At 38.9% G+C, this 66,976-nt stretch overlaps 1 protein-coding gene across 1 annotated transcript; it reads right to left on the bottom strand.

The window, feature by feature from the left end:
- Positions 1–6,532: 6,532 nt before the first annotated feature.
- LOC149283227 (phosducin-like protein 2) lies at positions 6,533–39,507 on the bottom strand. Its single transcript, XM_089497780.1, has 9 exons — positions 39,403–39,507; positions 26,137–26,181; positions 25,998–26,051; positions 25,055–25,084; positions 13,665–13,785; positions 10,716–10,803; positions 9,021–9,164; positions 8,452–8,660; positions 6,533–6,672 (listed from the first exon to the last, which is right to left on the bottom strand). The coding sequence occupies exons 1-9, from the start codon at positions 39,505–39,507 to the stop codon at positions 6,533–6,535; spliced, it is 936 nt and encodes a 311-aa protein (XP_089353906.1).
- Between the last annotated feature and the right edge of the window lie 27,469 nt (positions 39,508–66,976).

Genomic DNA, 66,976 nt, shown 5'->3' with positions numbered 1-66,976 from the left:
CAGACAAGTTAAGAATTTTAATATCCCATACGTGTTCCTTTGATGAATGATAGTGTAATGCAGCAATACAAAACTGCATTTAAAAGGACACCCGGCACTTGGAGGTGCTCTCAGCTGTATTTGTTTCTGTTTGAAAGTAAGTTGAAAAAGTTCAACTCGCCCTTCTCACGTAATACCCAATGGTCCCCGCATGACAAATTGATAGATCTGTAACATTTTGTCCCAAATTCTATCATATATGTCTCAGAGCTAGTCTACTATAATGTGCAGTTAAGGTGGTAAAATAATTTAAGCCCAACTCTCCTGCAAAGCCATGGTGAATAAAACCGTCTGTGCTTCTCTCTATAGTTTACTCATTGAACTGTAAGGGCTGCAATATCAATAGAACCGGCTTATCTATGCTTTTTTTTACCGATACGCACGTTACACACAGCATAATCTATAAGCTCTGGACTAGCTGGAATACAGACTTGCTGTTTTCACTATGCATTACAGATCGCCACAGTGCCATCTACGACTGTGTGCCAAACGGCAGATTCTTACAAATGTTGTATTTAAGCTCTAAATTTCTGCCCGGAAATCTGGAGCTTTTTCACAATTTTACCTTTTTTGTGTCTGTTCAGTCACAATAATAAATTAAACTCCATATGTATGCATGTATATATATACACACACACACACACACACACACACACTATATGGACAAAAGTATTGGGACACATGGCCAATACACTTACAGGAGCTTTTAAGACATTGCATTCTAAATACATTAATGTGTAGTTGGTCCCTTTGCTGCGATTACAGCTTCCACTCTTCTGGGAAGACATTCCACAAGATTTTGGGGATTCTGTGGGAATTTGTGCCCATTCATCATGTGGAGCATCTGTGAAGTCAGGCACTGATGTTGGATGAGAAGGACCGGCTCCCAATTTTCATGCTGGTTCATCCCAAAGGTCTTGTGGAAAGTCTTCTCGGAAGAATGGAAGCTGTTGCAGAGGGAGGACAAACTACATGTTAATGTCCTCGTATTTAGAATATGATGTCATGAAAGTCCCTGTTGGTGTAATGGTCAGGTGCCCCAATACCTGTGTGTGTGCGCGCATATATATATACACACACACACACACATATACACACACACACATACACACACACACATACACACACACACACACACACACACACACACACACACACACGCTTTCATGTCGGTAAGCATTTTTTTGCACAGGTTGAGAAATGCGCTGAAACATATTCAGCTGCGTTTCCGGATTACAGAAATGTCCAGAGGTTTTTCGCATATTTTCGGAAGCTACAGGGCACGCTGCAGAACACACTCAATAGTTAAATGACAAACCTAATGCCTCTGACAACGCATATCACACTTGCCCCCAGTTTGGCTGAGAGTGATGTGATCTGTAATTCATCCAACTGCACCTTTCCATATAAAAACGTGTGTTATTATTTTATTTTCCACCAAGGGAGTTTTGCCAGGTGTGTGTGGGGTGACACATTGCGGCAGGCACAGTATTTCCATTACCCCCCTATTTGTGTTACCAATATAAAAGTTCAATGCTGATCAGGAAAACCTCTAAAAACATGCGCGGTGGTCTGTATTCACTGATGCCTTGTGAAGGGCCGTTCCAGGTGAACAAGTCCTGCAAGGGCCGAGCTGCCTGGGTAACGCAAACCTAAACCCGAGATACGGGTCAGGAGACGGCCCCCGGTTGGACCTGCATCACGTAGCAGATGCTTGCCGTGGCCGGCCCTTCATAATTCACAATCAAAATTTTCAGCTCACCTACAGGAGCTTTATTGGAACAAAATTACATAAAACCAAACTTTAAAAACAAATTACTCTATACAGCACAGTACTTAAGGTGCAATGAAAGACATTTTCCCATTGCCCTTCCTGTTAAAACATGGTTTTTTTTAAACCCCCTCACCAACCACATAGATTGTAAGCTCAGAGGATCAGGGCTTTTCCCTTTCTCTACCTGAATGTTTTATGTTCATGAGGTTGTTAATTCTGTTCATGTTAACATTGATAAGGATTTTCCTTGCACTTGAAATATAATAATACCAACAAGTAATTCAATGTAAAACCTAAAGTTTTACATAAATTGGTAAGTAATGTCAATGAATTGACTATAAATACTGTGAGGGAATAAACATGCGCGGTGAGGGCATAATTCTGTCCTGAATCCAAGACAAGATCAAGGTCCGAGTCTTTACAGATGAGGCAATGGTTGTGCCGTCAAATCCCATGTTTCTATGTTCTGATGCCAGAGGGCAATGCGGGCAGTAAAGAAATATCTTGGGACAGTTGGCGCTCGCATAGATACTTAAAGGGAGAGTTTGTCTACGGAGACCGTGATGATAACTTAATACGTTCATATAAATCAGTCGGTAACCCAAACAAGTCAGGAACAAATAAATCAACAACTCCAAACCCAAACTTACAAATAAACAACTCCAAACTTCTTTCAAACAGTAGAACATCTACAACAGTATACACAAGACAATAAAACCACAGGATTCTTGCCCGATCATAATAGCAATTTCGCCCCTTTTGTCTATTCTTACATTCGAAAACAAACCTTATGTCTATTGCATGCAAATTTAATTTCCCTCACTGTACGAGCCTCTACCACTTCTGCCGGAAGGCTGTTCCACTTAACTACCACCTTCAAAAGCACATATACCAAGCCTGTATAAAATGAAGGTATTCTTATGTATACACATCACACATAATTATCAGCATAGCTTCCATACATCGGGGAAAACAAACCCGGCAACAAGAACACCTGGGGTGTGAAGGAGAATGAAAAGCGTAGAAGTGAAGAATGAGGCTGTGAGCCATAAAAACAAACAAGGAATTTCCCAAGAAATGATCAGGATTGGGTGCACCAGAGGCCTTCCTACAAAAGTTGGCAAGGGGGTAAGATATAATATATATTATATGTAGCCCTGAAACATGATTTGGGTATAACAAGACCGCCCACTATATCAGGCCTCTGAGATGATGCCCCAGGATCAATACATATCTTCCCACAGAGTAGAGAGCCCAGAGTGCCTAAATCAGAGGCTATATGGCCCATGGCAACAGGTGTGCACAAATGGACTGTCTCCCAAGAGCTTGCAATCTCTTAGCCTAAAATGACCCATTTTCCCTAAACAGATGTCCAGATGAGGGGTTCTTTCCTAACAAACAAGCCGATGAAATGCAAGCAGCCCTCCAACAAAAACACAGGAGTGAATCGGGGCCCGATACAGACGGGAGCAGGATGACACATCAGCTGCAAAGCGCTCCATCTATACAGGGTGTTCGGATATACAGCACAGGAGGCGAACGATGCATGGGAAGGGATGGCTAGCAATAGTTATGAGGTAGGGTCCCCTACTGGAGAAGCAGGAAATCTCCCATATGAAACATACATCTCGGGGGGGGGGGCGTTATATACATTAGGCTACACAAAGATGATTACACCTCCCCAACACATGGACACCGCAGCCGGAGCTCCCCGCGCGGCACACGTACTCCGCTTCCCTCTCGGGCCTGCCGCCTTACCTTGGATGACAAAACTCTGCCTGTCGCTGCCTGCGTACTAGACGTACCGAGGACCTCACTCTCACACCAATACGGGCAATGCCCATGCGCGCATGCGCAGCCCAACCCAGGAAGCCGCCAAAGAGGAATCTTTAGCCAGAATGGGATGTTCGGCTACTGCGCATGCGTACGGGTCGAAAGCGTCGTCACGTGACTCGCACTTCCACATCGCGGAGTGTATGATAGCTATGAGTAGAACGGCGTATGGCGGGGATTCTCGGTTCGGTGCTTCGTCATGTCGCTGGATTTCCGCGAGATGCGAGAGCCCAGCTCTGTTACTCCTGAGAGCAGGCCCCTTTCCCTCCTATGTACCGGAATGTCTTAATGTGTGCGATTATTTGTTATTCTTAATTTTCATTGTAACGCCACTTTGTTGTCTTCTTATAAAGCAAGTCAGTAACCAATATATTAAATTCACTATTTAAGTGTAGTCTAAGGACCATGAAACTGGTGAGACCTGATTTCACAGGCAAATCTTTTTATTGTTTGTTTTTTACAGATAAAAATATTTTATTTTGTTAATTATTTTGCCGTGTTTGCATCCATATAGCGTGTTTTGTTCTATATAGCGGTGGGAAGTAAGTCCTGCATAGATTGCTTTTTTTTTATTTTTGTTTTCTAGGGTTCTGTTACAAACCTTTAGGAATATATCTGATAAACGTGGTCACTGTTACTGTAAGGCTGTGAATCAAAAGAATGAAAAGAAATATGGCTAATTAATAAAATAAACTATTCCAAAGGCAGGAAGTAAGCAAGAAAAGTTTAACTTTTATTAACCCCTTAAGGACAAGATTGTTTCTTACTCGTAGTACATTTTGGGACTGCGGCTCTTTTAACATTTTTCAGTGTTGCTGTTAAGCTGTAATTTTCTTCTTTCTCGTTTCGTGCTCCCACACATTATATATTGGGTTTTTCAGGCTAAACAGGGCTTTCTTTAGATACCATTATTTGTATCCTATCATCTTATTTACTATAAAAAAAAAAAAAAGATAAAATATGGGGATTTTATTTGTTAATGTCTTTCTCACTTTTTGTTGAAAAATCTTTTACTCATCTGCAAAAACTAATGAACAAACCTTCTAAATAGATTCTACTATTTGTCCTGAGTTTAGAAATACCCCAAAAAACCATAAAAACCATTGCTTTTTTCTGCACGTTATGGGGCAATAAGTACCAGTAGTGTTTTGCTATTTCAAAACCATTTCTTCCCCAAAGCTGGTCATTCTGCCCCATGTGGTATTTCGGGTATCTTTGAAGCCGGCCAATGCAATTTGCCCCAGTCAAACCATATATTTTTAAAAACTAGGCACCCTATGGGCATTTATAATGCCAATGTTTTAATTCTTTCCATGTGGGAATTTTTCTGAAAATATAGCGTGAATTGTAGGACTTGTTACTATATTTTTCTTTTATATATATATATATATATATATATATCGTATTTGCTCGATTATAAGATGACCCTTATTATAAGATGACACCCCAAAATCTGAATATTAATTTATGAAAAAAAGAAAAAGCCTGAATATAAGACGACCCTATAGGAAAAAAGTTTTACCAATAAATGTTAATTCATCTAAACTATGTGAACAATTGTTTAATAAAAGCTATGATTGAGAAAAATATGTTTTTGTTTTTATTTCCTTTTTTTTCAACCTGCCCCCCAGTTATGCACATCTGCCCCCAGGCTTGCCACTCTGCCCCAGAAATGCCTTATACCCCATATATGCCACTGTGCCCCATGATATGCCTTTTGACCCCCCCTATGTGCCACTCTGCCTCCAGAATTGCCTTATACCCCTATATGCCACTCTGGCATTTAGGGGGTTAAAAGGCATATTATGGGGCAGAGTGGCATATAGGGATGTATAAGGCATTTCTGGAGGCAGTGTGGCGCATAGAGGGTTAAAAGGCATTTCTGGAGGCAGAGTGGCATTAAGGGGGTTAAAAGACATTTCACAGAGCACTCTGCCTCTAGAAATGCCTTATGCCCCCCATTTAACACTCCCTCCCTCTCCCTCCTCCAAACTTACCAGAGCTTCTGAGTCCCCAGTGCTTAGTCCGGGCAGCATGTAGAGCTCTACGCGCTTGAGCGGAAGTTGTCTATGTGAATCGCGTAGAGAGCTCTACGTGCTGCCCGGACTAAGCACCGGGGGCTCAGAAGCACCGGTAAGTTGGGGGGGGGGGGTGACACAGGAGGATCCAGGTCCCCTGCATCTGAGTCCCCGGTGCTTAGTCCGGGCAGCGTGTAGAGCTCTACACGCGATTCGCGTAGAGCTCTACACGCTGGCCAGACTAAGCACCGGGGACTCAGAAGCACCGGTAAGTTGGGGGGGCATAACACAGGAGGAAGATCCAGGTCCCCTGCATCGCTGCGGGGGATCTGGATCTTAGTCTCATAGTCAGACCTATTTGAGGTCTGATTATAAGACGACCCCGATTATAAGACGAGGGTTTTTTTTCAGAGCATTTGCTCTGGAAACAACCTCGTCCTATAATCGGGCAAATACGGTATATAATATATTTTTTTTTTTTTTAACTAATCACGGATTAGTGAGCTGGGTTCCATTGAGGAACTCATTGATTTTTCAGTTGGTGACACCATCTTGTGAGTGGCGGCATCATCATTTAGTTGATGGCACTTGCTCTTCGGGGTAGGGGGTTCTGTTGCACATATAGATTTTTTATATACACTATGTGTCACATGGGATAACGAGACTTTGGGATGAAAATGTTCAAAGTTTTTTTTGGAGTTGTGCCATCTTGTAAATCTTATTAATACACAAGTCCAACTGCTTCATGTTCTCACACTATAACATCCTTATTTATTCATTATTTGTTCACACGAGAAGATGTCAGTGGTCTTTTTGACAGCTAAATCCAGATCAGATCGTTTCCTCCCGAATGAGGTGCAGAAACCCTTTATTTATTTGGATGTTCCGGCCCTTTCCATTGGTTGCTTTTCTTGACTGATGACATCATCATATCAACAATCGTCTTCTTTGGGTCTTCCTCCAGGTCAGATTTGATCGCGCCAACCTCTGCAAGCTTCCATTCTAATTCTTAATGATGATAATGCAAAACAGTTATTAATCATATTGTAGAAGAATCATATGGTAGAATAACACATTATTACAGCATTGTTCTCTGTTTAAGAAGCCCTGATGTCTTAACGCCAATACCGTGTAATGTCACACGACCATGTGCAACGCCAGCAAAGGGGCACAAGTAGGTTGGTGATTAGGTGATCATAACCCCTGCGTGTCTATTAGTGCCACCCAGTCCACAGCTGTTGGCTCATGCTTCGTATCGACCTCTCTGCCGAGTTTAAGGGGCAGGCTAGAGTCTATCTTACCAAGAAAGAATGCATATTAAAGTGCCTGCTATAAAACAATCACTTTAGGAGAAGCTGCAGCGTAATGCTGTGTCGCATGACTATATACACAGCACTGATCGGTTGCTTGGAGCCAATTGGCAGAGCCAACACTGGAGCATGTAGGCATAGGGAGATACTTTCAAATATCTACACAACTGGCATATAATCTGAACTGGCTGTTAAAGCGGGACCCGAAAATCAGAACTGTTCTGCAAAAACTAGGACTGTTGGGAGGTATGTTTTTAGTACTGTTGAGTGCCCAAAGCCTTTTTTTTTTTACATTTATAATCATTTTTGCTTAAAATGCAGATGACACTAAACTAGGTAAAGTTATACAGGGCGAGCAGGATATTACAGTGCTGCAGAGGGATCTAGATAGACTGGGGGACTGGGCACACAAATGGCAGATGAAATTCAATGTAGACAAATGTAAAGTTATGCACTTCGGGGTAGCGAATGCACAAGCAACCTACACCCTAAACGGTAGAAAATTAGGGGTAACGACAAATGAGAAGGATTTGGGATTTGTTATAGACAACAAACTAGGCAAAATGTGCAATGTCAGTCAGCGGTTGCTAAGGCCAGTAAGGTATGTATAAAAAGGGGCATCAAGTCGCGGGATAAAGATATAATGTTGCCTCTGTATAAATCAATGGTAAGGCCGCACCTTGAATATGCTGTGCAATTTTGGGCACCTATTCTAAAGAAGGATACCATAGCACTAGAAAGGGTGCAGAGGCGGGCTACAAAATTAATAAAAGGAATGGAGCACTATTGTTATGAAGAAAGGTTAACTCATTTAAATCTGTTTAGTTTAGAGAAACGTCGCCTCAGAGGGGATATGCTAACATTATATAAATATATTCGGGGCCAATACAAACTATTATGCTGAAATCTGTTTATAAACAGGACTATGCACAGGACACGTGGTCACGCGTTTAGACTGAAAGAAAGGAGATTTAGACTAAAGCAGAGGAAAGGGTTTTTACAGTAAGGACAATAAGGATGTGGAGTTCTCTGCCTGCAGAGGTAGCTTTATCGGAGTCTGTACAGACGTTTAAACAGCAACTGGATGGATACCTGGAAAAACATAATATTCGGGGATATAATCTTTAATTATGGGGAAACAGCTTATTGATCCAAGGAGAAATCTGACTGCCGTTTTGGGGTCAAGAAGGAATTTTTTCCCCTGGTTAGTGCAAAATTGGAAAGAGCGAAACTGGGGGGTTTTTTGCCTTCTTTTGGATCAACAAATTAACAGATATAGGAAAGGCTGAACTTGATGGACGCATGTCTTTTTTCAGCCTATATAACTATGTAACTATGTAACTATGTCAATGGACACAAAAGCAACCGAGCAGATCTCACACCTCATCCCACCAGATAATTATTACAACATGGGTAAATTTATCGCACGTGTTAGCAGACTTGTTAACATATTTTCAGTTACGTGACAAGTCGCTACCTTCCAGACTCAGGCTTGGTCCTCCGCATTGTTCCGCACCGATAAATGATCCTTCGATCTGCCCATTTCTGTAGACGAATATTGTTGGTAGGCAGTGGTCTTCGTAGTTGTGAACGCAGCTGTCGACAACGGCTTTCAAGAATTTCGTTCCTGGGAACTTCCTAGCCAGCTTTTCAAGGTGATAGTTCAGCAGATTGCACATCGGAATACTGGAAGAGGATATTTTTATTGTTAAATAGAACCATAGATTAAGAAAAACTAAAATAACATAAACTGCTTGAGTTCTGTGTAGTTTAATTGTGTCCATCTTGCAGCTTTTATAGGAATTGTAGCCTAATTTTGTTTATGAGAATTTCCAAAGCGACCGCAGTAGTAATTGATTGGTTTAATATGAGTTACTTAGTTCCTATTGGCCTCCATTCATCATTGGAGGCGGGGGGAGCCATATACCGTATTGGCCCAATTATAGGCCGCACCCTTATAGTTTGGTGCTATTTTAAAGAAAAATTGGTGGAATGGTAAACAGTATTGGTATAGATATCCATATATCTGAACTATATATACATTACCTTGATCTATAAAGATGAATGACAACCCAAACATCTGCTTGTGCACAGGTGACTTCTTTCACATATACGTTTCCAGGAATCTCCAGAAGTTCTCCAAATATCTGCCTTTTCTGTAGAGATTTAAGCTCCTGCATGCGTTTTCTCCTAAAATCGGACAATGAGAAATGACAATCAGATAGCTTTAGCCTATTTGGGATTCTTCTTATTATTAATGTAGTCTTTAATGTAATGATTCTATCTGAAGAAGAGACTACTGAGGTTCCAGAAACATAACTTACTTTATATTTTATTCTATATTGGCCACGTAAAGGTATTAACTTCAGCTTTATCTTAGGCAGAAATGGCATATCTATCTTTATTATTAATGTAAAAAGATATTGGATCATGTGAATGATATCAGAAGTCTGATGCCTGAATATGGACCTCCATTTTTGTCCAACAAAAACTCAGCATGCAGTATATAATGGATCATACCGTTTTATGTGAAGCTTTAATGTATAGTAATACCTGGCTAGAAAATGAAGGGCATACCTGCCATAGCTCTGAAATTGGTCTTTGAGAGACAGACTAACTGCTTATTTAAATATAACTTTTCAGTTACCTGTAAGATTAGGACTGGGAGACGGTAACTATGAATGTAGGAAAGGAATTTGAACAAGTTTGGACATCACAGGGGCCCTGAAAATCCGCAAGTTAGCTTAACCCCTACATGTACTTATCTTGAAACTTGACTGTACCTAAACTAAAGCGGCAGACTGTTTTCTCAGGATTACTACAGATTATTGTGACGAGTAAGAATATTTATATTGTTGATAAATCATGTATAATATTTGCTATAATCTCATTGCTCGCTGAATTCATTTTGTGTAGTGTTGTCTGCTCTCACTAGATGGCGCTCCATACATGCAAAGTTGCAAACCATACTCAAAATAAGCCCAGTGTACAGTGGGAAGAAAAAATAAAATGTATTTTAAAAATTATTTGCAGGCCTTAACCCTTTGTCACTCAAGAGTTACTGATCTGTTGTTTCTAACAGATAAATTAATTGTTTGTGGCACGCTCTTACTGCCTGGTAGTTGACACAGCCTGCAATTATTATTTATTATTATTCACTATAATGCATTCTTCTTGTTGTTATTATTATTATTCTTTATTCCTTTAAAATGTATTATTATTATTATCATTATTATTCACTATAATGCATTCTTGTTATTATTATTATTATTATTATTATTCCTTTAAAATGTATTATTATTATTCACTATAATGCTATTATTTGTTATTATTTTATTAATAATAAATATGTATATCACCAGGGCCAGTCTCATCATAAGGCATAGAGGCAACTGCCTGGGGTGCCTGGATCAGGGTGGTGTCAGGTACTTGGAAGTTGGATATTCTTCCTAAAGATGGTGGCAGAAATTTGGACTAGAAAGAAAAGGTTAGGAGGGTCCTGTTCAAATGAATTCTCAATCTAGAATGGTTTCTTATCATGCTTTCAAAATCAATTTATCGATCAAAACATCACAAACATATTTATAAACTTCTTCACATACACTTCATTTCTAATTAAGATGTTTATTTAATGTGAAAAATAAGTAATTACATATAAAAACTGTGACAAAACCACCCTTGTGGGTTGAAATCACATTGTGTCATTTTAACATTAAATGGAGAATATAATGAAATGTTTACCTGTAGATTTCGATGGCTCTCTCCTCTTCCTGAAATGTATCTTCTGCTTCTTTCAAAGCTTCCAGTGTCATTTTTTCATATGGTTTAACTAAGATAAAAACATTTCAATGTCAGTTTTGCAGATCATTTAAATGTAAGACTGGTATTATCACACTTCTCACTGTTTAATTATTATGATTATTACATTTGGGGTATAACCTGTTGGTTCAGGGCACCGAGAAACCCTGAGTGAGAGTATGAAGAATTTTCACCCGGGCTGCCTTTTCAGCTGTAGCTCCAGAAAAACTGACATACAATTGTCCCGGACTAAAAACACACTGGGACAAATACATATCTTCAATTGGATGTTTTTAGCAGGTACTTCTACTGATAAGAGTGTACCTGTATCATTTAGATTACCTGACATTTGCACGGTAAATACCGTATTTCCCCATGTTTTTAGAAACATTTGGGGTCTAAAAATTGGGTGCGTCTTATATAGTGGTGGTAGATTTTTTTAATTTTTTTTTTACTAAAAAGGGGACCTGCTGGTTACCTGTTTTGCTCAGCAGCGTCTCTTGATCTGTCGCGGCGACAAAGGAACCCAGTGGAGTCACGTGAATGCACATCACATGACTCCGCTCCGTTCCTGCTCGAGCAACGCGGAGGGAAACAGTGGCGCCCACGGAAGTCTGCAGTTAAGGTAAGGTGGGGGAGTAAATGAATGAATGAATGAGTGTGGGTGTGTGTTTGTGTTAGCATGGATCCGTGTGTAGGGGGCACAGGGAGCCTGAAAGTGATGTGCATGTAATGGCTGCCTGAGCATGATAGGAGTGTGATTGCGAACAATTGCTAGCAGCTAACATCAATCACACTCATATCATGCCCAGGCAGCCAGTACAATAACTTTATGTAATTTTTTTTTTTTTTTATTTCGGCCCCCAAAATTAAGGTGCATCTTATACAAGGGAGCGTCTTATACTTGGGGAAATACGGTACTTACAACCAAATGTTTCTAGCTGAAAGGGCTAGTCACGATATAATACCATTAAAATTGGCTCATGGACTTAAGGGCAAAATGTCAGTAAAATGACCCCTAGGGTGTGACACCGGTTAATAATTATGCTCAACAGTGTATTTTACTTTGAAAGTACATGGGTGTTTTGCCATTGAGTTAGTTTTATAAAGCTGTTGAAACCGTAACTGAAAACAATGCGATGACATACTGCGTTACTCACTTAGATAGTTACCCAAGTCTGTCTTATTATAGAGATGTTTATGATCATATGGTTGGTATAACAATGCCTAGGATCATAGTCTGGTACTGTACATTCAAACTTTATACAGATTTGCTATTTACTATTAATATAGTGTTCCTTTTTTCTAATTAATCTAATTAACAAATCTTTTTTTCCTATTCATGTATTATTAAAAACATATTACACTGTGAGCGATGCATATTACATGATGCAAACCTTAGTACGCTTCCTCCAAACTGTAATGTATTTAATTCATGTTCCTTTATGAAATTACATTAATAGCATATGTGAATGTCTCTGGAAACTGGGACAATTTGTTTTAGTTTATTTAAATATACTGCATGTTTAAATATAACATTGTAATTCTATATGCTGTGCAGCAAAACATCTGTGGATAATCCAATAACATTGGATATAATAAAAAGGCAGTCCGTGGGAACCATTCGGCCCATTTAGTCTGCCCATTAGAATAGTTGTGTTTAAAGGTTTACTGGTGACATTTTGAGTTCTATGCTCTGGATGCCAAACACTGATGCATAATCTGCTTTCGTTCTTCAGCGCCTTGCTAAAGCGTGGAGTGCAACGAGCAAACAAAGTGCAAAAGACTTTTGATATAAGCAGATACAAATTCCACATTTCTGATTTATTATTTAAACTTAAAAAAAGGGATTAGGGAAGGCTAACATATTAAACCGACTTTTGGCAGAGAGTCTTGGAATGCATTGAAAATATGTAGTGGGCTAAAATAGAGCTATTATGGATGGGGAGAATAAATGTGCTGAAAGCCTATGTGCTACCAAAATTTATTTACTTATTTAGAACAATCCCCTTACAGATTCATTCAAATTTCTACTATACGTAGATTTGATAAAATATTTTTAGAATTTGTATGGTACAACAAGAAATCTAGAATTTTGTTACAGACACTGAAAAGAAAGATGATTTATGACAGACTAAATTATCCAAATCTGATAGAAATATACGAATCGTGTATGTTTTCCCACCTTTCTGCTTGGAAAACAAAAAAAGACAACTTAGGATGGTACGACTATGAGAAGTGGTCTTGTAATAATATAGAACCCCTGATGTTATACTGGGTATCTCCAGGAAAACTAAAAAACTTAAATATTGCAAATCCTATTGTGACAGGGATCCTCAAAATATCTTCTAAAATTAGAAGAAAATTTACAGCAGATATTTCAATCTCTTCCTCTACTCCTTTGGAAATCCTACAGATAGAAATATGTTGTATGAATGACGAATGAATGAAAGTAGACAGTTTCACAATAGGAACAACAATTCAGATTTGAATTAATATAATGTAAATTTGATGTAATCAATATATATGCTGGTGATATCCCTGTTGTGATCTGCTACTTAATTAATAAAATATTTTTAAAAAAATAAAAAAATATGCATTTTGTAACCAAGGAGTTCAAGTGACTTGAAGGAAGAATATGCCTTACGCTTATATAGGAATTTAGTTGTGTGGTTTATGTTTATTATTTTTGGTGTAAATGAGGCTTTGATTTCATGAAATTTACACTGTTACACAGGCTGTACACTCACTACTTTAAATTGTAGCAGAGTGTCATTTCTGCAGTGTTGTCACATGAAAAGATATAATAAAATATTTACAAAAATGTGTGGGGTGTACTCACTTTTGTTAGGTATTGTATATATATTACTACTAAATCTAATCATCTGTTACCTGCAGCTTCTTCCTGTATTTTTAAAACCATTTCTTCGATTTCATCCTTTTCCTCTTCTTTTGGAGGAATGATGCCGAAGTCTCGTAAAGCATCATTCCATTCTGTATCTTCGTTTGGATCCTACTTAAAAAAAAACAACCCTAGATTTTGACAAGTCCAAATATACTAAAAAAAATAAAAACAAAAAAAACACAACCTTTTGGGGTACATTATTTTTTTCTGGCTTTCCTGGAGTGCATATTGAGAAATATTTGGAGCAGTAGGTCATGGTCTAAGGTAGGAGAGGCCCATATGCCATTTATGTGCACACTGCATAGTAATGTCTTCTCCACAAATAACGCTCCTATGGCCACTAGAAGGCCATCATGTCCACTGTCAATAACTGACAGCTGTTCTATTTGGACGATGTGCAAGTTTGTGAATGTTTAGCGTGGTTAAGGAGCACTCTATAGTCCGGCCTGCTTCGGGTATCCATAAAAAAGTAGTGATTAAAATAGTGATCCCTCCCTAGTTTTGGTGGTCTTACACAAGAGTTTTTACCCAAAAGCAGCGGTGGGTTTTCTTGAGAAAGCCCTGCCATGGGTTGTTACTTACCAATATATCACTTGGAGAAGATCTCTTGCTCTCTTTTAACATTTATTAGCTTATTAAGCAAATCATGTATCTACTATTGAGGGCAACATTAAGAATTTTGGAGCTGTCACTAGTTTTCTTCCTGCGTACTCCTAAATGTTACTATTTCTAACTTTTATTGCAATGAGAAAGGGCTTAGAGTCCATTGAGTGTATCTATAATTTCTAGTTTTATACTTTCCCAGATATAAATATTAAATAACTCAAACATATATTATTTACCTTGTTCAGTATAAGGGAATACTTGGTCACTTTGTTACTTTACAAAGAGGACTGAGGAGGATTTAGATATTAGTTATGTGTTATGTGGCTCCTGGCACCAACTGCTATTGGATTCTTTTTCCTAACACACACACTAGTATCTAACTATGAAAAGCTAATTACAGTGAATGGATTTAATACATATGGAAATGTAGTTCAATCTGTGTCTATGAAGAGAATATTGGTCCATTTACAGTTAGGTTACAGTAATCTTACTAGTTCTTTTGAATGAGTGGATAGCTGTCAGGCATTCTAATAGCAGATAACCAGAGATGTTTCAAAGAATTTTATATTTTTTTGTTAACATAGTAATAAACTTTGACGAATTTGTACGACGATATTTCCTAGTTGCTTTTTGAATGAAGCACTTTATTTATGAGCCATCAAGCGGCTCTACTTTCCTTTTTTCTTGAGGCATGTATGAAGAATTTTCAGACAACTCAATTTAAAGGACAAAGAATGATGTTGTCTGTTATGACATTTCTTAATACCTTTAAACCCAAAATGTGTGACTATGTGTCTATAAAGGTAGCCTAAGGTGATGTCAGTATTGTAGAAAAATGTTGCTGGTTATAAATAGTAATTTTGGAACAAGGGAGCAAGGAAATACAAGGTTTGCTTTATTTAAGAGCAAGGTTTATCCTTAAAAGTTCACATTTTCCTGTGATGAGAATAGGTGTGTTGTCAACACAACTTTCGTTTGACCAATTAACATTTATGAGGGAAAATCCAAAAGATGATTCACGTACAGACCAGTCTTTTCATCCAAAACAATCATCATCAGCCTCATTAAGACATCACTTAAACTGGGAATGAAGGCTGATGATAGAATAATTAACGGCTTATCTTCCTGCATCCTTCAAAATCATTGAACACGCACTATAAATGGAAATTACACAAGAATCATCTTATTGAAACACTGTGGCCGAAAGGCATAATTGAAGAAGCCTTCAAATGGTTTGGCCCAAAGGTTCTATGGTTTAATAATTCCATGAAGATCTGTTTTTTTTAGATATGTCCTTATCCTCAGAAATGTTCATATTTTTGTGTAGTAGCTTATTTCTGCTAAGGGCCTTAAATTAATTACAACGAGTAACACAGGCAGTTCATTACACACACTCTCTGCCACTAAAATGGTTCAATGAAAATCATGCCTGAAATGCAATAAAATGGCACCAGTTCTAGTCTGCATAAATATAACATAAACATATATCCCCAGACAGGGCTGGTGCAAGGATTTTTGCCATCCTAGGCAAAACATAATTTTGCCACCCCCTGGCTCCACCCCACAAGACCCTCCCCCTTTGCCACACCCACTTATACACCCACTCCTCCCCATAGTGACCGCGAGCCGCGTCCGCGCTTACTGAATGACCATGGCTGGCGGCGGCAGCCTGCACTGCCTGCGCAGCTGCCTGCCTCCCATCCACTGACCGCGAGCCGTGGCCGCGCTTCTAATGAATGACTGCGGGCGGCGGTTTGCGGCTGCAGGCGGGCGCCTACTTTGCCTATAGGTGGCCCTGTCCCCAGATGTATCTTTAGTTTAGGATGCTTGTATCAGGTTATATGGATCCAAGTGTACATTCCACCAAGATCAACATACCTAATGTAGGTGAACCATATAGTTTCTCCTGAACTCATATTCCATTTTAAAGCCAAATCTTTTCTTAAATCATGGTGGTTTTTAATATATTTACTTAAATATAACATATATAGATGTAAAGGAATATTATGGGATTGGCTTATATACGATATATTGGCCTATATAACCTCTGTCTTCATCCCCATGGTGAAGGTTATCCCATTTACCATTACTTTCATAACCAAGGACACATACAACATCCCTGCTACATAGAGATGTACCTGCATGTCTTCTAGAGATGTAAGTGTCCAACCTGTTGTGTGTAGCAGCATGAGACAACAGCCGTTGGTTTCCCTAGCAACCAGTGATCAGTGGTGTCTCCAGCTTTCATATTTAGTGGGGGGCACAGGGACCAAAGTAGGGGGGCCAATTATAAAATGCTACATATACAATATATATATATATATATATATATGCATTAGACATCAATTTTTAACTACATAATATGTGCTTATCTCTTTGAAGAAAAGACCGTGATTGAAATAGGATTTCAAAATAACAGCTGAACTCGCAGTTATTTTTCATTCTTTATTATACCCTGCTGCCGATATATATACTAATATTAGCCCCTGCTGCCAATATATATTAGCCCCTGCTGCCGATATATTCTTATATAATACCCTGCTGCCGATATATATTAATATTAGCCCCTGCTGCCGATATATACTTATATTATACCCTGTTGCCGATGTATATATATATGTATATATAAAAATTATACCCTACTGCCAATATATAAATAGTAGCCCCTGCAGCCAATATTTATTGATAATAGCCCATGCAGCTAATATATATTAACATTACCCCCTGCTGCCGATATATATAAATATTAGCCCCTGCTGCCAATATATACATAAATATTAGACCCTGTTGCCAATATATTTTATAGTGAAAAAATTGGACCCAACCCAAGCATTTTCTTGGGCCCCGCTCCACGCTCCCAAGCATGCAATCACTCCCTCCGCTACCACACACACAACAAAAAAAATATTTGCCACACTGACTGCAGATCAGGGGAAGACAGTGAGAGTCAGTGCAGTCTTCCCTCCTTCTGACTGCACCGTGACATTGAGAGGTCCTCTCCCCGTAATCATCCCCAGAGTCCCTCCAAATATCACTCCAGAGAGCTATAAAGTTGCCTTTACTAAGATGTCCAAAATTTTTACAAACATATCTTTATTCATGTCAAAATTTTACTACAATCAGAATAAAAGACAAATTACAAGATCTGAATAAACTGTCCATTTATTTACATGGCAAAATAAATATGCCTAGCCATACTTTAAAGATAAATGTAGCATACATGCAGGACTTTTTTTTAAAACACAACCAGTCATGTTTTCATTATTACATCATAGTTATAAACATTACAATGATGGAAATCATAATAAGTTATAATGCTTTCAATATATTTAGTAAATTAAGGAAAGGCTGAAGGTGCCAGCCGAAATAATTTAAGATATGAACATTTACATTTTATAGTGACCTTTAAATAATTACACAGTTTTAAAGAAGACCAAATATTTTGTGTAGATCAGATGTTATCTGTTCTGCGTCCCTGGATCAACCTATAATAGAAAGAATGGCAAAATGAACATATTGTGATAATTAAATTATGTGAACATATTTATAATTATATTAATATATTTGAATTTAAGCAGAATGTAATTTTACATCCTCACAGTTTTAATGTATTAAGTAAGGGAAATTAATATATTGCTCATTTGTAGAGATAACAAGCAGATAACACATAACATGGCTGTCAATATCTAATTCATTTAAAACGTAAGAGCAATTAATGAATTTTTTTTTCTTTAACGACAGACAGCTTTCTCGCCTTATATATGCCTTAATTTTACATCTTTGTAATTGCTCAACCATGATTCCCATTATACATGGATAGGATAAATGGATCCATATAGGCGTACTACTCATTAGCCAATAAATATATTATATATAAATATATTATATGAATAAAACGCATCTTGTAGGGTTTAAATTGTAAATTAACACTGGCTAATGGTGGATCAGTCACCAGACCCAACAACATCCAATGTACATATAACATGCTATTCAAATCTGCATCCCTCTCTAAACTCATAACCCTAAAGTGTCTGTTTCTTGTGGATAGTCCTTGTCATATAGGAGTCTGTAGAACACCAGTCATCATGAGGACCTTTCAACATCCTTCCTTTGGACAATACCAGGTGTGTGAAAGGTATTTTAGTGTACAAATTAAAAAAAACACAAGCAAGAAGGATTTTTAAACTAGGCGTTGAGCCGGTCTATTAACCTTAACTATTATAGCTATCACTGTGCTTTGAAACTAGAATTCACGCAAAGTAGGAAGCTGGTTCAAGGGCAACAAAGAGAAACCAATTTTTTTGAGGATATAGTCACCATTTTAAATAAATTTTTATACTGAACATCTTCTAACACATCACAGTCCATATGCCTAATAATATTGATGGCGAAATCATGAAAACTCTAAACAAGTATTAATACCTTTCAGTCGAAGTCCACTGCTCTCCTTCCATTGCGTGGCTAAACATTAAAGACAAGTCAGACAATCAATATGATCAAGTAACTAATATACGGTTCGTATATTGCTCTTAACAGTTATATTTTTAGATTTTCATACGGATTAATCATGGAGAGCTGGATCTGTGTTGCCTTTTAACTGTAGCACAGGGCACCAAGTCACTAACATGCAGGTGATAAAGTATTTTTAAAGCCTAGTCTATCACTCTTAGGATTAACAACTGAATTCTCAAAATATATCAGAATTTATTCACTTTTCTTATAAAGGACACAACTTTCATTTAAAATGGAAAACAAAAATCACAGCTTCCCAGTTAACAACTGAAGCTATCTGCCCTCTTAGCCAGCCTCAAAACTGAGAAATGATATATCATACCCTGAACACAAAATGACCTCCTCTGCTTATAATACCTCCCGGACCTTGAACCTGTGCCTGAAAAAGAAAAACAACAATTTTATTATACCAAGAAAATTTATAAAATGTATTCATTTTTAAAAACAAGCCTCTGCCTTTGTAGAGCTCAGTTTTTAGATACTCTATGTAAAACATAGAAACAGTGCAAAAATAATTTATTTTGTACCCAGACTGAGATACCTAGAAATAATGGACTGTTTATGGTCCTTGACGTCCTTCATTTAGATATTTACCGTATTTGCTCTGAAAATACTCTGAAACATAGTCCTCGTCTTATATTCAAGGTCGTCTTATAATCAAATAGAGGTCTGACTATAAGACTAAAATCCAGATCCCCCGCAGCGCTACAGGGGACCTGGAGACTCCTCTCTGCCAGCTGGTAAACGTCTGCATGATGCACACAGACAATCTCCACTGCTGCCGGCCCTTCCGCAGGGCTTCTATGACAGACTGAGCGCCCGCGTGACATCACCTTCCGGTGCTCCATCATAGAAGCCCCAGCGAAAGTGCCGGGGATCCTCTCTGGCAGCCAGTGAACGTCTGCACTATACACGCAGACAACGCTTCCGCCCCCGGAACTTCCGCTGGGGCTTCTATGATGGAGCACATGACCTTCCGGTGCTCACTAATAGAAGCCCAGGTGGAAGAGCCGGGTAGCAGCAGAGATGGTCTATGCACATTCCGCAGATGTCCACGGCTGCCCCCACTAGACACCAGGGAGTCCCAAGCATGGGGGACAAGTCTCGGGATGTACTGTGGCATATAGGGGGTTATACGGCATTTCAGAGGGGCATAGTGGGATATAGGGAGTATAAGGCAGTTCAGGGGGGCAGAGTGGCTATAGAAATTATTGGTAATTTAGGTCTGTAGAACACTGGTATATACTCACTCACCAAATTATGGATGGTGCATAAGGGAAATTCGTCTAATACAGGGGTTCTCAAACTGCGGCCCTCCAGCTGCTGCAGGACTACATCTCCCATAATGCTCCTTCAGCTAAGGGGCTGGCTGAGGAGTATGGGAGATGTAGTCCTGCAGCAGCTGGAGGGCCGCAGTTTGAGAACCCCTGGTCTAATACATTTTCACTCTCTTTATTGATGGGCCTAGAATTCTCCGTATTACACCTTGTCAATTTAAGTTCTGTGTTGCTTACATATGCATATAAACGGGTTAGTTATTAATGTCCTCAGCACATAACATCTAAAATTGATGGTCCTCTCTAATTATATCATAAACCACCTGATTTAAGTTATCATATTTTAACAAAAATCATGCATTTCTTTTTGTACACAGAGTTATATTTATAACAAGATGAAGGAGAACGGAAAATTTTTTCAGTATTGACAATTATGGAATAAAAAACCTTATGGAATATCATTAACATTTACACTGGTCCAATTCAGTCCAATTTGCCAACTATGTCTCAACACCTGCAGCAATACTTAGTTCAGGAGAAAACCATCTTTCAGCCCAGATTGTTTCCAGGTTCGCGCTGAAGATATTGGAAGCTTAACCATGGGACTTTTTTGGAGATCAACCAATAAATCATTGGTTCCTAACTTGTAGGTCCCCTTGTCTTAAGCACATAGTCACTAAAAATAGACATTGTGCATGTGGCCCATTTAGTCTACCTTTGTTTATTCTTTAGGATAACTTTATGTGCATCCCCAGCTATGCATTAAGAGCAGCAGAAATTATAATAACCTCATAGTTAACTATCCTAGAACTAATAGTTTAGTTATCAAACCCAGGTGACATTAAGGTACATTTCTTGGCTCTGTCAGATATTTTATCACAGAAAACATGTATTTCTATATTCTGTGATTTTACACAAAATGGAGTTAGAGCCATTTTATTTTATTTAATCATATAGTGATTATTTCTTGTTGTCCTTGTTCCCTCTATAATTGAGAACAAAGGAGTATTCATGTATAATGATGTTTCAGTGTATATATGATACAATTAATGTTATCTTCCATGAGAAAGTTAAGGAGTAGACACTGCATATCTTTAGAAATGTAACTTGGAATGGGGGATCCATGGGAAGACTACCAAGACCTGAGTTACTATCTAGGAAGTAACATTTGGCGATTAGGGTGACCAAGGATAAATTCCAAACACATATGTAATGGTTTTAAGTTAAATCTTAGACAAGAGCGTCTCTCACAGGTAAATTAAGAAATTACAACGGTGTAAATATGAGTAGAAATTCTAATTATAATGGGTAAAACCCACCGTTATGATTGGAGAATTCCTACCAAAAGGTGGAGGCTATGATAATAAGCCCTGTCTTTAAAAGCTTATGTCTGGAAAAAAAAAAAAAAGGATCGCACCCTGAAATGGAAAGACCCTGACGGACTTATTCACCAAATTTACCCCAGAGAATTGGAATCTTAAGATCCTGGCACCATATTTCACTCTTAGAGTTACTTGGAGTCCTAACCTATATAATTTGTAGAAAGTTATATTCTTGCCCACTTAATTTCTTGACAATGAATCTGGATTAATTTCTACAAGGACCAGTTGGACAACAGCAACAAGTGGTGGTAAATATAATTGTTTTATTATTCTGAATAGAGATGAATTTTGTCTTCTTCGTATAGAATTCCCTGTTTCCGGGAAATAGTATTTGACATTATTGTATATGACGGCTTGTGAGACTGCAGCTTATAACCCGTGATAATAACAATAATGAAAAGGTATTTTTACCTATAGACGAAGTTATAATAAGGAGATAAAATATAGGGTATCTACTTAAATTAATATTGTGGATGTGGTACTACAATATTTTGTAGCGTCGTTATTTTGTGTGTGTGTGACAAAATATTGGTTTTGCCTATTTTGTCTCATTAATATCCCTAACAGCTCATGTGAACTTGTTAGATGACATGTGAACTATAATCAGACATTCAGATTTAAAAACAAAGCGATAACAGAACAAAAAAAACTAATCGACAAATAACAAGGTGATATGCATTACTGTACATACGTCAGATCTGGATCTCTTAATTCTTCGGTCAAAAAGCTGAGGGGCGAGTTGCAGCAAAGGATGCACAACAGAGGAGGACTGAGGACATGAAGACATATGGATGAGCAACGGAGGCCCGATTGAGGAGCACTCAATGCTTTCTTTGTAAGTACATGGACAAATAATGTCACACGAACTGAAAATGCCACCTTGCCTAAGATTAGTCTTTTACAAACTGACAGTTCAGAATAATGAATCTGCAAATATTTTGTAATAAAAAGAATGCAACATACAATAAACACAATCACTGACCCAATGTGTGGTTGTAGAAATAAAATATATGGAAAAACAAATCTGTGATTTCCGTGAATAGTGCTAATTATTTTCTGCTGTTTATAGGAAGTAAATGTAAAGTATCTCTGTTGCCATGGTGATTTCTTTTTTTTTCCTTTCAATATTGAATTGTATTTTTACTGTACTCCAAAGTACTCCAGTGGGAGTTTATGCTAGTCAGGACTGTTGGTAGCTATGGTACAGAAGATGAGGAGCCAGACGAAGCTTCCAATGGGCTTGTTTTATTTTATTCACCTTCTTCTCACCAATGTTCATGGACCTAAACCCTTGAGCTACTACTTCACTGCAACCACAATGCCCCTCTTTACCTGGGTAGTAACATGTACTAAATACCTGCGGCTCAGCTACATTTGTTTGTAATACAGGTCTTATTTGGAGCCCAATGTCCCTAACATAGATCCAAAAGCTTAAGATAAAACAATTAGTACAACATCTGTTCTTGCTTGTTACATAATAGCAGACGTTATTTGTGTCCTCGATAGAGGGTCCTGTCCAGTCCTACGTGTTTTGCCAGTTGCCAACTTCTGACAGAGATGATCTCGTGAACATGTCATATAGTTATAATAACAAGTATGTCTCATCCTGTGTATTTTGGGTGGTGGTGCAATGTGTCTTTGGCATAAAGACTAAGACATGGTATTCTGAAAAATTCCAGTCACACTGAAGTAGTAGTGAGTCAGTAGCCATTATAATTAATGTGTTGGCTGAGCTTGAGGTCTTATCTAAAGATATGAAAATGTATTCATATGAACAATATTACGATTATATGTTGGCTTTTTACTGATCGGCAAAGTATTTAATCAGAAATACCCTAGAAATTTTCATGAAATCTATTTACTAATAGTAAATCTATCAACATGTCATATACACAAACTCTGTCATCACATATGGGTTCTATATTTTAGATTATTCTTATTACTAGTCTTTATTAAGCAGTGCATACACTGTGATGCAACATACTGGTAAGCGATGGCTGGCTGAGAATTATTGGAGGTGCTGTTCCAAGAGTATCCACTAGTAGGCCAGAGCTCAACAAACTATAAATCACTTTCTGGAGTCCGGGAAGCAGGGAAGCTGCCAAGGCTACAGGGGATGCTGAGGTGGGTGCCGCGGGCGGCACCGTGGTGGTAGAGAGGCAGCAGTAAGTGCATACAGGTCTTCACAAGGTAAGAGGGAGAGGGTGTATGTATGCGTGTGTGAATTACTAGTCTATAACATATGTCCAGGTATATGCATCAATAAATAATATTTATTAGCATGAATATGATTTAATATGAAACCCTGAAATCTTTGGCAGGTACACTAAAACACAAAAAGAGTAATGATGGTTAAACATAGAAGCTTTAGTTTTTATGGTGTAAAATACCCCTTGTTGCGAAGGGGTTAATTGCGGTTCTGCACAAAGTGGTGCAATACTGGAGAAAGGTATGTTTTATGTCATTTTGCCCCAACAAATATAATTTAACAGGGGGTAATACATAAAAATAAAACCATCATAAAAACATGATTGGGAAAGAAAAAAAAAATAGAATAACATTTTTGGGCTTCCCCCGAAACCAAATTGGTCGACCCCACTTAGTCAACAGTTTTAGTTGTCAAGAATCCTATGAGCTTTAGTGAACCATGTTTGGGACAAGACTAATTGTCTTTGGAACTTATGGTTATTCAACTTTATTTTACATAACTTGATATTCAGCCTCCAACTGCATGACTTTGTCTGTCACTGTGTCAGCCCCTATTACATGAAGTAAAACCTCTTTCTGGATCAGACCACATCTCTGCTTCTGCTGCATCCATTCTACTCGCCATCACTTTTCCTAAGTTTCCAAAAACTTTGAACATTTCCTAAAAACCTTTAGGAAGTCTCTTAAGCTTGTAAACACTTGTGGGTTGGGAGCGCTACTCCTTGGTAATCAGTATGCTTAATAAGAATTTGCATCACGGTAACTGCTAAGCTTCACCCCAATTTACTGGTTAAAGTTAAACTGATAAGCACTATAAGAATCACCGATTGGAAATTAGGGCAAAAAAGTAGGGTAAAAATAGTATGGGGGCACCCTGATCTAGTGACCCCCAACTTAGCAATAAACTACTAGTAGCCTGCATGTGACCACAAGATGCAAACTTGTGTTTTACAAGAAGTGATCTAGATATCTAGAAAAATAAAGAAAATGGTGGACTAGGTGAGTAAAAATTCATCAATATATCAGAAAGATCCTCACAACCATATATTCTTACAAACCCACTAATTGATCGTATAATCCAGGTTGCAGGGTATTTAATTCCCTTATAAATAAAGGACAATCATCTTAATAATTCATTTATATTAAAACGTGTGACCTTGTTAAGCGCAGATGGTGGAATAATACTCCCTAAATCTAACCGAAGTTTAATTTTAAATAGGGGGGATCTCCCACAAACTGTGTAAATTTACCGTGATGTCTGACTTTCCAGAGTCATGACTCTTAGAATAATGAAAGAAGAACTGTGCGGAAAAGAGATTAAAATGCTTTTTTTTACTGCAGAACAAATTCAGTTGTTAAGGATATCTCCACAGTGCAAAGTACAAAACTTACCCTTTTGGTGTTGTCTTTTTCTTCAGAGTCCTGAGCAACAAAAACAAAGAAATGTGGAGAATTTGAGCAAATGACTTAATAAATGACAATTTGTGATAATTAGAACATCTTATATTTTCACATGTATAGCGCCATTAACCAAGTCCATCCGGTCCTCTTTAAACACAAAGGTGTTCATTTGGTGGACCTCAGACTGATGCCTTAAAAACATAATCAAGCTTATAGCATATTTATGTTTCCGAACATCTAGATGGCTAATTTTAGATTTAGATACTGAGTTTGGTGGGCTGGGTGGTATTAAAATGAATGCCGTCACACCATGTTACAGAACCGGAACTCTCATTTGTCTTTGTTAAGGAAATTGTATTTTGTACCCTAAGAGAGTCATCACTCCTTATGTTCCATAAGAAAATTAATGCGTATTAAAGGTATACCCTAACTATGTTGTGCCATGCCTGATTTTGTTCAGAATTTTAGTGGTTATTGAGGCATATGATTTTATGCTTAGGGGCATAACTCATGGTCTGCCCAGTAGCCACAAGTATCACAAGGGATATCATCAGCTTTGGTTTCCTGCAAACCTGTGTTACCAACTCTATAAGGGATGTGACCATATATAAGTTTTATTTTCCATACTAGGTCAAGTCAATCAGCACAATAGGTGGGTTAAATGGATGGAAAGGGTCTGTTCTGAGGATAACAAGATTTCTTCTGCTGGGTCTACAACGTTCAGCCCCTGGGGCTTTTTCTGACAGATAAGGGATCTCCTGAAGAGGCATCCTAGATGTTCTTCCACCCCAATGATCAGTTGGCATCTAACACTGTAGGGAAATCTGTGAATGTCTTACAATAGCAATCAGCAGGCATGTACACCGCATGGTATTTGGGTATTTTATCATTGGATGCATCCAAAACCACAATGTGTTTAAAAAAATGTTTTTACCTGCAGAATTTCAGCCATAATCTTCAAGCAAAATACTTTTAATGGATATGATACCTGTATTCCAAAAACAAAAGGGTGCAAATTCACAGCTCTACATAAATACAGGTAATAACATACATGATGATGCATGTGAACTTACCACTGTCTGGGAATCTGAAAGAATTTCGGAACATGTATCCATTATCTGTAAACACAGAAATATGAAAATGTGTGTCAATGAAAACTGAAATATATACGCTCAATTCATCAGCAATTACACCAGTTCAAATAATATAACCGAGATGAGCCAAATGGCAATTTTAAATAGTGAATAGGCACAGAGACCTCGGATAACTCCAAGTGTAACTCCAGATAATGGAGAACTAACATACCTGAGAACAGCACTTTGCCTGCGGTCCCATAATGTACTGTAAGCAATGTTCCAAAGAAGTACCGTATTTGCTCGATTATAAGACGACCCTGATTATAAGACGACCCCCCAAATCTGAATATTAATTTAGGAAAAAAAGAAGCCTGAATATAAGACGACCCTATAGGAAAAAAGTTTTACCAGTAAATGTTAATTCATCTAAACTATTTTTTTTTTAATAAAAGCTATGATTGAGAAAAATATTTTGGTTTTATTTCCTTCTATTTTCCAACCTGCCCCCCAGTTATGCACATCTGCCCCAGAAATGCCTTATACCCCCTATATGCCACTGTGCCCCATGATATGCCTTTTAACCCTCTAAATGCCACTGTGCCCCATGATATGCCTTTTGACCCCCTATGTGCCACTCTGCCTCCAGAAATTATACCCCTATATGCCACTCTGGCATTTAGAGGGTTAAAAGGCATATTATGGGGAAGAGTGGCATATAGGGAGGTTTAAGGCATTCAGGAGACAGAGTGGCGTATAGAGGGTTAAAAAGGCATTTCTGGAGGTAGAGTGGCATTAAGGGGGTTAAAAGGCATTTCTGCCTCCAGAAATGCCTTATGCCCCCCATTTAACACTAACCCGCCCCCCCCCCCAATTTACCGGTGCTTCTGACTTCCCTGTCATGTAGCCGGGGCAGCGTGTAGATCCCACGCACTTACGCTGCAGCCGGAAGGAGGTGTGGCTAGCAGCGGGGGTTGTCTGCGTCCATCTCGCAGACCTTCCCCGACTGTCAGAGATCAGAGTTCCCTGCACCGGTGCGGGGAACTCTGATCTCTGACAGCGAATCGCGTAGACATCTACACGCTGCCCCAGCTACACACTGGGGACTCAGAAGTACCGGTAAGTGGGGACGGGGGGGGGAGACAGGAGGATCCAGGTCCCCTGCAGCTGCGGGGGATCTGGATCTTAGTCGTCTCATAGACAGACCTATTTGAGGTCTGATTATAAGACGACCCTGATTATAAGACGAGGGGTATTTTTCTGAAAAAAACCTTGTCTTATAATCGAGCAAATACGGTATTATTTTAGGGTCTTTGTGAATGGAAAGTGCCGTGGTTAGCAGGCACACCCACAGTCAGTGAGCCTAGGCCAGGGGCAATCTACACTAGCCTGGTGGGTCCATGGAGGATGCAGCTCATCTACAACAAATCCAAGAAAGATTGCCCCCATTGGGTAAACAGGCTCCCCGGTGAGTTGCCGCTCAATGGAGATCTCTCATTACCTCCGAGCTCATTTTTAGCATGCAGGACTGTGCCGAGCCTACACAACCTCCATAGTGTCAGTACTTACTCCCACCGGCGACTGCAGGTCCGGCTCTGCTTGGAGTGTGTATGACGAGAAAGGTGCACCTACAAAATAAACACACAAAAGGGCATGCATAATGTTACACAATGTAGCTATTATATCTTGCTTTTGACAAATATAAACAGTATAAAATCTAACAAGAGATGCTACAGTATTAACCTTAGGAGGTTTGCCCCATGCAATAATTCCCTTTAAAATGTATGTGATATTTTCTATATAATCCAGTATACTGCATTGTGGAACCTGTTGATACAGGATTAGGAAAAGGTAATATATTAACTGCATTTTTACTGGGTCATCGTGTGATCTCACCATGACATCATTATTGGGTAGCCTCTATCGGTAGGGACTACAAGGTAAGTAGGTTGATCGCATATAGGACATCACAGACACAAATCACAAGAGCCAGCTCTGAAGAGCAAATGAATGGCAAGCTTAGACCATGAACTGCTGCTGTGAATTTAGAAGTAATCAACAATCCTTATGTTATTTATGACATTAGATCAGGCCTGAATATCCAAGAAAGTGCTTTCCTGTATTAGCTATATATATATATATATATATATATATATATATATATATATATATATATATATACCATTGCTAACAGTTACATTATAACAGCTGCACTCGCCTGTTGCTAGGACAGAGCTCATGCCTTAAAAAAGGATCTTTACAGAGATAATTCCTTTCTCTATACACCTGGGGGGACTCAGAATACCTTATTATGTGGCACTTAAGGGAATAATTACATAAACTAAAGTGGCGGTATAAATCCTGCTCTTAATTATTTGATTTAGTTATAGCTTATTGCCTTGCTTGTTTTGCGTATAATTGCTTAAGATTACAGTAAGGTTATCATCTTGATGATTAGTTTAGTTCCTGGTTTTAATTAAATGAGCAACACGCAGCACTTCATTAAAATACGAAATACTTGTACCTTTAGTAAAACATAAGAAAGATTTTCTATTTTCTGTAATTTATTGACAAATAGTTTGTACGGTGAGCAAATTAATGCTGGTACTACAGAACATATCAAGAAAAAAAGTGTTTTAACCTTAAAAGAAGCATTCATTTGGTTTAACGCATGGAAGATCTGCCTTCCTTGCTCATTCTGTCCATTGTAGTATCTGCAGTAATATTTCATACCTTACGGTATGAAATATTACTGCAGATACTAATATTTCATACCTTACGGTATGAAATATGTTGAGAATAGCCCAATGCCTATATTATTTAAGCTTAACCTCTTTCTCTAAAACTCTGTATTACCACTTTTGCTTGGTTATTCCATTTATTCATTGCCTTCTCAGTGATGAACTACTAAACTTTAAATCAGACCTTAGCATTTAATTCTGTTTTACCCTATTGTAACTTTTTAAACACTTCTACTATCTACCTTTTCTTTCTCAAGAGTAATACATATGTGGTGAGAGCTGTTAGCTTTTATCCTGTAAACTGCATTATTTAGATACTATACAAGTAATCAGAGGTAATAGGATATTATTTATTTGTTATTTATTTTTTGCTAAAGAGAAACTAAAAGTTGTTAACTAGTGGAAAGTTAGGGATCAACTCCTTCCTTAGACGTCTCGGCAAAGCTCCATTAAGAATTTCCTTACAAGTGCTTCTGAAAAATCAGACAATGCGCTATATATATATATATATATATATATGTAGGATTTATTCGCTAAAGAGGAAATTGGCAGGGGAGTTTGCAGGAAAGCTTTGGTTTCAGCTCATGACTTCACTTTGAATTATGAAGGGCCAACCACAGAGATCTTCAGCCCCAAGAATAGTTTAGAATGGTCCTGTATAAAGCATAAAACACTTTACTCATTGAACACATTATGTAGGGTCAGTCCAGCCCTTCTTCCAGGCAAATAGGCCAGATTTTGCCCTTTATAGCGTATTGTGAATTCATGAAGTTGAAAGCACAGCTCCTGCTTTAGTGAATGAACCTCTATGTTTTAGATAAACCGGGCATAATGGTCAGGACAGAAAATGCCACCACATATCATCCATGACATGCTAATCCCTCGGAAGTAACAGATGAAGACAGTAAAGAGGTTACAGGTATATCGGCATCCACCACCAATGGGGTCTCTTATGATTGCCAAAGAGGATAATCCTCTCATTGTGCGACACCTGAGACTCAGGTTCCATCTTCCAAGCTCTGTCAACACCGCAACCCTGCCAAGGTTCTATGCCATAACCTGGATAACAAGTATAATATGGAGGGCACTGTCTACCAACCTATAAACTCTCATTTTAAGGACAGGACATTAGTCCAGATAGCTATACCAGAGCTATATCCTGCCACTTTAAAACGTGTCCTTTGTTACACCTATATACCTGTTGTGATGAGTGCTTAAGACAAACGTATATTATCTTGATTGGATATTTTGATTCTGTTGGATTTTTGATCACCCAAACAAGTATGTTAGGTACCAGTAAGGCATTTCTTAGGCACTGTTAATACATAGTTATATATATAGTGACATAGTTCATAAGGTTGAAAAAATACCTAAGTCCATCAAGTTCAACCCTTCTACCTAACCTTCCTATTCTTGATCCAAAAGAAGGCAAAAAAACCCTAATTAAGCTACTTCAAATTCTGCCATCAGGGGAAAAAAAATCCTTCTTGACTCCAATAGGCAATCGGATTTCCCCTTGGACCAAGAAGCTCTAAAATATTAATATTATTCTATTTATATCCCTGTATGTCATGCCTTTCTAAAAAAATATCCAGACCCCTTTTGAAGGCATATATATGTTTTTCTCATTTTCATACTTTGCACCCCATCCACTAGGCAAAATCTAGGTTTAACAGAACATTGATGAACTTGCTGACTGACTCCACAATAGAATTATGTTTCACTTGATTTTTATCTCTGAATTATCATTACTTGACCCAGAATAGAGCCCTGCACGGGACTGCTTTTTTAATCCCGCTCCCGCTGTATTTAATCCCGCTCCCGCAATGTGGGTGTTCCGCTCCCGCCACATTTGTGGCCAATCCCGCCCGCTCCCGCCACATTTGTGGCCAATCACGCCCGTCTCCTTACCTGATTTCCTGCGCAGTCCCGCAAGGCTGCCCTCGAGTTGTTCCCTCACAGCGTCTCTTCTCTTGCTCCGCCCAGGAACAAGGCGGAGTCACAGGAAGTTACGTCACATCACGTGACTCTGCCCTGTTCCTGGGCAGAGCAAGATAGGAGACACTGTAATGGAGCAGCGAGGAGGCAGCCTTGTGGGACTGCGTGGGATTACCGGGACCCGCAGGTACAGTGCCTGACCTCCCGCTCCCGCCCGCAGCCCCAGTAAGACCGCCCGCGCCCACAAGTTTTTTGGCGGGTCCCGCAAGACCTACCTCCCAATGCAGTCCTCTAACCCAGAATCACGTTATTTACCACCAATAGTTTCTCAATATATAATTTATTCTCAGAAAAAATGCAACAACTTGACATTATGGCAAAAGTCACCTTAAAACAAACTAAAACTAGAAATGATATGTATTAATGCGATTTGAACATTAAATCTGCAGACAGTTATTATTGCAGAAATATGCAGTAAATAATTAGTATGATGATTTATTCCGATTGTGGTCTATGGAGATGTACAGATCTGACAGCTAATAAAAAATGCTTGACTAAGTTAGGCCTCCAATCTTCTACATTATCATAATGTCATAATTCCTACGTTATGAAGCAATAATTCATGTGCATTACGGTACAAACAGATGGCATACAGATGTTAGGGGCTTAAGCAAGTACCCAAGCTATGAAAACCAAAACGGCTACCCTGGCTTAGCTCAACTTCAACAAAACAGACAGGAATATCCACAAAGTGATTTTTACCTTAACCCCTTAAGGACAATGGGCGGTCCCTAAACCCATTGAAAACAATGCATTTTGAGCCTGTACATGTATGGGCTTTGTCATTAAGGGGTTAAGGATATTTTGAAATGTGTATTCTAATAATCTGGAATTATTCAGAGAAAGTAGAAAATGTATCAAATAAAAAAAATATATCTAAAATTGAATTTTCTGCCTGCACGCTCTTCGTCAGATCATCTTAAAAATTATCCAAATTTAAATATGCATCTTCTAATTGGAGACACCCTTCGCGTGCAAAATACACATTATTTTGGGAGATTCCAACCTGTCGGTATATCTACTGGAATTTCAATGAGGGAATACACACTTTTTTCACTCACCTTTCTATTTTCTTGAATTGCTTTGAAGAAAAAAAATCACGTTTTTATTTGTCTAACATTAACTGTTCACTCCTTGTGGTAATTATTACCGGCTATAAAACATATGAAACACCTGATGTAAGCAGTTACAGTAGCTAAAAAAAACTAAAATCTGAAATGCCAAGTAATCCCACTTTAATAAATACCATTAGTTGAAGATCAGCAAAGTGGCCCATGATCACCTAATTAGTTATACCCCACTGTACTATTCCAGCCACATCTAACAGTAGTTTGATACATATTACCTGGGCCGGCCGCTCCAGGCGGCACTTTTGAAGGGGCAGCACTTCGCCGCCCCAAGCCCTTTTTTATTTTTTTTTTTAAAGCGAAAGAGAGAGAAAGGGGCGCCGAGTGGTCAGTACCCGCTCGGCGCCCCTCTCTCCTCTGCGGCGAGTCTCCCTGTTTAGTCTCGGTGCCGGCTTGTAATGCTGAGTGTATTACAAGCCGGCACCGAGACCGAACAGGGAGACTCGCCACAGGACTGCTGAAAGGTAAGTACAAGGGGGGGTAGATAATGGGGGGGGGGCGGCAGGGACGGAGGGAGAGGAAGGGTAGATAAGGGGGGGGGGCGGCATTTTAAAATTCGCCCCAGGCGGCATTTTGCCTTGGGCCGGCCCTGCATATTACTGAGCCTTTCTGTGACTGTGACATGATTGTGTGTTTTATATCTCCCATACTACAATACATAAGGTAGAATAGCATTTCAAGTCATGCTCATAATATTAAACACACTGATGCAACTCATGTTAGGGTTAAAATGATTGCTAAAGGACATTAAAACTAAGCATAGATTACTTGGTTTATAAAGACATTAATCAACAAAGCCAACCAGCCACTTGAAAACAAAGCTTCTGTGGTCTGAGGGTTCCATGATGCCCAGGACGGCTCGGCATTCAGAAATTAATAATGAATAAAGGAGTGCAAACCAAGACATTCTCACTTGCGGTTTCTGATCAGTTTTTGATTTTTGATAAGAAGGTCCTGAATTACACCCGGCTGGTCCTTTTAGTCCCTCCTAATTAGTCCTGGTAGTTTCATCTGTTGATCCTGGCCTTGCGTTTATAGGGCTGTTGGAGAACCAACCCACCCTGTTCTTCTGGATATTCCACCTTTGAATAATCTCTCACTGTATAACGATGGACTTCCCTTTTCCTGATGCATGAGCAGCAGCAATTGTTTCTCTAAGGTCATTGCTGATGTCTTTGCTCAGTGGCATTGTGTTAACACACACCTGAATGCTCCAGACCAGCAAACTGCTAAAACTATATGTGTGTGTATATATATACATTATATATATGTCCCACATGGACATCTTTCCTGGACATGCACCGAGTCAAAGTTGCCCGGTCTCCAAATCCTGGTCGCAGAGTTAAAGAATATATTAATGAATAGACCTGAATGAGTGGCTGTCTGCATATGACTCCAGGGGAAGTCCTCCCCCTATGTCTCCCCTTCAGAATACCAAAACATTTAGGGTATTGCTATGCTTCAAACTTTGTGGGATGTTTGGGGTAGGCCCTTTTCTATTCCAGCATGACTGTGCCCCAGTGCACAAAGCAAGGTCCAAAACGGATGTGAAAGAACTTGACCGGCCCGCAAAGAGCCCTGACCTCATCCAGGGGTGTAACCAGAAACCACAGGGCCCTCGTGTAAAAATTGCCCCAGGCCCCTCAACCTCAACAGCTAGTCTGTGCCATCATTGCCCCTTGCCCCTCTTCCAACATAACTCTGGTACACATATGTAAACACACTTACACAAATGACACACACTCATTCTCACTAACATACATACACTCCATCTCATCCCACTTACACATACATGCTGCAATACACTCCTCCATCTTCCCCACAGCAACTGAAGCCTAAGCAAAACTCCATACTTTGGTAAAAGGTATACAGACTGGACCAAGAGATCTCCATTATTATCTGTTATTGTTTTCTGTATTGTTATTATCATTTTCCTGTTTCTATACGCTTTTCTGTCTATCTGTGCTTGATAGCCTAGGAATGCCCATACTGGGAATTGCAGCATTTTTTCACTGATTGTATTTATTTGGTAAAATGTATGTGATGCCTGTCACTACTTAAGTGTGTTATATTTTACTTTCTATCTTTCTGCTCCACTAACCCCTTATCTCCTATATCTGCACTCTTACTGCCCCTGTCTACTTTAACACTATTTAACACTCTCTATTACAGCCCTCACAGCCTGCAATACACTCCTCCACTCCTCTTCCCCACAACAACTGACTTTTTGCCTGCCCTCCCTACCCCTCTCCCACCTGCCCCAGTGTTGTCCTAATATATAGACAGTTAATTACCAGATCTATTTAAACATGCCAGTAGAGGGCACTAACTCTTTGGATCCCTTTAGTACCCACTTCTCCCAATTAAACCATTCCATATCCCATCCCTCTCCATCTCTCTGCCATCACAGCTATCCCAGTACCTCTACACTAACCTTTATATGTGAAACCTGCCTGTGTTTGCTCTGCTACCTCTGTCCCCCACATATTCTTCCCTATTCCTATCACTCTTAACCACCAAACTTAACCAACATGCTCAACCTAACCAATTTTATTCCTATCATCTCCAACCATAAACTCCCTCCAGTCTTTAACTGTTCCCTAACAAAGGCTCTCCTCCTCACGTATCACCTCTTCCTTTTCCCATCTACAAGATTTCACTCGAGCTGCCCCATATCTCTGAAATCTACTTCTACTGAACCTTCAGCTTTCACCCTCCCTCCCGACATTCAACAAAAATCCCAAAACCCACTTCTTCAGAAAAGCATTCCACCTTAGCTGCTAGAACTTCCTTGTCATTGAGACAACCACCACACTACCTCTCACCCTTTCTCTGTGCCTTATACCCCCCCCACACTACCTCTCACCCGTCACTGATACCCCCACACTACCTCTCACCATTTCTCTGTGCCTTATACCCCCCACACTACCTCTCACCCGTCACTGATACCCCCACACTACCTCTCACCCTTTCTCTGTGCCTAATGTTTGTCACCCCATTCCCTCAAGATTGTAAGCTTGCAAGCCGGGCTCTCTCCACCTAATGTTTCGGTTTGTCTTAGCCTGTCAATTCTCGTCTTGTCAGACCCCTTGAATATATGTTGTAAGAAGCGCTGCGTAAATTGTTGGCGCTATATAAATAAAAGATAATAATAATACACATACACATCTGTGCTCACAAACAATCAATGCCCCCACACACACACAATTACACATTCATGCTCACACACACACATACAATTACACCAACTCCATCTTAATGTATTTAGAATGCAATCAAAGTACCTGTTGGTGTAATGGTCAGGTGTCCCAATACTTTTGTCCATATAGTGTATATTTCACATTTTGTTGTATATCCACTGAATTGTCTAATATAAGGTTGCCACAAAAAACCTTTGTTAGAATGAATCTAAACACCCTATCATGAGTGAATAAAAACATTTCCCTTGAAATAGAGGCAAAGTAAGGCGATCAGCGTGGACCTCCTTAATGTGAAATAGTTTTTCTGCTTGTCACCATTTAACAATTGGCTGCATGGTGGCCATCAGATCTTAACACAAGCACCCCTTCCTTTGAATGGGTGAATGAATGAGTGAACAAATGAATGTACAAGTGTTTAGGGGCAGAAATGGGACAGACAGGCTGATAAGTGGGCAAAGGTTGTACAGGCAGGCTGTGAAGGGGCAGTGGTGGCACTGTCGGAGGTGCTGCTTGTTAATTTGGAGTGTCTCTGGGCAATTTGCACAGCGGGGCCCTCCCTGTGGTTTCTAGTTACGCCCCTAGTGTGTTGTGAGCACATAAGCGTGACCACCCAATACGGGGCTGGTGTCCAAATATTTCCTGGGCTGCTTTTCATTCCCAGTCAGGTCCTGTTAATGGGCTGGTAACCAAGACATTTGTGGGAACTGAAGGAAAAAAGGGTTTTCTTTGTATAATGCTGGTTGTATAGTGATGAACTTATTTAGTAACACTTGGTTTCATGCATTTTAGGGGACAATATTACACCAAATCAAAACTGTTTTATTTTATCCCGTTATATTCAGATAAAATGGGCAAATATTTGGTGGAATGAAACAATGTTTTTAAAGATGTACTATTGTATATTATCTTGTATATTATATATATATAAGAACCATCTTCTCTACTGACACTCCAACAGCGAAGATCTCATCACGATCTTGTTCCCTAAGAGACATTCATCTTTGTTAATTAAAGATCATGAAAAGGCTAACCCAGAGGTAGCCAAGAACTATCCCAGCAGCCGTTGGCTAGCAGTTTTATCTCTATGGTTCACCACGATTACCAAGATGCTGTCTGAGAATCATGGGAGTTCAACAACAACGTTGCACTGTTGGACTTAAGGTCTGATATTGAGAAACTGCTCCACATAAAAAATAAGTTAACTATATTAAATAGGAAGACTAGTAAATGTAGGAGTGTTTTAGGAATTGTATAAATACACAAAACATATTTCACAATTCAGAGTTCGGGTCTTCTCCACGAAAACCATTTCCATGTTTTCTAAAATTAAGTCTTAATGTTTCAATCTTGCCAAGAGAATTTAATTTTATTTGGAAAACCCAGTCTGCTTTTTTCCCAGTTATACCCAAATAACATTTCCTTTACAATCCTATGAAAGTGACAGTAATAAGGACATTAACCTCCAGCTTCAGAGAGGATGCTGTGTGTAAGACAGCCTTGTAACAGACATTGTATAACCCCATGATGCCTAAATACGATGGATCTAGTAAACAGTTCCAACCCTAACTCTCCTTAACTCGTCCTGTTTAGCCATTGTACAGCGCTGCAGAATATGACCCCGCTATAGAAGTCAATAAATAATAATAATAATAATAATAAAATAATAATAATACACCTCCTCCAGTAGCTACTGCAGCTGTTTTATGTAAGATGGTCTACATACATTTGTCACGGGGTCAGTGGAATCAGCACCAGACAGGACCATTAACAGCGTTACCAACAACAGATTCAAACTGTGTTATGAAATGACGTCCCGTAATCCTTATATCCCAAAAATCCAGGATTCCCAAACCTTTGTTTCATGCCAGATGTCCGTTAAAATGGTCTTTGTGTGACCTTACCATACAAAAAAATCCTTAACGCTATTTCTTTATCAGGCTATCCAATCGAACAGATCCAGAAGTGACACAATATTTCTGATAGTCAAACACTTCCTACTAAATTAATACTCAACTATTTAAAAAACAAACAAAAAACACACAAATGGCAATTTCCATACTTTTAATACCTTACATAACATCTTCAATAACTGAACCTGGTCAGTAAAGAAGAGACACTTAATTGGCAATTTAAAAAAAAGTTAGACAGCCTTAGACAGAGGTTAGACAGAGGTTTGACAGAATAAAGGAAACATGCGCTTAAAATATATACAGCACTAAATAATAAAGTACCGAAACAGTAAAGAAATGATTTCAAATCTCATGTATAATACTCACACATGTCTTCCCTTGGAGAGGGAACGCATAAAAATAACAAGATCTCTATGTTTTGTGAATTCTGAATTAAACGTGTATATAATACCTGAGATTTTGGAGAAGAACCAATAAAAACACACATTTAAAGCCTTTTATTTAAGTACACCCGTGGTATTTTTATGGCAGGAGTACTTTTCGAAACATACACTTTTGCATTTTTCTATGAATTTGCATATATTTGATTTTAACGCTCATGTGGACGACAGTTTTACAAGCAGTGCTACTGCTAAAGAACTAATATTAAAAAGAAGAGTTTATTTTGAGATATTCTTATGATTATTGTTTTATATAGCGCCATCATATTCCGTAGCGCTGTACAATTTCACTCACAGAAACAACAGGCGAGGAGGACCCTGTTCAAACCAGCTTACAATATATATATATATATGTGGTGTGTATATATATATATCACGAAATTGTGGGGATTTTACACATCTTCAAATTAGTGTATCATTTAATTTAACCCCATTCAGTAGCAGGCTATACAGTAGCACACACTGCTGGTACTGTACAGATTTCATTATTTGCTTTGTTAAGAGTGATGGCAGAAAACTCCACATACAGTAAAAATAGAATTACGGTTGTAATAAAAAGAGGGACATTAAAGAAACTGGAAACACGCTGCTGACCAAAAGAAACGTCCAGTAAGGTGTAGAGTATAGCGACAAAAGCCAAACTCTTTGGATGGAGAGAATATTGTATATTATGTATGTATATATATATATATATATATATATATATATATATACATTCTAATCTAGAAGGGACACTGCATGCCTTTAAAATATAAAAGAAAATAGAAATCACTGGGAATATTATACATTCAAATTACTTTGTCTTTTAAACCCATAAGAAGAGTTGATTTAGTGTTGGGGTTAAAATGAGTGATTCTGGTGCACAATATGAGAAGTAGACCTTCCATGGGTTGCTCTAATGATATCACACTTTATAAAATGTACACGTGAAGCCCTTTATATATCGGAGTTAGACATGTTCCAGAAGTTAGACTAAAGTGTTGAAATGAGTCGCCTATCTTTGCAGACTTTTATCCCTCAAAAGCAACAAGTGATGAAATTTCAACTCTAAAATCCAAATCTAGAATTATGATGTTCGGTCTCGCCGAGTCCCTTATTTGATTCAAGTAAAGATTGATCTCAGCTCAAGTTTATGAATTAAAGTCCATCCACACGCAGTTCCTAATAACCTCATTGGAGCCGGGCTCCAGCTTCCTATTGCACTAATACATTGCATTTTAATGACCGATATTTGGAGAAAACGAAATTATGAAGACAGACAGGAAAGAGAAGTTCTGTCTGTGTTTATGAAGAGGTCACTGGGCTGTGTGTGCAACTCCAGCAGAACACGAGCCAAATGAATGGCCAGAGTGTGTTACACGCCTGTATGATGTATGACAAGATCTAACTTACACGCCTGTATGATGTATGACAAGATCTAACTTACACGCCTGTATGATGTATGACAAGATCTAACACACAGAAACCATTCTAAACATTATCATCATTATTATTTGTTTATATAGCGCCATCATATTCTGTAGCGCTGTACAATGCCACACAGCAAACACACATACTGTGCACCTGTATGACTTAGTGCTAAGGAAACACTGTAGGTCAGAAATAAACTAACATATTTAGGAGTAACAGAAAATATTGAAAGAAAACCTGAAAATATAGATGGCTGTGGAAAAACTATGCAGTTAGCAGAAAAATGTAGAAAAAGAAGGGAAAATGAAGTTTGTGTGTTTGATGACAAAAAAGTTCAGTTTGTAAGTAAAACTCGAAATGAAGATAGACAGTGAAAAAGGCATGTCTGGCACTTTCTGCAACCAGGTGGCAGGAGCCCAGTGTATGGGGAGGAATCTTACCTTGGGAGGTGGAAGCCCACGATGCCAAGATGAGGGCGAGTAGTAGCCCACCCAGAGGATGCCTCCTGAAGCTGTGCTGGTGACTGCCTGGGGGTCTCTCGTCATCGCCATTGTGCAGGGCTGGCTGCTTCTTCCTCCAGCTCGTGTGGGTCAGCATCCCCTCTGAGTGCAGCTCTCCCTGAGCGGTGCGGAGGCTCGCGGTGTGTGCTGTGCGCTCGGCGCTGCGCTTTTATACTGAGACTGCATGGAGCGATCGCTGAGCTGCGCTCCGGAGCGCGTCATCAGCCCGGCTTCACCACCCACCACCTGCTGAATCATTCCTGCCCCCCACAGCGTGCAAGCAACGGTTTACCCTTTGGTGACTAACGAAAGAAGCCGTGAGATGTGCCTGCCGGGGCTCCCAGGGGGTGTGGATGAAGGAGATGGGCATGGATCAGATTGGTGATGTTGCTTTAGCTACTGTAAAAACATCATACATATTAATAGCCAAAGGCAGTCAAATTCCACATAGAGCCACCAGAGCATCTAAAGAAACCAGGACTTTGGGCAGCAGCCTCACTGAATCCGTTCTTTGCTCCTTTTATGTGTTTTAAATGCATTTCCCTTTCCCTCACTGGTGTGGAGTGTGCTGTCTGCTGAATGGATTTTGACAGCTACATTACTGGCTGGATTTGCCCCCAAATCTAGTGATGTCACCCCAGATGCTCAGTTTTCTAACAAATATGGCTACATTTATAAGGATCTGTTTTAATTTCATATATTATTAATAATAGTGAATAGGCAACCCAATGTAGGGAAAAATCCCACCAATTGTATCATAGCCCCGACTAGGGTAACCAGATTCAGCAGTGTTTCCATACATAATATCCATTTTACATATTGCTAATGAGTACATGTAAAGTGCTGCCCTGCAGAATGTGTGATGTATAATTGTAATTGATGCTATTCTTTTGAGTTTACGCACGGCTGAATGCGGACAAATGCAGTTATCCATACATGTATGGGAGGAAGCAAGCATCAAACTTTGTACAGCGCTGCTGACTATGATGGTACTATTTAAGTAAATTAATTAATTTCAATTTAAAGTCAGTAAAATTCCTCCTTGGACAGTGCTCCAGCTCATGCTTCTGAGAAGTGTTAGAAGTTAGAGATTATAAATATCCAGAAATGTCCTGGTTTACCTAAAATGAAATAATAAAATAACTTTAATGCTCTTTTTTTTTTTTTTACGTTTTGGTAAACTACAATATAAATAATTTCAGCCGTATTCTAATAAGGAATATCCCCATCGGTGGGAGAGACGTATGTTTAGGCACCTTCCTAAAGTTTGAAAAAATATTTAGTTTAGTTATGATCATAAAACGCTACTTTTTATCAACTCGTCTTATGTTTACAGTAAGAAAATCACACATGCCAGGATCACCTAGTTTATTAATGCATATTATATACCCGATGCGCAAACATTTCAGGGCAATATCCCCTTTCTCCACGCGCCCACCCAGTTAATCGTACAGTTGATAATAATGTGCTATTAACCTAATCGATGACTAGTAGCTGTGACTCAGAAGGGTTCATTAGAATTTATCTGAGGATTGAGTTTGTTTACCGCAAGCAGAATGTATCTGACTCACGGTGCATTGTGATGTGCCCATAGCCGTACGAAGTGCGCACCCTTGGATGACACCACTATCCGTACCCAGGAGCCCAGGCTGAATCCAAAGCAAAATACCCCAACAGGGTCACCCCACAGCAAACAAGTAATATCGGTAAACGGGCCAAAGTCACGGGTGAAGAAACGCGCAGAATAAGAGAATAGATGCAGGAAAGAGAATAGTGAGGTCCAGAGGCGCGAGAACAATTCTTCATGGAGACAACGGGGCTGTTTGAGGTTAGGGTGCATACGTCACTCAAAGATGTTCTGTGTCCATGGTGGAGAAGCCACACCGGTGTTGATATACCCACAATGTCTTGCAATCGCTTTGGGCACCAAACATGCATCTAAGTGAGAAATCCAGTATTTCAATATACCATGGATGCACCCCAACCTCAAACAGCCCCATTGTCTCCATGAATGTACCTGATGCGGACACGCTTACAGCATGTGCTTGACAATGTAGAGCCTTAACTGTAGTTTATTGAGGTGAATTCTGCATAATTTTTTTTTATAAATATGAAAACATTTTTAGAAACATAAAAATGACTATGACTCCGGAGTGATAGCCATTGATAATATACTGGTTGGTTATAGGTGATTTAAAGCATTGTGAATTTATAAAAATAAGTATACAAAAAAAGCAGAGCTAAAAAGTGTAAAAGGGATAAAAATTCAGGTTCCCAGGTTGCTGCTAGAAAAATAATGACCAATAAGTACACAAAACAAAGCAAGAATTCAGCGCGTTCCCAGCGAATACCATTCAAAAAAATCACATATCATTTATAAACTATAAACGCTGGAGATTCCGTCACACTATACGGCCATGTATTGCTTACCCCGTCACTATGTAAAAATACCCCAGGTTGGGCGAGAACTGTCTAATATTTCATGGCTACATTACTTACTAAGGAGCTGAATCGGCAGGAATGCACTGCATTTTAACCCAAAAGAGACTCTCAAGCAATTTAACGCCTTCTCTGGACACCGTTAACGAGGCGACTGTGTGACAGGAGATGCTGCTTAACCCTAAGGTTTGGTCAGAACCTCCAAATATGCCTAACACAAAAAATTATACAAAAACAGACAATATGTCGAGGACCATATTATAACGGTGGATCCCATATTCAAAAGTCATGTGATGCATATCGTACCGTATGATAGGATTTATAGTGTTTTCAAATGATACGGCTGCTTCCACTAGAGAACTTGAAACAGCAACTTCAGAGAGCTAAAAAACACACATTCTGCCATAAATTTGGAACAAAAAACCCCAAACTGTGTATAGTGCATTAACCAAAAGCTGGGCTATGCTTGAGATTGAAAATGTTTTAATATAGCAGAGCAATGAGCGCCGCTGCCTGTAGGGTCGCTGTAAAAATCTTTGAGAACTTGCAGACATGATTACATAATTAATTCTTGATCTGAGTGCTTTGAGCTGCCTCTGTATCCTTGACACTGTCTGTCATTGATATCATCCTTTGAAGATCGTAACCACATTTCGAAGTATTTACAATGAGGTACGGTCATTTTTTCTGAATCTCGCACCCATTTACCCAGTTATTTGCACGTTGCAATGTTTCACTTGCCAAATCAACACCGTTGCATTCCCTGCACCACGGTACATATGGTCCATGTGATAGCTGAGTGGTCCCTTTAAAATTTTGTAGAGATTGAAATCAATGGGAGAGCTTCAAGCGGCCAAACAGAGATGCGGAATGTCAGTACAGGGATGGGGTGTTCTGCTCAGCCCTGGAGCTGCAGCTTCTCCTAATTGTAAGCCATTCGTTTTGTATAGTTGTGTAGTCAGTAGGATAAGTAGTGTAATGTGCTTAGCTAGCTAGTGTTAGGTCAAGGATGTTGGACGCCATTTGTAACCACAGCACCTATGAGTTGATGTCACACGCAACGTCAATTTAGTGGTCCAAGCTCCAGGATGCTTCAAGGTCAGGAGGCTTGGAAGAGCCAGGGGATCATGTATGGCAGGGGTGTCCAAGTTTTTTCTGCAGTGGGCCACTTCATCAGAATTGTATCCGTGCGAGGGCCGCACTCATTTTTCACTGAGAGAAAATATGGCCTTTAATAAGATATGCAGATTAAAATAAAGTAAATGACACAAAACCTTTACTCTTCCTCTCACTGATTTCTGGGATTTCTGGGCCTACAAATTCAGAATTCTGGAAAAGTAAAAATAAAATAGTTCTATTTATTTTAGGGATGCACTAAAATGAAAATTCTGGACCAAAACCGAAAATTCAGGGTTCACTTAGCCAAAACTGAAAATGACCCCCCCACACATTTTAATAAAAGTAAGTTACACACTAAAATTGTACAAAAAAATTATATATTATGATTAACAGCAATCTCAGGCATACCCAGATTTCAGCATGTACTAGTTGGCTGGGCATTGTATTTTTTGTCCAATTTTAGTGAGTAACCAACGATAAATCAACGATATGACTTGGCATGATAGGAGTGTGATTGCTAACAGCAAACATACTCTTTTTATACCTAGGCAACCAGTGAATGCTGGAACCTAGGCATGATGGGACTGTGATTGCTGTTAGCAGATTGCTGTTAGCTGTTAGCAATCACACTCTTATCATCCCAAGTCAGCCACTACATGCTGGTACAGGGTGGCTGTAAGTGCAGACCCCATACTGCTGGCAGCATCAATACACAAGGGGGGCAGCTAGCTAGGTTTCAGCATGTACTGGCTGACTTGGCATGATAGGAGTGTGATTGCTAACAGCAATCACAGTCCCATCATGCCTAGGTTCCAGCACTTACACGTCCATGCTATCACACACACAAATTCATTCATTCACAGATTCATTCCCTCAATCAGACATACTCATTCACAAAACCTCTCCCACCCCCTTACCTTCACTACAGCTCTCGATGCCGCTCACAGACTTCCGCAGGGGGCGCGGCCTCCCTCGTTCTCCCCACAGAGGAAGAAGGACGGAAGCAGAGAATAGACCCTCCCACACGTAAGCAGCAGGGCCGCATGTTGGACGCCCCTGATGTATGGTGTTCATGTTAGACCTGTAGTTAAGCCCGATTAATGTTTTAAAAGGATATAAAATAAATGAATACGTATGTGTTACTTTGGGCAATTCCCCTTTAAGATTTGTTACATCTAACACAAACACCCATTTTTTCAACACTGAAAGAGTAAATTGAGAAATGACTTGTCGTCCACGTGTCATGTCAACACACCGTCACTGCAGTTGGCACACAGCGCGTTCTCCCTGTGATTTACAGGGCAGCTTCTATCTTTGGAACGAGACCCACAAGGTTTCTATCTCTATCAACAAGTAATTGGTTGGGATTATGTCGAACACCATCCTATGTCACATAGCGAGACGTTGCCTGTCTCGCTTAAAGCTACACTAACAAGCATTGCTATAAAGCTCACTAACAAGATGTGTGTTCTAATTAGCCTCACTAGTGAAACCATCGCACTGTTGAACTGTAACTCTGGCTTTAAAAACACGTTTCTGACCGGCTTCCGGGCAACTAAATATGCCTTAAACCTACAGTTATAAGCCTTTGGAATTTCAGACCTGTCGCTTTTCTAAACGTTCATCTTATGTGCAAGAAATCTAGTTTCATTTAGTAAAGTCATTGGACACTGAGGCAGCATTCCCATTAAATTAAATACAAAATAAAGTGTTATACCTGTAATTTAATTATATCTGATATGCAGGATGTACTCCTAGAATTTGATTCTTGTAGTAAAATCAGATAATATTCCCAGGAACATACAGTCGATGGAGTACAGTCAGCTCTGAGACCAGATGGCATGTCTAGCCAAGTGGCCCAGTCCGCAGCCCTAACACATTTAACGGGTTAAGAAGCGCTGTCCAGTTTTGTCCACCTTACATTCCCTAAAATATATTAAAATTCCAAGAGTAGCCCTGAGTAGCCTTGCGCTATGGAGCTATTTGCAGTGTGCCTCAAAATCCTTTGCTCAGAGGCTATCTGCAAGGATGGTATATCGGGCACTCGTTCGCCACGCTTGGTTGATGTACATGACTTGGAAGGGTTCCTGTACATGACTTGGAAGGGATCCTGTACATGACTTGGAAGGGTTCCTGTACGTGACTTGGAAGGGTTCTTGTACATGACTGGTTGCCCATTTTGGAGTCCCAGATGAAGTCAAAAACTTCTTGGTGTTGGCTCAAAAAGAAAAGAGTCACCCACCTGCCTCCTCTACACTCCATCATTTCTGGTGGTGGTGGCATGTGGGGGACCTTTTGGATTGTGAGTATCAGCAGCATGTGCTGAGTAGGATATGCATGTGATGGAAGGCATCTTCTGCATGCGAAATAGCTAGAGGATGGGGAAAGAAGGCAAATGCATGAGGAGAAATGCATGACAAATCCCTCCATTTGTATTTAAATGTTAATTTAAAGGTTACGCTTTGCCGCCATATGCATTACCGTGAAGATGGAGACTGGAGCGTACCTTTAAGTCTGTGTTATTTGTCTGAATTTAGAATGAACGTATTTAAAGAAATATGCCTCCGTTCATCATGGCTAATAGAGTCTTCAGTTGAGAGACTATCCTGGATTGTCTTGCCTAATCAACTTTGCTATAAGCAGCAGACTTTCAGTCTGCAACCTTTCACTTAATAAATATTCTTATGTTTTATACCTGCTGTCAGTGCTTCAGCACATACAAGAGTCGATCCGGGGACAATATTAATGAGCCTTTAATGCTCAGATTGCTAGGAAAAGCCTAGAGATCAGTACTACGAGGGGAATTCAAGTTGAAATAAAAAATATTAAGTAATTTGTATTGGAGGAGTGATGTGTGAAATGTTTAGTGTGTATGGGGGTTTTGTTTTCCACTGGAATACCAGGGTCCCTCAGAACTTGAGGGCCCCTAGGCATGGGCCTAGTATACCTAATGGATAATCTCACACTATTAGAGCACACGTATCTGACTGGCTCCAGACCAACTTTAAAACTTTCAACAGGCATATTTGCTAAGCTTTACCTTTGTTTTGTGATGGCCATAGGGGAATTCAACACCTGTGTTTCATCAGTGATTTGGATGGAACTAAAAGAAAAAGCTCAGATAGAATTGGGTAGAGATTGAGGATGTCAGCTTCATATTGCGGTAACCAGAAACATTGCCCATCCACCCTGTGTTCCTCAGAATGAAGCCATACCACCAGAAGAACTCCCGGCATCTTACCTTACGAGGTTTGCAGGAATGCTTCCACTGCTGCTTTGTAGATATGGAGAGGACATCATCTGAATGTTAAATTTTGGGCCCCCAAAAGCTTTTAGCCACCCTTCTCTGCGGAGCCCTTTGCTGACACTATAGCTTACTGGCATACCCTCAGTACAGTGAGGGACTCTCCTCTCACAGAAAACGGTTCATCAAGATGTACAAACTTTAGGGTGCAAACATTTTTAAAGTAAGGTGATCCTTAAAAGAAAGTGACTGGCATTGGGGTTCACAAGGTGAGAATGGGACTCAAACTCAGCCTGAGAATTTCCAACATTGCTTCAATCTGCCCTAATGGTGTGGTTGAGTGTCATCTTGCACCGGGCCACCAACACAGCAGCCCGCAGGACATTTGCACCTTATTTCATAGAGTACATGTTAGCAACTTTATCACAGAGACACTGTAATAGGTTAAAATTCTACAATTGCTCCATGGGAAGCCTGAAAGTCTTTATAAGCCATGCGATACTTTTGACTATGTTTTTTTTTATACCATTATCTACATTTAACATAAAGAGTGATACTAAAAGCAACCCCAAACCATTCAAGGCTGCAACCAGGTTGATGGCTTCCAACTGGACCAAAGTGTGGCACCACACCAACAAATGTTTATTATACTTTAAGAAACAGATAATGCGACAAAACATTATGCAGTTTGAATTCTAGATGGTATTGGAGGAGAAGGCCTTCCAAATAAAATATTTTGCATGGGGTGGCTTGCCAAAACCACTTTATCTGGAAATAGAATTTTAATAAGGATGTGAAGTATTCCTGCAAGCTACGTAAAATTAATTTCATCAAATCATTACAAAGAAAAGAACAGGCACTTAATCTTTAATTATGGGTGTTGTGTTTCTGACAACTTAATAACCAACTTCTTTTTCCTGTAAGCCCTCTCTTTTTCCTGCATAAACTGATATATTTCTCCATGTGTCACTAATGATATTTTTATTATTTATTTTTCGGATTTGTTTTACCAAGAATTAAGAATTTTAAGATGTGGGATCCAAAGTCAGGTGTGCAAAAATATTTTGTCATTTTGTTCCCGAAACAAAAGGCTCTCATTTCCTTTGTGTTTGATTATCCTACTCTAAGTGACATTGCATAATTGTGTATATAGAACTATTAGTCAATCACACCGTGAATTAGAGTTTATCTCATTAGCACTAATGATCAGCATAGCATTTGCCAAGTTGACTGGTCCCAGGTGCTCAGATGATCCCCGAAACATACACAACATGGATGTTCTTTTTTAATAAATTCATAAATTAAGCTTCCATAACTAATTTGAGGCAATGAACACTTGGATTCAAACTATAGCAGCCACAGAGGAAATATCACAGCTTTATTGGCAATCTTATTATTGAGTTTACTTACCAGCCGCTAATGATGGCGAAAACTTTAAATATTGCATTTATTTGTTATACATAGGAACTCGATGCACTTTTCTTATGCATCCATTTCACAAATGATGGATCGTTATTCAAAGATCTGTATATATAAGACTATACTTTGATGAGTCAAGAATGGCGCATCGCTATTATGTCTATACGAAACATTTCTAAAGCTTTAACCGTCTTTCTGGAACAGGAACAAAGAGGTGTTTGCTTTAATGTGTTCTAGTCTCCCAGTTTGCGAGGATCTAATTATTAACATTCAGTTCTCAACGGAACTGCATTCGTAATTATAAAAAGATGGATTTTGTAGATATAGATTGTAATCCAACACATTATCTGTAACTATTTTGAAGACATATTGTGTATTTATCTATCAAACCAATATGAATGATGAATATGCAGAGAAACACACTGAAAAACCTTGTTGGGCGTCATTTCAGGCAGAGGAACTATTCCATCCAGAATCTTAATTTCATCTTTCTGTGCCCCCCCATTATTCTCTCACTGAAGACTATGAGAGGCAACAGGTTAACATCTTAGATTTGTGTGGTTCATGCCTTACCAGTATTGACCTACGTACTTCTTCCAATGCCTGATGTTTGCTTTTTTCGTGTATTTCTTTTTTTTGCTTGATAAAAGGGAGGTTGAAACTTTTGAAAGTTTAACCCAAAAATAAAACGCTAGCTGCTCATCCAACTTTTTCATTAAACATGCAATTTTTTAAATAAATAACTCCTTCATTAAAATGGTGGTAGAGATGGGATTTCTTTTATTGAAACACGTTTTCCTTGGTTCTCAGATAATACAACACTGTGTGTTATAAGATGTCACACGCTTATTTACCAGAGAAGATTTTTCTCTGCAAATAAGATTCCAACAATTGTATATATTTATCTGGCCACAACAGTTTCCTGACATTGTGTTGGGCTAAATTGTCTAATATAAATTAAATAGTGTAAGGTTATTGCTGCACCGGTGTGTCTCTATTGCCAGTGTGCTGGGACGTTTCTAAGCCATTATTCTAAGAATCTAATAGAAGGTGATTAAAATTTAACTCTAACATCAGTCAAGCTAATTTAGTCTTATTGTTATCCGCAGAAGCCAGGGTCTGTTTTTCAGTCACGCACGAGTCAGGGAAAATAAAGAAGAAAACCTCTAGAGCAGTAGCTTCAGACTGAGCTAGAAACAACATTTCCAGATAGAAAGAAAATAGAAATATAAATAAGTAGATATCTACAATTTCCAAAGTCTGCAAACAGATGTGAAGCTCAGTAGGTATCGAGAGTTCTTTATTTTATTATAATTGTTCTTAATTGATTACAAAAACATGTTGTTGGTCATTAAGAGAATTGTACAAATTGTTGTGAAACATGTATCCCATTTCAGACTGAATATTAAAGCTCACTAGGATCAGGCAAGAATACAAGGGAGTAAAAGGATCAAATATACGTGAATGGTTTGCACGGGGGGGTTTACTAGATTTTTGATGTGATACCATTTTGCCTACAAAATTGTAGAATCTGTTATAAAACTCGAAACATATTACAAAGAAAAACAAATATAGTGTCTCTGTTAATATAGCTTAAAGGAAATTCCCACTGGCATGTTATAAAAATGTAAATGTTGGCATACCATCTACCCAATTTGCTAATGATCTGAAGAATAAGCAGAAGTCTCCATGGCCGACCTTTTATGATGCTTCCTATCACGATGTAGATCTGCCATTTTTCCACACCATTGTGTAATGGTGTTTACGACTCAAAATACACAATATATATATCTTTTACAAAACCACCTTATATGTACACTATAGGGAAAGACATGTCAATTTCCTGATGGATGCTCGGAATCTGTGTGATGATTATTCCTTCTCATTAGGTTGTCTCTCCTGAATTGCTTATTGCTGTTGATAACACCAGGGGACAAGAATTGATTAGACAAATCCTGGCTCTGCCACAGCCTGCTGCCGGTCTAAGCTTCCATGTGCAATACAATTCCACTAACAAAAAGGAGAAGCCACAGTTTTAATAAATTAAGTAACTCATGCTAAGGGCTGTGATGGCATCAGCTCTCCTTTAAGACATGAAAGATGAAATGAAATGTGTAACATCAGCTCATCTTTAGTGTAAAAACCCTGATGTGCATCTTACTTTGTTATGTTACAAATGGATACTTTGACAAGTGCTAAGAATGTATTCTTTAACTGATAAATATTAGTAACCATTATGCAATAGTCAATGTTTCTCTGCAATATCTGTTGGTGATATTTCACGGAGAGGAGAGCTCACCGCCTATGGAGGATGGGATATCTCCACTGACAGAATGTTTGCATCTAATTATGTTAAGCCTGGCTGCATAACTATTTTTTGAGGTCCATAACACAAAGAATGGCATGACCTTTGCGGATAAGTAAAGTTGGTCAAACACGCTGATGAAGATTCACCTCTTTGTGGCATTTTAAAGACACTAATGAGGAAGCTGTACCTAAAGGATACATCTTTTCAAATCCTGGCTGAATTGGTGCTTTTGTTCTGAAGATTTTTTTTAAAAGAACAATTTCTTATACTAATGGTATGTGTTTTGTTGAAAATGATGCATAAGGTAGCAGGTTAATTAGATGATGAGTAACTTTATAAACAAATATTGCTGATATTGAACGCATTTTATACACCAATCTGTTCAAATTGAGTCTAAACATCCTCTATGTAAAACATATTTAATTTGAACATGAAGGTCATAGGTCATGCTGCAACATTTAATAATTAATATTTTTTATATTTGCTCTTTTCACTTGTGCTATGTTGCTGTAATTATCATAAAGTATAATATAACTAGTCATCCAGTACATTAAGCAAATATGTATTAGAGGATCCGCGCAAAAACACAGAAATATTTAAGAATATTTTTAGTTCCTATGAAAAAAGAAGTGCCTGCTTTTAGTGTTACTTTATAATTGTGTTCCTGGCAAAAATTAGGAATGAGGCAAACATTAAAGAATTAGTTCTAGGAAGGGATGAGGAATTCAGCAGTTCTAGGAACATCTAGGAATGATGGTTCTAATGTTGAGTAAATGGAACAGCACCGTAAAAAAAATAATCTGTGCAGAGATATTATTTAAAATACAATACCTACCTTCCAGCCAGGGGTTTATCTCTAAGGAGAGACCTTATGCAAGTGCAAGTCCTCCTTCCACTGAAATTTTTTAAAAAAAAAACATTGTGATATATACATTCTGTAACTTTACATCTCTCTCTGTGTGGGGTCAGTAAAAGATATTAGCTTCAACTGAAGACTCATAAGCTTGGACCGGCCATCAGACAATCCGGGGACTGTTAACTTACTTTTACTGCTGCTTGTAGCCATACGCTATGAGAATGTCCAGTAGAGTGTGGCTGTGTGTATCCAGCAGGTAGCCGCGTGTATGTCATCTTTAAGCTGCTGGCCTTAAAATTCCAAGGCCATTTTTAGTCCCCATTCTGGCCTTCAAAGACTCTATTTTCTCTCAGGCTAAGATATCTATATATTCGTTTTTCTTATTGTGTTTATACATAGCCAATGCTCAAACACGTATGTCCAGTGTGCTCCCTGGCTGAGTCCAGGTGTCTTTACTTCTAACCGGGCCCAAGGCCAATTTCTGCTGTATGGACATGTATGGACCATACTCGCCCATGTTGGTTAAAATCAGTGGCGTCGGCAGGGGGGGGGCAGAGGGGGCCATGGCCCCCCCTACATCATGCTGTGCCCCCCGGTGTGCCCCCCCAATTGAAACGCCGGCTTTTTTTTTTTTTTAATAGACCCGGAGGAGAAAGTGAGAGGCGCCGAGCGGTTGCTGAGGAATAAGTTCTGAGCAACCGTTCGGCGCCTCTCACTCTTCTCCGCGACCGCGAGGCCTCTTCCTGGTTCGCAGTGCCGGCATTTCAAGCCGAGCGCCGGTATATGTCGTCATATCCGGCGCCCAGCAGTGAAGCCGGCAGAACCAGGGATACAGAGACCTCGCGATCTCACCGCTGGACAAGCCCAAGGTAAGTGAACTTCAAAGGGGGGGTTAGAAAGTTAGGAGGGGGTTAGAGAGAAGAGGTAGATAGGAAGTGAGAAGGGGTAGATAAGGATAGATTGGGAGGGAGAGGGGGTAGATTGGGAGGGAGATGGGGGTGGATGGGATACATTGGGAGGGAGAGGGGATAGTTAGGATTGATTGGGAGGGAGAGGGGGTAGATAGGATTGATTGGGAGGGAGAGGGGGTAGATAGGATAGATTGGGAGGGAGAGGGGGGTATATAGGATAGATTGGGAGACAGATGTGGTAGATAGAGAGGCAGATGTGGTAGATAGGGAGGGAGATGTGGTAGATAGGATAGATTGGGAGGGAGAGGGGGTAGATAGGATAGATTGGGAGGGAGAGGGGGTAGATAGGATAGATTGGGAGGGAGAGGTCTTTATGGGACAAAAACGGCGTACGTTCAGCTGTTTGGGGACAAAGTTGACATAATGTGTAACTTAGGTGCTGGTCAGGTTCTATATGGGCAGTGTGGACACCAGGGCTGGCTTTGGGGTGTGTGACCAGTGATCTATGCCTGTAATTTAGGGGGGTTTATCTATACCTTTAATGCAGAGTTTATATGTAATTTCCAATTGATTTATATCTGCAAAGCTGGGTTTTGTGTCATTCTGTTCATCTGTATCGGCTATATTTCCATACATTATTAATGTTTACCTGCAAATATAGGATTTGCATGTCTTATTCAGTTGATCAATACCTGGAGTGCTGTTTCCATGTGTTGATTATTTGATCTAAACCTTCAGTGCTGAGTGTACATGTGATTTCCAGTTGATCTATACCTGCAATGCTGGGTTTGTGTGTTCTGTTGGTTTATACCTGCAATGCTATGTTTCCATACATTATTTATGTATACCTGCAAATACAAGGTTTTTTTTAATCTCATTCAGTTGCATGTGCTGTTTCCATGTGTTGTTTATTTGATCTATACCTGAACTACAGGGTGTAAGTAAAAGAGCGCTATGGTTTAGTGAATGAGGGGACAAAGGGACTCTGGGGATGATTACAGGGGAGAGGACCTCTCAATGTAACGGTGCAGTCAGAAGGAGGGAACACTGCACTGACTCTCACTGTCTTCCCCTGATCTGCAGTCAGTGTGGCAAATATATTGGCAGCAGGGTCTAATATTAATATATATTGGCTGCAGGGGCTAATATTAATATATATCGGAAGCTGGGACTAATGTTTATATATATCGGCTGCAGGGCCTATTATCAATAAATATTGGCTGCAGGGGCTAATATTTATATATATTGGCTGCAGGGACTAATAATATATATCGGCAGTAGGGGCTAATATTAATATATGTTGGCAGCAGGGTATAATTTCTATGTATATCGGCAGCAGGGTATAATATAAGTATGTATCCGCAGCAGGGGCTAATATTAATATATATCCGCAGCAGGGGTTAATATTAATATATATCTGCAGCAGGGTCTAATATTTCTATATATCTGCAGCAGGGTCTAATATTTATATATATTGTCAGCAGGGGCTAATATTAAATAATGAAAAATAACTGTCACTTTAGCTGTTATTTTGAAATCATATTTTAATCACAGTCTTTACTTCAAAGAGATAAGTGCATATTATGTAGTTAAAAATGCACGTCTAACGTGTGTGTGTGTGTGTGTGTGTGTGTATATATATATATATATATATATATATATAGTGTATATGTACCGTTTTATAATTGGCCCCCCTACTTTGGTCCCTGGCCCCCCATGTGCCCCCCCTAAATATGAAACCTGGAGACGCCACTGGTTAAAATGCCAACTCACACTAACTCATCCAAGGCAGATGCTATGGGCAAATTTCCCTAAACTTTAGAGAAATATGTACAATATTTATTACACTTGTTTTCAATCTTACACAGTATTTTTTATATAAATAATGAAACACACAATATTCACAGTACGGCTGTCTAAAACAGACATAACAGCTGTTACAGTTTTAATTGTATTAAGGGATATTTCAGTTATTTACAAATTAATACAATTAAGTCTTTCTGTTTACTGTGACCATCCCAGACAGGACAGACATGATTATCACTGACATTTCCAATATCAGAATGTATCGAGTACAGTAATAATAAGGTGAGTGGACTGACCTCACCTACTTACCTGTACAGCCAGGTATTCTGCACCCGCTCCATGAAACAAAACACTCGAGGCAGGGTAGGCGACATCAGTTCTCATCATTTTACCTTCTGATCACACCGTGACAAACAGGGGAGGATAGCCAGGTCATTAAAAGACAATCAGCGGGGAAAAGGGCAGCTGCGCATGCACCCCTGATGCTGTTTGGTCCCTGAGCAATAGCCCTTTTTGCCCTGTTGTAAAGACAAACTTGTACTTCCCTTTTGCCGGATATACAGCTGCAACCTTGAACAACACTCTCCCAGTGTTGAAGTTTTACCAATGGAATCCGCTCGTATATGGTGCGCTCGTATAAAAAATCGGTCCCAAAAAAATATATATAAGAAAACAAAAAAACTTGATAGTGTGGAAATCAATGTGACACCTTGTATCTTGATAAAGCTTGCGTTACACTCACAATATATCTGTGATGTTCTGGACCTTCAAGATCTGTATGTGGCTTGCATGTAGGGAAACACAAACAGGAGAAGATCAAAAATGTTAAATGCACTTACACTTAAGTAGATATTCACAGTCAGTATATAAATCCCATAGGTATCCAGGTGTGATTGCCGTTTGTTGTCTGTTAAAGGATCAATCTGCAGTTCCACGGTCTGGTTTACCTGAATCCTCTGATTAGTTCCTCTGATCTTATATATATTTCTTGGGACCGATTTATACGAGCGCACCTAAGCGGATTCCATTGGTAATATAGGAATAAGAAAGGGGATAATTACTGTTGGAAAAAGGCATAGTGAAAATGCAACACAAAGCTCCCTTTTTCAAGTGAAAAATCCTTCATCCTTAAGGCAGTAACAAAATATAGATATCCCTATAAGTAGCATAAACTAATAGTTATACATGCAATACCAGGCACCAGGTAATTGGATCCCACATCCATGTCCCTCGTAAATTAACCCATTAACTGCCATCTCCCACCCACAAAGAATACTGAGAAGACAAGTAATCTTTTGGCCAAATCACTTTATTAAACAATAAAACAATAACTGTTCCTCTGTTCGGTGCAGACAAAGTTTAACGAACCAGGCTCGCTGCATGAACTGGGATGCGCGGATATCAGTAGACGCTGCTGATTTTCATATGGTTGACTAAGCCTTGGGGATATAAATTGTTATATAAACTGGAAATGTTTCAGGTTTAGGTTGTAAACACCTCACATTTTCCTCTCATTAGCTTTTTCAGTGCGCTCGTGGGCACTTTGGATAAATAGGGTCTCATGCGATTAATTACCACCAGAAATGTCACCATTAACTGAGGAAGCTAAGAACAGACATCAGCTAGCTGCTTCCTTCTCGTGCGCTCTTACCACGGGAACCAAACATTGAGAATTCTGAAATAATTGCTGCAGCGAAACCTGCTTCTATTTTGGAAAGAGAGATTGCCAGAGTTAGAAGAATTAAAAAAAAAAATAGATAAATACAATATATTGCTGAATTTCTGTGGGTCACATTCCCGCTTTCAATGTTTTCTTGCTGTTTGGGAGAGCTGGATTGGAAGTCATAATTATGTTTTATAGACAGTCCATCACACAGTTGCTGATATACAGCAAACACACCGAATGTTTAAATAAAGATTTAACTTTCTGATTTAGTAATTCAGGTGACAATGTATCATATGCGCTATTTAGATGCTAGAGATTTTTTCACCACAAATAGCTCTTATTTTTGCTGAAAAACGGCTATTTAACTATTGGTATACAGGAAGAACTTTAAATAAGAAACATTCAGAAAAAAAATAAAAACAAAATCACGGTTTTAGCTATAAAAAATATACATAGCCAGTGCATATGAAGAAAAAAAAGCACCAGGAGATATAATATCACATAATAGGGTTAAATGCTGCTTTTGCAAGGACGTAATATTATGTCCTCTGTCCATTAACAATTAAAATCAAAATAGTATACTTAGAAGCACTTTTCAGCACTCAAGCTGCTTTTGGGTAATATTAGGTAATATTAGTTTGCTGGGACACTTGGAGCTGCAGAGCAGGGCCGTACTGCTTTCAGTCATTCTCTTTGTAACTAAACAAGACGTTTAGACTAAGAGTAATGAACTTTTGTCGCAAACATTTAATTTACAAACACATTTTCTGTAGTGTCTATACTTATTATTGTAACTATGTTACTGCTGAACATGCCTATGTTACTGCTGAACTCCTAGAAAAGAGGGATATCGGGGTATGAAAAAGGGAAATAAGTATTTGGGTCTCAAAAAGCCAAAATGACTATCCCATCAAAATAGGAGCATTTGAGTTTTATGCATTGGGGCAATAGACCGTATCCCTTCCAAATTATTTCCAAAAAGAACTTGTTGAATTCTTATGGATTTACTGTATGAGATATGTTGCAGGGTTTTCTTTTGTCTAAAGGAAATACTCATGCACTAAGCCTTCCTCTTATCCCTGATTACGGTTGTGAGAATTATTATTTCTGTTAAATTGTCACTGATAAATTGCCTCTGTGCCTCATTTTTATCAACGGAATATCCATGTTCATGAAATCACAGACGTCACTGTGCAAAACGCATCACCATTTGCGTGCACATGTGACAGTCGCTATCATTTTTTTTCATTCATCTACTAAATTAATAGATTTAACCTGTTCGGTAGGCCCATTTTTATTATTTGAGCCTGGGACTAGTTTAGCGCACCGACATTTTTCTTTTATCTATTAAATTAAGTTAGTTTCTCAAAAATCTTTGATATTGAAAGTATATTATTGTGTCAGTACTGATGATTGAAGTAATAGCCTAGCTGCACCTTGTATAATAAAAAGAAAAATTTATTATTTAGCAAAATGACGTTAATCATGAAGTTATTCATATTTTTTCTTAGGTTAGGAGTGTGGCGTTATACTTCACTGAAGGCCAAAGAAACATTAGGTTTTCAAGATACCCCTTAAAATACTTTGCTTAGCTAATGAGTATGATTATATATATAATTAACACAATCTAAAACTCTAGTTAAGGGAACATGACTGAATTCCTATCAGACTACAAAATTGAAAACAAAATAAAAAATGAATTAAAAAGTCATTAATGTAACAGCGTAAGAGGAAGCAAAAAGCTGATATTGTAAACACTTGGAAAGGTTATTAAAGTCATCACTGTTTATATAAATGTGAGATTATCAGCAGATAATGAGATAAAACAAGTATATCAGGGGATGCAAAGACTTTGTTTGTTAATGGAAATTATTGCTAACAAAAGATTTACTTTTATTCACTTTTAGAATGTATATAGCAAAAGGTATATTACTCACAAAATACCTATGACTACTTCATAATCTTCTTGGCTATGTGGTTGGCCCTGCCGGGGGCCACAGTAGCTATTATAGGGTAGTGGTTACAGACTGAGGCTAATTTTGCAAGCATGGAGTTTCATATCCTGCCAAGAACTTGAGGGCAACTAAATCCAGCTCTGGTGCCTAGGGCAACCTGGATATAACTGGCACAAGATATGAATCTTGTAAGAACACAGAATAACCCAGAGACTTGTACTGATTAAACACAAAAAAAGATGAGTCTGGCATAAATTATGTATATACATTGTTTTTTCTGTAATGTACCAATGTATGTTTTGGTTTGAACTCTATCAACTTTTTTGAATATTTAGTAATTGTACATTTCCTGAGCAGCATTCGTTTGAATGAGAAGGATGCAAATGGGCCAAAGACGATTCGGACAATTTTTTTGGTTTTGGCCCATTCGTTTTCAGGCAATGAATTTAATTCCTTGCCTATTCACTTGGGCCGGAAATTCAGGGGCATTTTTAATCCGGGAACAAAATGTATTGCCTGGTACCCACATTCACTCTCATATCTTCGATCTGCTCTATTTAATCTTCGCACGCATCTCTGCGAACACAACACTGTGGAAATGTCTACCAAATAATCGGTGCTTGTGGTGATGTCACCAAAGGTGCTGTCATTTTGCCCTAACTTGAACTCAGGCCAAAATGGTGGTGTGTCCAGTGATGTCCTTTCCCCGCTCCTCCAATACAAACAAAATATTTTTTTTCAAACTCCACTGAAAGAACAACTAAAATTGAAAAAACTATTGTGTATACCTTGGGTATAATCTATATAGAATCTCAGCAGCTTTTAGCACTTTACTTTTAGTTCTGGTGGGTAAGTGGGGGTTAAAAGTTATCTACACATTTAAGCATATTGCCATTGTGTTATAATAAATCTCATTTTAACATAACGCATTTACAGGTGCTACTTACACACACATAGAACGCCTGCCGACTATCATCAGGAGTGATGGAAAGTTCTGCTTCCATGTAAGTTCTAGTAGCAACCTCATAGGTATACAAATGAACTGCTTTCTATATTCAAGTATTAATGCCCTGTAGTCATGTGTTGTACGAGACAGCGTGTAATAGAATGCATATATAAAGCAATAAGGTGTCTGTAGGCTTCTCTTGTTTATCTGGTAATGCATGGCCTTTAAATAAAAAGGTTAATTTTCTGGTTGGAACAACTTATGTGCTTCATGTTCTGTCAAGAAAAAGGTCTTAAAACCTGAAATATATCATACAGATTTGATTTATTCTCTAAACTCAACTCTTGTGACAGTAGCACAGATCACAGTCACATTTATTTAATGTGGCTTCAAAGAGAAGATATTCTTGGAGGAAAATTAATTGTATTATTTGTACTGTTTGGAGACATCAATAAATAACATTTCCTATTCTTCCAATTTTGTTGTATTGTACTTTTTAACATACGTAATACAGCTCCCCAAATGTGAATGAATTCTTCAAAAAAACAGAGACAAATAAAATAAAATTTCTTACCAGAGGTAGAGGCTAAAGCTGCGCAGCTGCCCTCCTTCTCCATGGGTTGATGATTCTTGCCACCGATTGGTTGCTTCAAGAAGCCAATCACTGGCACCAAAGCACTCATATTGAAATCAATGTCAGCGATTTCTCTGCATGTAGCCCCCTATTTAATGCATGCAAAATAGCGGGGTGGGGGGGAGTGGCAAAAACATGAGGAGGATTATGCAGAATACTCCCACCTGTTTGCAATCTTTTGTGTGAACTTAAAGGGACCTCCCAGCTATCATATGCATTAATGTGTATGAGATGACTGGAATGTCCCTTAAAAAGGTTGCTAGCTTACAAGAAGAAACATATTATGTATAATATACCATATGATATTTGCAATTTTTGTCTCAAAAACCTTTAAAAAAGATTTCCTTATATCAACATTAGCTGGTCTAATAAATCACTGTCACATCTTTTTAAGAATGTTTCTTTTGGGCAGTAAAAATATCCATGCTTGAATCTTCTCAGTTCTAGAATGTACTGCATATTCCAGGTAGACTCTTGTCCAAAAACTATAGAGAGGCTGTGTTTTGTTCCGATGACAATGTTGGCTTGGTCACTGAGTCTCAAATATATCAGAGTACATGGTTTTTCAGCCACTGTTATTTTTCTCAGAGCCCTACTAGCTTATCCTGATGTATATATTAGGTTGCAGGGTTTGAGCCCTGTAATATCTTACCTACCCTTTTGGGTACCACTGAAGTCTGCCATGTTCCCCTCAGCGGTCTCCAGTAATGCTCCAGCTTTGGTACCCATGATATTAGGAATAAATAAAATAGTGGATAATTAGTAATACTGCAACCTTGTACAATAAAGGAAATGTATATAGTATAAGCTGTATTAGCTCAATAAAAAATTCAGCCTTTAATCAAAGTTGATACCTATTATTTGGTCAACCTAGAAAGTAAAGCCTAATATGCTTTTTAAGATCAGCCTTTTCAGTTCCTAGTTTGATTAAGATAAATAATAATAAGATTTGAACTTAGCATCTGTTTTTATTACTTTTTTATTTTTTATTTTTATCCTACCACAAAAGTTAATAAGTTAAGTTCCTTATTGGCAAACCATTTAGACCAAATTATTAAGTGTGACTAGGTATTACCAGAAGTCCAGTGCGTAAACAGACGTGTATGATGTATAATGAACTAAGGAAACTAATACGTCATTAACATCTTCAGAGAGTATTTGGAGAGCAAGTGATTCATAATAGGGCATAAAGAAAACAGTGTAATGGGAATATAATTCTACTGACACAATACTTTACTTGATATGTGTATTTGTAGACATGTGTCCCTTGTGTAAGCAGTGAGATGTCAGCACAGTCCACTTATATGAACCACAAACCATCTGGGAAGTTACCTGCTGCTTATCAGTTAAGACAGAACAGGGTCCCACAGTGCCACCTTTACCCCCAAACCATTTGCCCCCAACTTGTGCCATCTTCACCCCCAAACAGCTTGTATGTGCCACCTTTGCCCCAAACAAGCTTTTCAGTGCCCCCAAACCGCTTGTCTGCCCCATCTTTGTACTCAAACAGCTAACCCGCACCTAGCGGTTTTAAAAGGGTGGACAAGTGGTTGCAAGGGTTGCCTGGGCCTCTACTCTAGAGTTGCAAGACCTGCAACCATGATTGTTATGCACCTGTTGTTAGCCAAGCCTCATATAAGATGTAAACCATAACTTCTAAGGTGCCAACACCTCTCCATAATTGGGGTAGTCAGTCCACTGTTCTTTAGTTGTTCATGGACTACAGATGGTATGATCCAATCCACACTATACACAAAGAACATCTCAATGGGACTGTACAGTGTCACAATACCTATTACCCAGTGCTTTCTTTAAAAGTATTAATGTGATAGTTTTTTTTAATATGTGTGTGCATGTTGTAATATGTCGGCATTCAACGTGTCAAGCTTCTTACAATATTGCAACAGTGTATACTATAATGCATATTCTGAAATACACTCACAGAGGTAATAATGCATGCATAAACTGCAATCAATATTTCCTTAAGTGATTTCTTTCATTTGAATTTTCCAGCAAAGCTGTTTCACAATCCTTTGCAAAAAAATAATTCTCTTAAATGATGACAGTAATGCCATAACATTAACTCATTTGTTAATTATTATTGTTTAAATCAATGCCATCAAACAAATAATAGTTATTGTCACGGTTCCAACCTGCAATCTAGGCTACTATATTATTTACATGAGACTGTAAGCTCGTTTGAGCAGGGCTCTCCTCAACTGTTGTTTCTGTAAGTCAAATTGTTATGTTATATACTACTTGTTATGTCCTGTCCACCCATTGGACAGCGCTTGGGAATATGATGGTGCTATATAAAACAATAAATAATAATAATTAGATGGGTTTGTGGCTATTTCCACCTACAGCCTCTAGTGGCCACTCCTGGTTTTGGAATCCCTGCTCCAGTCTAATTGTATCAGTTAGGCCTTTTTATCCTGTGCAGCCCTGCCCTTTAACCCCTTCGAGACAAAGGCTGATTTTACTTTTTGTACCCTTTGTGACAATGGCCTTTTTAACATTTCTGCGCTGCTTGTGTTTAGCTGTAATTTTCTTCTTTCCCGTTTACTGAACCCACACACATTAGATATTGTTTTTTTCAGGACAAGAAGGGCTTTCTTTAGATGACATTGTTTTGATTGTATCATATTATTTACTATTAAAAAAATTATAAAATATGGTGAAAAATTTAGAAAAAAATGACTGTTTCTAACTTTTAGTTGAAAAATCTTTTACTCATCTATAAAAGGTAATGAAAAAACCTGCTAAATAGATTCTACTATTTGTCCTGAGTTTAGAAATACCCAATGTTTTTATGTTTTTTTGCTTTTTTCTACCCATTATGGGGCAATAAGTACAGGTAGCGTTTTGCTATTTCAAAGCCATTTTTTCCAAATCTGGTAATTCTTCCCCCCATGTGCCATTTCGGGTATCTTTGAACCCGGCCAATGCAATTTACCCCATCAAGTCATATATTTTTGAAAACTAGACAGCCCAGGGTATTCCAAATGCTAGTATTTTAACTCTTTCCATGCACCATATCTACCACCAGTCTTTGTCAAACTTTATGGTAGTCATTTTTTTGCATTTGTTTTGTCATACACATTTTACTTCAGGTATGAATTAAAATGTTCTAGTTTATGTCACTATCACAAAACACCCCAATATGTGTTCAGCAACATCTCCTGAGCGCAGCGATACCCCACATGAATGATTTTGCCTGGCTGTTTGGGGGCAAAAGGGCCACATTTGGGGCATGCGCATTTTTCAATGTTGAACTTTGGCATTTGGGGATCCACTGCCCATGCCCTATTTGGTACATCTTTGAGCCGGGCCATTTCAGTGTGCCCAATAAACCCATATATTTTTGAAAACTAGACACCCCAGGGTATTTCAAATGCTAGTATTTTAACTCTTTCCATGCACCATATCTACCACCAGTCTTTGTCAAACTTTGTGGTAGTAATTTTTTTGCATTTGGTTTTCCACACACATTTTAATTCAGGTATGAATTAAAATGTTCTCGTATATGTCACTATCACAAAACACCCCAATATGTGTTCAGCAACATCTCCTGAGTACAGCGATACCTCACATGAATGATTTTGCCTGGCTGTTTTGGGGCAAAAGGGCCACATTTGGGGCATGCGCTTTTTTCAATGTTGAACTTTGGCATTTGGGATCCACTGCCCATGCCCTATTTGGTACATCTTTGAGCCGGGCCATTTCAGTGTGCCCAACAAAACCATATATTTTTCAAAACTAGACACCACAGGGTATTTTAAATGCTGGTATTTTAACTCTTTGCATGCACATATTTTACCACCAGCATTTTTTCAAAGTTTGCAGTAATATTTTTGTGTGTGTATTTTTCCCACACACACCTACTTTATGTATGAATTTACAGCTCCTGGTATATGCCGCTGTCACACGACACCCCATAATGTGTTCAGCAACATCTCCTGAGTGCAGTGATACCCCACATGCATGGGTGTGTCATTTTTTGGGGGAACTAAAAGGCCACATTTGGTACGTGTGCATTTTTCTAATTGGAAATTAGATGTGTGGCCATCCTTCCCCCCCGTGTTAATTGGGACGTTGTTGAACCTGGCCCATTCAATTTACCCCATCAAATCATACATTTTTTAAAAGTAGACACCCCACGGGCATTTAATATGCCAGTATTTTAACTCTTTCCATGCGAGAATTGTTTTAAGCTAATATGCTAATTTTAGGACTTGCTCACAAAAATATATTTTTTATATATATATATATTTTTTTTTTATTTTTTTTTTAAAAAAATTTAACATTTTTTTTAAACTTGGAGGTTCCCCTGATAGTGACATCAGTGGGAAATGATTTTTACATTTTACTGTTTTTTTACTATTTTTTTCTAATTATTATTAATTTTATTTTATTTTTTAATTTATTTTTACTAATCACACTGTGATTAGAAAGCTGGGCTCCATTGACTTGCATGGTGAATGCAGTACCTGTATTCAACCTGCAAGTGGAGCCAAAGTTCTCTAGATGGTCTGGACCATCTAGCGAACTTTTAAAATTTGTGGTTCCTGTTACAGGACGGCGGCCATCTTCCTTGATGGCGAAGATTGCCGGCAGCTGCGGCTGTGACCGCTCTCCGGAGCGGTCACAGCCCATCAAAAGGTTAGTGTTTGGTGTCGCTGGATGCCTCCTGATCGAGGCATTCCAGCGACACCATTTAAGTTTAGGAGGCGATCGTCGATCGCCTCCTAAACGCTTTTAAAACGGGCGTCCGCCGCCATACAAAGTATGGCGGATGTTGACGCCCCGTGGAGGGGCCAGAGATGGCCCCTTCGTGCCGATCGCGGCGTTGCTGAATGCCTCGAGGTCGAGGCATTCAGCAACGCTTTTTGGGTGCAGAAAGCGATAGTAGATCGCTTTCTGCACCCGTTTAAAGACGTGCCGGTCCTGGCACATCAATTGTCGTAAAGCACATGCTTTTCCGTGCCGTGCCAGGACCGGCAATTGTCATTAAGGGGTTAAATACCTGCTGCTTTCTGCAAATGGGGCCTTTGCAATGTGGAGTGGTGTAGCCTTGTGTTGTGACTTTTGTCAATGGCCCCCTGATATGTTGCTATTGTCCTGACCATAGGCTATCCAGTCTGTTCTGCCCTCCTGACTAGTCGTAGTCTTGCCTTAGTCCAGCCCTTTCTCACTGCTTGGTCCTGCCTGTGCAAACCAGTCCTGTTTGCACTTATCAGTCCTGTCTGTACTATCCAGCCCCTGTCTATACCAGTCATAAGTCATGTATCGTCGGGTCCATAGTATCCCCTGCAGCAAGGCTTCTACCTGACTTCCTTGCTCAGGTTTTGACTGTTATCTTATATTGTCATATACTCAGGGGAGAGCTGGCACCTTCTTTCCTGGGAGGCTGATAAAGCCAAGTTGCCCCTATCGGCCCCTTGTGCATGCCCTCCCCAGTAACGCATATAAGCACTGGCATACATACACTGTCATTCTTACACACAAACATATTCATGCTAACACACAAATACACATCCATGTTCACGCACAAACTTACACATACACATTGATGCTAACACACACTCCCTCTATCACACACACACACTTATAAACACACTCACTCTAACATACATACACAAAAACATATTCCTTCCCTTACCCTCTCTCTCTAACTCACTTTCACTTTCTATCACCCCATTACTTTACCACAGCATTTTTTAGGATCTACAGACAGAGTGCGTGATAGAATTTGTTTTTACTGCAGGGTCATGTAAAGGGACGCCACCATAAGTTTTGGTGCGCCTTACAGAACAAATGGTCTGTGCTCCCCTCTCTAGATGCCCTCCCTCACACCACCAAAATTTTCTCTTTCACTCATCTTTTTAGGGCTGCAAAAATGGGGCAGACAAGCCTTTGGGCGCAAAGATAGCACTGCAAGCAATTCAGGCACAAAGATGGTACAAACAAACCGTCTGGGGGCACTGACAAGCCGTTTGGGCATAAAGATGGCGCAGACACACAGTCACATACACATAAAATACATTTTATATTATAGAAATTATTGCAAAGTCATGGGAAACGTGCTTTTTTCATATTTAGTGATATCTTAATATTATAATATACATACATTCATTACCACATCCTGGGCAGCTTGCCCCTTTATATGCATGAAAATGTACATACATACATACATGATAGAAGGTAAGAGGAGAAGAAGAAGGGGGAGATGGACAGACTGAATTATACACATTCACGTGTGTCCATAAAAAAATATTTTTAGTTCAGTGTTAGCATGGATTTCAGCTAATTTAACCCGATGTCCAACGGCTGTGATATAATTAGAGAACCATTCATGTTATAATATTGGCCTTCCCAAACAAAATGAATCCCTACTTATACACTTCATTATGTATGACCCACTTAATTGCATACATTAATAATGTGCGCCATAATTAATTGCAGCTTTCGAAATAATGAATATGACTACATGTAATACATTAAATTAAATTTCTCAGATATTAAATACACCTTTTCATGTTTTCACACTATATCAGAAGAGTATATAAATAGATATTTATTTTAAGTATGAATCATTACTGCATCGTGATGTACCTTTTTTTTTTTAGTTTTCAGTTCAGTTGCACTATATTCTTATGGGGGACATGAAGAATGTGCCGACATCCTATATGATCACAGTGCGATTGTCAGGCTTGTACCCAGGATGACAGGGAAAAACATTTGAGTAACATTTGTCACATACAGGACCAGAGGTGTTTGGAAACTTCTTTTAATTAATGGGTTTGGTTATTTTTGCCACATCAGTTGGGTGTATTAAATCAAGCACGCATTAATTCAATCTCAATAGAAATACCTTGAGAAAGCTATATGTCAACTCTAATGGAGGAATTATGGTCTGAGGTTGTTTTTCATGATTGGGCCAGACCATTTAGTTCCAGCATTGGGACATAAACACGTTGTGATTAGTAAGCTAGGCACCATTGACTTGCATATTTGAATGCAGTACCTGTATTCAACCTGCAGGGGAGCTCAGAGTTCTCAGGAGAGACCCGCTTGGGAACGTGTTTACTTTTTTAATGGGTGCCGCCATCTTGCAAGAGCCAAAATCGTTGATCGCCTCCCAACTTCTTTTCAACAGATGGCCGACTAGCATGTTATAAGCCTCGGAAGTCAGAGACAGGGTCCAATCCAGAACATTGCCACCAAGGGAAAATGCATTTTGAGATCGTCAATATGTGTTCTCAATGTCTATGCATGTTTATTAAGCTTCATGCATATGTGCAGAAGACATAGCAATGCTGCTTGCCAGATGACAGAAGCAGCTGCTGGGGATATGTGTGGCATTCTAAGTGAATCTTTATTGATCCATATAAAAGAAACTGGGCATGAGTGGGCATTTAAAGGGACCGTAGAAGGCAAAAGGGCAGGGGTAAATGAAACATATGTCTTATCTAGTCCTTAACATTACATTTTTTGAATTCTTTTGTTTTAAGAGCATCCAAGCCCTGTAAACGTACAATTGAGCCAGAGCTGAAAGGGGACATTGTGAAGCTATAATCCAGGAGTGGGCAATCTTTTAAATTAAAAAGTTTAAGATGATCTGATAATGGTCTTGCCTGCAGTTACTCATAAGCGATATAATTTAGTTATTAAAAGAATGTTATACTTTTTTTAAAAATGATAATTTCCTGCCTATAAACCTCTATTAAATATGATTCTCACGATTAAAAACGATTCTGAAGGCATTTGAACATAATTCTGCCTCAATGAGCAAGTATGCAATGCAGTGATCCAAAAGGTAACATGTTTTGAAGGCCTTTTACACCATGCGTAACTTTGCTACAGAAAATAGTGACACTGTTACTTGGTGTGTAAACTGACAATGTTTATGACAAAATCCTTCTTTATTTTACAGCTTGCACCCTTTAGGTGTCAAGTGATTGGGCATTGAGTTTATTGTCTACTGTCCTGGCACAGAAAGGGTGCATTGGATGGATTGAAAGTGTACTTCGAGGTAGGGCTTTATTATATTTTAAATCCATGCCTTATATTATAGTGGATAGGGGGTGAGGCAAGGGTAAATTTAATTCCTTCTCTTAGGCAAATTATAAGCCCTCACACGGGGCATTGTTAATAGCAGTACTTTGGAACGCCTTCTGTCTTTTCATTCATTTATTCATTCACTTTTTT

The sequence above is a fragment of the Sceloporus occidentalis genome, unplaced genomic scaffold (assembly GCF_023333645.1).
Source record: "Sceloporus occidentalis isolate IW3139 unplaced genomic scaffold, rSceOcc1.0.p SCAF_107, whole genome shotgun sequence".
In the NCBI taxonomy this organism is placed as follows: Eukaryota; Metazoa; Chordata; class Lepidosauria; order Squamata; family Phrynosomatidae; genus Sceloporus; species Sceloporus occidentalis.
The sequence above is the reverse complement of the archived record's forward strand: the minus strand, read 5'-3'. Positions and strand labels throughout refer to the sequence as shown.

Bases quoted from the DNA above. Each gene is read 5' to 3' on its own strand.
- LOC149283227 (XM_089497780.1), bottom strand. From the start codon at position 39,507: ATGACGAGAGACCCCCAGGCAGTCACCAGCACAGCTTCAGGAGGCATC. The intron at 8,661-9,020 runs GTAATGTATATA...ATCCTCTTCCAG, and splicing joins ATTCATCTTTATAGATCAAG to TATTCCGATGTGCAATCTGC. The intron at 6,673-8,451 runs GTAGCGACTTGT...ATCATCATTAAG, and splicing joins ACCAAGCCTGAGTCTGGAAG to AATTAGAATGGAAGCTTGCA.